This window comes from Nesoenas mayeri, assembly GCF_963082525.1.
Source record: "Nesoenas mayeri genome assembly, chromosome: 1".
Taxonomy (NCBI): Eukaryota; Metazoa; Chordata; class Aves; order Columbiformes; family Columbidae; genus Nesoenas; species Nesoenas mayeri.
Genome location: NC_137541.1, coordinates 108,446,758 through 108,518,846, shown reverse-complemented (window position 1 = coordinate 108,518,846; position 72,089 = coordinate 108,446,758). Strand labels below are relative to the sequence as shown.

Sequence of the window (72,089 nt, the reverse complement as noted above, 5' to 3'; positions counted from 1 at the left end):
AAATCTCAAAAGGGCCATTGGCAAGCATTTGCTATTGGTTGCCTGATGGTTTTCCTTCTAAATCAGTACAGAACCACTGCCAGTACGAATGCTGGAGACTTATTAGACCTATGTATACTAACTATCAGCTTCATACTCCCCCAGCTAACACTAACTGATCACATACCCCCTCGAATTACTCCATACTCCGCAACTTTAAATTTCTGCTTCCTGGAGAAGGACTAGCACATACCGAAAATCACACTCTAGTAGTGTTTCACTAACAGAATTTTACTTTCAAGGGATGGTCTCTCTCTAGGACATCAGGCCAGAAACCAAAAACAGCTTTCAGCAGTGCAAAGCAGCAACCAGTTATTTTCTTTAGGAAAACCGTGGGGAGATAAGGGAAAATGGAGATATGGAAGCAAATAAGAGGGAGAGACTGGATGATTCAGTCCCTTCTCCCAAACAGCCGAAGAGAAGGTGAGAACCAGTAAGCTCCACTACAGCATTTCTCTGGGGAGTCAGCCCCAAGCAGCACACAATGCTTCTGGCAAAAAAACCCCACAAAACAAAATCATACGTCAGCTGCCAGCAACAGAATGACTTCTCTAAGTTTGGGTTTGTGGGCATATTTACGCTGCAGCATAGCATGAGTGCCCCCCCCTCTGGCTGTAGAGCCTGGTTGTAGTCAGGAACTAACTCATCTTAGTTTCTCCAGCACATACGGAATTATGAAATTAGGGCTAAAACACAAACAGCTGCAGGGGTCCATTGCCGGCAGTAGCCAAAAATGGTGCATGGAACACATGTGAATTAGCTTTTTGATACTGCTGATCAGTAACAGAAGTTTGTGGAATTTGATACATGTTTCTGATGGGTGCACTAGGATTTGGTAGCCTTGCTCATCACAACTCCAGTAGCTCTTTGGCAGATACACAGCCATGCTTACTGCTGGAACTGCTAACAGCACTTCTGGCTATTATAGCCCAATAAGGCACTTAATGAGTCTGTGCAAAGACTGTTAAACATTCATAAAGCATTGAATAGACATACTGGAGAAAAAAAAGTAATAATTAAATCCAACCTGCTCTAAATCACTCTTCATTCACTCAGAATTGCCTCTGACCAAGATCTCACTCAAACAATGGGATCTGTCTGGTGCTTATAACAATGCTGGGACAATACACAAACATTTCCACCCAAACCCATATGCAAGAGCTGGCAAACCCTCTGGAACATGCTCTGGGCTAAACTGCAGCAAGACTGCCCCAGTTTCTAGAAAAAGTCTGTCTATATATGTAAATGTCCATGCATAGACATGAACATATATTTGTAAATACAAGAATATGTGTATTATCTTACTCTTTCACAAGCAAACAATTCTCACTTCCATCAATTATGCCAAGAATTAGGCAAGAGTGCTTGATCTGAACTGAAAAACAATCGTACTATGTCACCTTCTCCCCATACAACTTGGTTCAAGGAAGTTCCTACTTTTTGAGGTTTGATTACTCAATAGACACACAATCCCCCCACGGGTTGCTTCATTTTCACTGGCAACAGTCAAAACCAAAGTTACATAGGTGTTGCTGAACCTAGAATAAGAAAACAGCATAAAGTCAGCACACATCCAGCCCCAGCTTGCCAAAAGACTGGCTTGCTATGAGGCAAAGCACTGTAAAACATTTTTTACTTTCTTGCATGTAGGTAACTTCAAGACATATTAAAAAAATTACTGGTGCTTTCAATGCAGACAGAAAAAAAAGTTCTTTAAGTGTAAAAACCAAACCAATGCGTGTAAAACATATCAGGTTACACTAACACATTATTTACAGAAGACATTTTCTCAGATGTTGGCCTCATAGGGCACATTAAAGACCTGCTCAGTCTTGCAGGCAACTGACAGGTCACCTTAAAGCAACTAGTTAAGCTCAACAGAAGCACTTCACAATCAAAGCATCACAGCTTCCATGACACCCTACAGAGCATTTTTAGCTCTTGGTATAGGGAAGATTATAGCCATTCCCACACTGTTGGAGGCAGAGCCACCAAACACAGCTTGAGTGGCTTCAGCAGAAAAAGCATGGGAGAACAGCCTGTGAAGTTCAGGGTGTATTCAGAGGTATAAACTGGCTTTGTTGAAAGAGATTAATTGGCATGGCTCAGAGCAAAGGCCGTATTTAAACTCACTTCAAGTGTTCCACTATGGGGCCTTGAACATTTTTTTCAAACTATGCAGCTGTTATAGCCAGAATTGGCCAACTGGGCTTTACATACACACAATGTGCTCGAGAAAAACCCAACATGTTGGATTTGAAGACAGCTTGGCCATTTGTCCTCAGATCTCTGAATCTTATAAGTGATACTCTCCTGGCCACAAAACCCCCTAAATTTCCATACTGCAGCCAAGAGCAAACACACTCTGGCACAATACTGTCCTTTATTCATGTGAGACGTACAGCTGGAAATAAATAATTTCATTGTTTTCTAGTGGAACATCCACATCACAGAAGGTCTCAGTGAAGCTGTGAGAATGTGGGTCATTAATTCAACACTCAACAGGCCTCTGAACATGGCTAGCAGCAAGTTGTTCCACTAAGTACAACTGTGGAGAAAACACCCTGGAAAGCAGAAAACTGTGTCCTCTTACACCTAATTCCCCAAATCACATTTGTTTTTTCTTTTTTAATTCCAAGTAGGCTAAGCTATTCTTAATTACTCCAAGAAGAACTTGTCCCTGCTACAGGAAACATTGCGTTCTCTGATCAAAAGGTGCTTGTATCTAACCCAAACAGCAACATCTGGGATGATTAAAGTTAAACCACTCAAGTTCACAAGCTTTTTTAGAGCTGCTTTTGAAAGAGCACTTTAATGAAACAATGCATATGTTCTCGAGCAGAAGGAACTGCTTTAGATCTTTTGGTAATTTTTCTTCAAGTAGCACATTAAATTATAGCTAAAAACCCCACTCCTTTTTCTAAAGGCCACATTCACACTATAATCATCGCATGTGTCCACTCATGTCATCCCACGTGCCCACTCATGTCATCCCACTGTCTAGATTAAACCTGAAGCCCATATCCAGTGCACATGGACTGCAGAAAGGCATGTTAATTGGGGATTAATAAATATACAACATACTCTGGAGTAACTATAAGCAATTTTCTTGCTTTTTTCATGTGATCTGTGAACATAAGCTGAAAAGGCATTGAAAAAGACACTGCCAGAAAATGCAACATTTCCAGCGGCCACAGCAGTAGGTGCATGGATGCAAACAGGCCACAACTATCTGTTTGTTGTTGTGTCAGGCTTTTTGGTTTGTTTTGTTTTAATACTGCATCACCGCAGCTTTACCCACTTATTTTGCTCTGTCCATGTCTTCACTCACAGCTGCCAAAGACTATTTATATGAACAGTGGAAGCACAGAAACTTGATTTCTGCTGAGTTTGTGTCTCATGGATGAATTTTCAGGTGTGTAATGAGACATTCGCCAAGTTTTGAAATCAAAAGAGGAGAACCACCAGGCCTGCATTTGGCTGGTTTCAGCCCCTACTGTCCCTACCATGCCCTCTTGTCTTTGAGAAGCACAACTGCCACTGCAAAAGCAAAGGCTCCTGCCGGTGCTACCACTTGGATCTCCAAAAGTATTAGCAGAGCAGCACAAATCTGTCTTCAGTAGCAGCAGCACCCAGAGGGCAACTGAAGCCAGGACCAGAAGAATTGCTCCACAAAGGTGCTGCTGAAGAGGTAACTGAGTGCTCCTGGTTATTGCAAGAGGGTATCTGCTCACTTGCTTTTGCTGACTTCTGTGGAAAACCTGCAAAAATGGACTAAGACTCCTCATGTGTTACTACTCAAGGCAGTGCAGCTCAGCAGTCCTGTAAGGTGCCAGCTCTGGTGAAAGCTCTTCTCACACAAGGGTCATTCAGTCACATCCCTCCGCACAACGAATTCTCCTGTGCCTAATCACAGTGAAGCCTTTGCAGCAGCAACAAGAGACCTTTCCACTCAGACAAAAAGTTGACAGAACTTAATATCTTTGAGCTCAAATCCTCTCTGACAAATTTAGCTAAAGTTTGCTGACAAGGTCAAGCAAGGGTTACAGAGCAAAGCTGTGTAGTATGGAGTGGGGACAGGGGTAGGGAAAGCACAACTGCATAACCTCTGCTCTCAGAGGAGAACAAGCCGTTTTTAAAAAAATCCTTGTTTTTCCAGAGTATTGCTACAGACAGAAGTTTTATGTGAATGCATTTTACTCAAATGGATTTTCTTCCCTTCTCCCTCATCTCAAAATGAGATTACAATTAACTTTGCACGCAGTTAAAATCTAGAAAAATCCTACATTAAATATGATGTCCTATCTGCAATACCCCATAACAACATGAGACTTCATGTCTCTTGTTCAGCAGAGGTATTTCTAGGCATCATCTGTTCCTCCCCCTGTCTTGGTGCTACTTCAGTGATTATGGCCATATTTAATGATAATGTACAGCAGCACCTCAGGAGGGTTTAAATACTCTTGATCATCAAGTTCTCAGGAAAGGGTAAGCCAGAGACAGACCAGGTTGAAACCACAGCATGAGGCCCCATGGGACAGAATCAGCAAAACCAAACATTTGCTCTCCTGAAGTCACAGAAATCCTCAAGAACCAAATAGTGAGGCACTAAATATAATTATCTACACAAGCCAAATTGCTATGTCTGACAGCCCTTCCCTGAAATTTCCAACATCTCTATTTAAAGTGAAGCTTTGTGTTTATTTTTTCCTATTAACACAAGGCTAAAACCCACAAATTTATTACTACCTTACATTTTCATGGCTTTTAACCAAACCAGTTGAAAAACAAAGCAAAATTTTGAGTAAAACTTGTGAACACTTACATAGACTATTTGGTGTATCCATACTTTTCTCAAGGTCAGTGCTTCAGATTGTCACTAAATTTGAAGAGTCTTATAGCTTCAAGTTTATTTCAGTGCTTGGGTAGAGGATTTATCTGGGACCAAGGAAAAATACAGTGATTTTCTTTTGTGACATCCCTGCATACAATTGAGCAGGAAAGTAGGTATTCTGGATTACTTGGTTTCAATTCCTAGTATTGCAAAAATATTGCATGAAAACAACAAAACCTGAAAGTCACTTAGAGCAGAAACATTTGAAGTTTTTGCCTAAGTAGAATAATTAAGAAAAATACTCCTACTTCTACTTGTAACAGGTAAAAACAGAATAGAAACTTAGCAGTAAAGTTAAAATAGCATTAGAAAAAGTGGTTGATGCTTTTAAGGGGATTCAGAGTCAGTGACATTACAGTGCTGAAGACACCCACAACTTTGCCACCTTAGCCATTACAGGCCAAAAGAAGTATAAATGCAGTGATGAGAATTTGAAGGGAAGCTCTGACAAAGAACAGTGTGAATCTGCAGCTGCTGAAAGGCTGCAGGATGAAAATGTCACCAGCAATACATCATCACTGCCTTTTTCTACCCCTATGGAAAAAGGGAAAGGCAAAATGGTCATCAGAATGAGGATTTTGGTACTGAGCTTTGTGTCAATTGCATCTAAACTACTTGTTAGACACCAAAATCTGAACCACTATGTGCTATTGCTCCCAAGAAACATTTGCTAGAACCTGAGAACAAGTAACTGGACTAGAGACCCTCCAGTGGAAGGGTCTCAGTATGTCTCTAACTAGCTACTCTTAGATATATAATTGTGCTATGAAATTAGCTACACTGCTAGCAATGGTAATAACAACAAAAATAGTTGTTATCAAGCATATTTGTCATATTGACCAAAACTAAATCATTTTCTAAAGATCACAGAAAGGATCACAGTCTAAGAAGTTTCCTTAGCTTCAATGTGCATTTCTCAAGCAAGTGATAGAATCTTCATCCACTAAAAGATGCTGGTAAGTTCACTGATCTTTAATAATTTGATGCTATTTCTACTCATTTTTTGTTGTTGTTGTTGTTTGTTTGGGTTGTTCTTTTTTGTTTTGGGTGTGTTTCATTGTTTTGTTGTTGGTTTAATTACTTCAAACATGATGAGTGTCATCTTTGGTTGAACTGGTTGACTGAAATGGGAGATTCATTACACTATTTTACAACAATACTCAAGTTAAATTTTCAAAGACTGTGCTTTTTATTAAAAGTGATAGACATAGCTATCTTGCAAATTGGACTATGAACAGAAATAAGATCAGCCAGAACATACTAATAGCAATTGCTTTCCCTAGGCAAAACTCTACAGCCAGGCCAGAAGTTTCCAGAAATTAACTAGGAGTATTCTCTCTGTGAGAGAAAATAAGAGCCCGGAGGGGCACTTTCCACCTTCCCAACCCAGAGAGAAAGCACTCGCACCCAGGCTACATCTGGACCAAGACACATAAGAGAATTTCCTACAGCTTCCCAAATGTGACTTAACTCCACATCTGGGCACTACCTGCATCCATGTTCAAGGTGTCCAGGGACAGAAGAAGACTGACACAAGAACTTGATGAGAATCACAGCATGTCGGGGGCAACAGAGAGATCAGGATCCCGGGCTGTGCTGTAGTCAGCCAGGATGCAGTCACATAAGCCAAGGCTATCAACTATTTTACATAAAATACCTTCATTTCTCACAGGTTTTTCTTATACTTCATAGACTCCTATTTCTCTTACACTGACACCTCCTAACTTAATCTGGTACCAAATCTTACCCTAGAACAGCAGTCTGAGAAAACAGTGTCATACACCAGCTTTCTGCCCAGATGCTGGCCTTAACCAGACTTCATTTGTTCCCTTTGCAGTCACTACTCAACACCTTTCAGAGCATCAGAACAGATTATCAGGAATGATGCAAACACAGCTCATTTCGTTCTGGGTCAACCAGATAAACTCACAGTCCCATCCAAGCTTTCACACCATGATGCATTTTCTCAGGGCATTGCAGCCTTTGTCTTTGGAAAATATGCTTTTAAGAGGAATGATGTGTCTTCAGCCACATTTCATAAAATAGTTTATGGCTTGCTGGTTTTGTTTTAACCATCTATTTTTCTCCACTATATCCTGGGATAAAAGAAACTATAAAGCACTATTTTAAGTTACATAAGCTGAAATTCATCCACTGTTAAATGTTTTATAGTGCTCCCAGATTCATGTAAAACTATTAAAACTCATTTTGATGGGCATGACAAAATGTATTTTAATGTGTCTGAAGTTCAGCTATATTTGAGTGTAATTCGTTCACAATGAAATGCTTGAGAAAGGCCAAATTTCTGCCACTCACTAAAAAAATTATTTACCTGCTGCCACCAGGCAGCCAAGCAGGGCCCAAGAAGCCAGGTCACAAGCACAACCCAGACTTAAGTCATGTTCTTCTGCTTGCCCAAATGACACATTCACTATGGAGAAGCACTTTTGCTAGATGAAGGAAATCACCTTCACTGTGGCCCACACAGCTTCCTTCCAGCTGCAGCTCATGGAGCAGATGCTTACCTTTGTAACAACATCTTTTTGCATGTGGATCTGAAAACAAATTGCTGATTTTAGCCCATAGTGAAAAGAAAATGAAACAATAGGTCTCACATTCTTTTTGAAGGACATGGCAATGCCAGGGAGTTCACACTGCATGAAATGCGTGCTGCCCACATATTCTCAAAACAAACCCCTTGTGAGAAAGTATTTAAAACTTGAGTGGTGTTATCGTAATTTTTAACCTAACCTCAGAGCACACAACAAAATCAGTCTATTTACCCAAAATGAACTGGGAGAGTTAAATTACTAACACAAACAAAATTTTATTTCAGAGTTTTGAAGGTGTGAATGACAAGTTTAACTAAAAAACACCACAGCCCCCCACAAAAGCTACACACAGAGTATTGACACAGATAAAGCTTTTTTCCATTAGACCAAAGTGGCATGCGTAGTTTCTGCTAGATCACTTTTTAGCTGCCTCCAGAATCTATTTGAAACTTCTAGATGACTGCAATCATAGGATATCTTAGTTTGGAATGGACCTATAAATGGTTCAGGAGAGGTGATTAGAGAAAAAGTAACAAGGAAAAAAACCCCAAGGGGTAGCTCTTTTAACAATTCTTCCCCTGTATTTCTAAAGCAGGCACAAACTGTGATGCTTCAACCTTTACTTTGAACATTTTTTCCTGTATCCTGCACCTTCCTCTGACCTGCTACCCCCATCACCTGTTCCCATGCCTGCACCCCGCTCAGGTCTGTCAGTACAACTGCTTGTCTGGCAACACGATGAACCAGGCAGGCCCATTTTAAACACAGATTGCTATTTCAGTAGGGCAGCTGAAGTGAGATCTGCTCCCCATCTCCCTTCAATGTCTCCACTGTCTCATTTTTAACCAAATCAGTTTGCCACATGGTCACAGGAGAGCTACAAGTAACCACAGAGGAGCTTACACAGGGTGAGAATAAAGAGGTGGAAGTTCTGAGAAGATAGCCGGGACCACTCACATGGCAGAGCTACCAGAAGAAATGTCTTCATGGCAAACCCTTAACACAAGCTGTAGTGTCGAGAAAAGTGGGTTGAGTAGATTTTAGAAAGCACTCCATTCAGTCAAGAAAGTTAAAAGTATTTTTCATCTTTGAGAAGCTATGGCTAATTAAATTTTCATACATCTGCATATTCATGTGCATTGGCAGCACATCTAGAAACAGAAGTTCAAAGACAGAGAGAGCAACAAGAGGAGTATATCATCTAGTCTCAGTAAACCTAGTAGTTAAGTCCATATTGTGAGCAAGCTTTTACGATAGTTCTAGCATGACCCAGAGATTGAAGATACACACTACATAAGAAAGGCTCTGGCAGCAGTTCAACACTGATTGTTCTCTTGAGCTAAATCTAATCTCATTATTATGGACAAAACTTCCAAAAGCTGTCAATATTTTCACACCTCCAGGCTAAGCAGCTTCAGCTTTAATGAGGTTGCCTCTTTGCTTACCTTGAAGAGCACTAAATTCCTCTCTTGCCTTGTTTATTGCCTTCCCAGTCACTCACATTTAAAGTTGGGTTGGTGGTTTTTTTAGGTTGAAGGCGTTCCAGGAAGGCATTCCTGCAGCTTGCACACAGTCCTCCAGAAGAACCCAGGCAACCAGTATCCACTGTCTCACCCACCCCCTACCACCAGGGAACTCATACACAGGCTGGGTCAGCTTTCTGCTTTTGAGGTACCTTCCCACACAGTGTCTGGGACAACAAAAGGTGTGCATAATGAAAAGACAGTATGTCAATGTATTAAGACCATTGTGGTCTCCAGGAGATGTGGATGTCCTCCCTGAGCTCAGTTTGTACCTGCAAAGATTAACACGATGAGACAGACCAAGTATGACAAGTGTGCCCAAAGCTCAAGGCTACCAAATCAACAGCTACTGCTCTTGCTAGAGGCAACACTATCTGCTGGATGCAGTTCCTGAACAGGAGAGTACATGCTTCTTAGCCACATGACTACAAGCTGCCCATCTACCATGGTTTTGGTGTAACTGTTCACATGTCAGCACATCAAGGCCAGAGATGTCTTTGCAGCAAGTAATAGGTAGTGCTAAGGAAAGCAGCCTTAGGCGTGCTCGACCATGTCTTCATTTTGCATCACCAAAGGTCTGGCATTTGATCCCAGCCACCACAGGCATAAAGGCACACAGGGCTTCACTAAGCAGAGGGTCAAGATCCCAAAGAGGTAACTCAAAATGCATCTCAACTATCTTCTTAAGGCACATGGCTGTCTCAGAAACAACTCCAGCAATTGTGAGCAGAGATCTTTCCCTTGCCCTCATTTTGAACTGTTATATATATGGAAAGACTGTTATAATGGTAGTAGAAACTTTTTTACTATGTGACACAGGTAAAAATTTCATAAAGGATGCTATCCATTTTAAAAATAGAAGTTAATGTGTGTTTCTGTAATTATTCTGTCGGTCTTCATTGGGGTTTTAAACAATGAACTGTCAAAAACTTGCTGCCTGAAAAAAGAAATCTGTCATCCTTCCACCCCAAATAACTAACCAGTGGTTATAAAACATCAAAACCACGTAGGTGTTAGAGGAGATGCCAGTTATTAAGAAGATAGATCCCAGGATGTCCCTGTATGAAGCTTAAGAGCAGAATTTGGACAAAGCAGGGAATAATTAAAAAAAAAAAAACAAACACACACCATAAACCCAACAGTTTTGGTAATTAAAGAATGTTAAATAGGGAAGTGTTAGGTAACATTAGCAGCTACAAGGACAAAAAAGCTTCACAGAGCTGTATATACTCACCTTTGCTATTCTCACCTACTATTATACAACTACTGTTTTATAATTCTGTTACTGTTTGTCTTTGTATGTACAAAGACTATTCACACTAAGATGTTTCAATTATACATCAATAAGACGCTTTTGCCTTTGAGTCCTTCAAAGTAAATCTGCTGGCAATATGGAACACAATGTGTCATGCACTCAACACCAAGATATTGAAACTTATCTCAAGAAACATACAATGAACTTGTCACTGCACTTTGAAATCCAGTGAAAAAATCCTGTAAGGGCTGTAGCAGTGCTTGTTTGTTGTTGTTGTTGTTCTGAACAGTTTTTCCAGTTCCATGAGGTGAAAACAGCAGAAATGCCACTGGTATGCTTCTGCCTTCCACCCTTCCATGCTCACAGTGACAACCCATGACAGTTAAATCCCACAGTTCCTTGTCCTCCAGGCTTCACGAAGTTCATATTTATTTGGTCAGGTAACCTGTCTACCCTAAACACTCCTTAATATGAATAGTTTCCTTTTGGTCATGACTTCATTTCTAGCACTTAAGTTCTTTTCCTCCTAAAATACTCAGGAGTCACCTTGCAAATGTTATTCAGAAGGAAAAAAACAAAAACACAAAAAACCACCCACCACCATCTTCCTTCTCCCTCTGATCCTTGCAGAAAACAAGCTAGGCAGTGTGACTAGCACTCCTCATGTCCAGATGTGCTCCCCAAATCCCCACATCTGTTGGGCTGTCCTGTTTATGGTTCCTCCACCTGGCTCATTCCCGTCTTAACTGCTCTTGCATCCTTTCTTTCTTAGACACTGCACAGGAGCATTTACGCTGCCAATTACGAAGTACATTTCACCTTCTTCTTTCCTTCCTGTTACTTGTTGAATTTCTAACTCTGAAACTCAAGTTCACTAAAGTGTATGATCTCTGTATCAACTTCTTCACATCCTTCCACCATTCCCATTCCATATTTTTAACTCCTTGCTCCCTACAGCATCCCACATTTCAAGAAGCCACTTCTGTGTTGCATGACGCTATTAATCATTCTTGCACTTCCTCTGCTAGTTCTCTCGCTCACCCCTTCAGTGTCTCCTTTCACAATTCCAACTCCTCTTTTTTTTGTGTGGGCAATGTTTATAAACTTCCTCCTCCCCTTATCCTCATGCAACATCATCCAGAGTCTCCTATTCCTAAATTAAGAAACTGAATACTTTCTTCTCACTTAACCCCTTGCTTTGTTCCTTCCAGTAAGCTGTTAACACCTCAAACTGTAAGTGAAGATAAAAAAGCAAGAGACATCCATCTTCCCTGTTCCATATGTAAACAAGCTAATATTAATCTTTATCCAGCCCTCAAAGTCTGTATGCAACATTTTTCCCCCCACAAAGTTAAGCCTTTCCCCTTCCTTTTCCCAACTACCAAGGCCACTGCTGTCACTGTACTTAAACCAGATGTAAATGCTTCTCCTTTCCAGTTATCTGGAATTTACGTAAATCTCTCTACAGTCTTTTAGAAGTCACATTCTTCTTTCATTGTCTGACATTATTCATCTTTCTGAATCACACTCCAAAGTAACTTCAACATGCCCGTCCTGTTCATGCTGTTCTCTCTCTCAAGTTCCCTGCCAAAGCCTGAATCACTCTGAACATCTCACTTATTTCTCCTAAGCCTCTTTTCTCTGTGCCACTCAACAGGTCATGCTGCCACCCAAAGTCAACTTGCCACTTCAGCAGAATAACCAAATCTTACACTAGACCTCTAGAGAATTTGCATCTATAGTACTCTACAGAAAAGTAACTCCTTCTAGGCAAAGATCACTGAAGCCTCAATCAATCCTCCCCATCACTGTTCCATACTACAGAGTATCTTATCTGAGCTTAAGATATGGAAAGTAACAATTTATTAATCAGAGAGACAGAAAAGATAAAAGGACCAGTAAGTACCTTTATGTCTGTTAGGTGACAAAAAAGGTACAATGGTAAGCATCGTACCTGTCAATTCTGGCATTTTAACACAGAATCCACAACATATTTAACAATTCAAACACACAAGGAATAACAGCAGACCTTTATTTTAACACATGCACTGCAGTGATGCAGTAATTTTAACACCAGTCTTCTCTTTGCACAACTACTAATCAATCAATTTTTAATTACTTAAATCACATTTCTAGGTGGAAGCAGCATTTAGTGCTAAGAACAATTAAGAAAACCCTAATGTTAACTATATCTTGGGAACTGTTTGCATACATAGTGCAGCAATCATACCTATTTTCCAACTGGCCTTAAACATGGAAAAAAAATCTGTCAGCTATATCAATTTGCATTTGAAAGTTCTAACACAGACTTGTTTTCCTTTTAAAAAAAATCTACACTATAGCAACAAATAAAGACTCACAGTGTGTATATATTTGCTCAGAATCAATTCAGCAACTTCAAAAAAATACACTGTTCCCAGTTTGCTGAATTGCTTTATACTGCCTCTACCTTAAAAACCTACATTAAAAAGTTTAAAGAAAAAAAAATCAGTTCTCCAACTCTTTATAACATTATCAGTTGAAAAGGAAGGATTTACAAGCACCACTGCCTCATCTATCAGTATGTAATTCAGGTCCCCTGGTGTTTCTGGGAATAGATTACCAGACATTCCTGCACATCCAGCATCCCTGTGCTCAGGCAGACTTATGCAGCAATGTTCAAGGGAAATGCTGGCCTTGGCACAGCAAGCACATTAAGTTGTCTTCCAGTTCACAAGTTTCTTTGCTAAAAACCACCACCCCCACTGATTGTGACTGATTTCTACATTTATCAAGCTCACTTGGAAACACACAGGCTATAACCCGTGTCCCAGCAAATGCCCGTGTGCTCAGTTCCACCTACATGAGTAATCACACTAACAATCAATGAGAACATCCATCCTTGCAAAGTTCAGTGTATACATAACCATTCGCAGGACATCTGCAGTTATACAATATACTGATCACCATCCTGTATCATAAATGAGGGGTCACTACTAGTTTATAGTCAATAATATTAAGGTATTTTCTGGGACGTATACAAGAGAACTAAAGCACCCGAGGAAATCAAAGACTTTATCCTCCTGTTTAGAGGGAGGCTCTGGTCAGGAGTATTTAGTGATGCAGAAGCTGTAGGCCATGGAAGAACTGTCCCCCATGTATATTAAAAAAAATTAATATTAACTGCAATAGTTGAAAATAAGGCTGAAGAATACTTCTATTGGCTCTCCAAACTGAAACCATTTTAACAGCACAACTGTACAATACAAAAATACAATACACCAAATGAAGAGCAAATTTCTGCAAGTTTCAGTAGCACTCTGGAATTCTACATAGGTTATTCAGACTTCATGAACAGCTTATATACATGGGAAACAGTAAAATTCTTCTTTATGTATGATTTTAAAATACATATCTTAGGAGTGATTTTTGTTTTGTTTTCATTACCAGTATCTCAGAGGGGAAATCAACTCCCTCCAATAAAACTAAGAACAAGTAAATACTAGGTGTTGAAGGCAAACAACATTGTTACAGTTCAGGATTAAGAGTGTTTAGGGAAATACTGCACTTTTTTATTCTATCTTGAAAATGTACTTTCCTACCTCCTTTCAACTGGGATCTTTTTAAACACTGAAAGTGTTAGCACATTCTTACAAAAACACAGCTTTTCAGATAATGTGAGAAATGGATAAAGAAAAAGGCTACAATGCAACATAGCTTCCACTGGTTTTTGCCCTGCAAGTGAATCTGATTCACCAAGAGCCCCACGCACCATGATGAATCTGCAGCAATATGACCAGGACTTACCCTACTGAAATGCACATACTCACCCCAAAGCATTCAGTACCAGTGCATATGAATCTAGATCACACCCACATTTCTTTGCCCTCTAAAGCAACCTTTCCCTCTTCAGGAACCTAGTGTATGCTCACAAGAACTCAATTTCTTGCACTGTGGTGGGATGGAAAACCAGCTTTAATTTTCATACTGACAGAGTTCAAAGTGCCTCTATAACCTACAGTTAAACCCATATCAAAACCCAAATAATCAATACAGCAGCAGCTAAAGAATTCCATAAGGCAAAAGGCCAAAGATTTTTCTCCTGCAGAAGAGATTACAGGAATGATGAATGATACTAGAGTAAACAGAATTTTAGACTAGCTTTCTTCTCTTTGCAATGAAGGATTTAGGGTATCCTTTCAGAAGATTCCCACACACACACCCTTTTTTTTAGTTATGCACCTCTATATGGAAGCACTGTGGTGTTCATTTAAAACAAAAAACCAAACTACACCCTCCAACATTAAACACCATAAATTTAAAAAACTGGTGAAAGAAAAAAGGAAACTCCACAGACCACCCTTCAGGGATGAAATGCTAAAGATGTCTTTTTTAATCAGTTTGTGAAGATCTACAAAAAATAAAAAGGATCACATTCTAAAGGTTCAGTGCATTCAGCAGCTATACAGTTTTGCTGCCTATTCATCTTTAAGTTGACTTTCAAAAATAACAGCCTAGCTCATCAAAATATACATTTTCCATTTGCTTTTAAATTAACATAATAATAAAAAACATTTAAAGAATTCACAATCAATAGCATGACTAAGTTTCAGGATCATCTACAGCATATAATTTAAAGGTTCAAGATGCCAATATGCAGCATGTGGCAGGCCTATATGCTCCATGCAGCTTGTACACTTAGGATAATCTCTAATAATCTCTATGTTCAGATGTCAGTTGGTTTCTTCCAAATAGTGTAGAATACCCATCTGGAGAAAATAAGTTAAGGGAAAAAAAGCAAAGTCTGTAGTACAGAGTTAAAATGGAAGTAGTTCTTTTCACTTATATTTCTATTCTGAAAACTTCTGGTAGGTCAAAGATGAAATATGTAAAAAAAACAACTCAAAAGTGACATCTCCCTGGATCATCTTTTCGGCTCAACAGTTCAAAAGAGTAACCCATTTCCCCTGAAAGTGAATTCCTTTGCAAACCCATACTTTATTTATTGCTGTAAATTTTTTCAGGTGGTGCATTTTTTTTTCATTGCAACCAGTGAACAAACTACAGAAGTACTCTGGGAAGAGTGATCGAAACATCAATCAGGAGTTCACCAATTTGGGATCTCTCTTGCTCATCTTCTCAATGGTAAAGTAGCAAGCCTGAGCAGGAGAGACATCCAGCCACTTAACTTGTGAATCTCTAAAATACACCATCAGACAAAATTAATACCTACATGTTCAATAGCTGAACACTAGGTGTCCAGGTATCCTATTGGGAAATGTTTACTACCTCTTAAATGCCTAAATGGGTTCTGTTGAATGCTCACTTCACAGATACATCTAAATTTTGCTCAGGCTTTTCTCTAAAAGCTTCTGTGGCATTTGCTTTAGGTACATAAATACTTTTCAGAAAGCAGACCTTTATGTTGCCCAGACTGAGCTAGAAGCAAAGAGAACAACTGGCAGCTGTATCAGTGCTCTTTGTGCTGCTCCTCTGAGCAGAGATGGACCCAGCTTCAGCACAGCCATAGAGAAGCCATGCTCAAACCCTTGCTCTCTGAGGCATTCCTGGCTGGACAGACAACCCATCCTCAAGAACTCCCTTGCCATGCTGGACACACGAGGGAGCTCAGAGCTACATAATTCTACCTGCTTCTGGAGAAGACAGGAGAATAAGATATGAACATCACCATTTTTAGAGCTACAGCAACAGCTGCAGAGTAAGGCATAGATTTCTGGGATTTACAACTTAGCAAAACTGAATAGCGATATATGTTCTTCTGTTTACACAGCAAGGTCACATACACTCCAGATGGGAGCCTCCATGTTCACCATAAGGTCCTGGTGGAGAGCTCAGAGAGGCAAACACTTAAAATAGAGAGCTGGCTTTTATGTCAACAGCTACTTCAACTTCAGACAACCCCACAGCACTGGTAAACACCACAATTTCAAATAATTACACAAAATAACAGTTCTTGAAGTAGGCAAAAAACAATGGAAAGTAATAGCCAGCTTAGTACTTTGGCTGCATTCAGGTACCATGCAGGTAACTTTGGGCCATATTACAAAAATGAACATTTGCCTAAGTAAAAAGATTTGTTCAATGGCTCAGAAGATTTCAGGGACTTATGTGAATGTCACAAATGTGTCACATTCCTCAGAAAATTTTTTTTTTAAATTACTTGTCACAATTCTACTGTAAAATATCACATCTCAGTCATCTGTGAAGCAGCACTTAAATATAACTTTTCATTCAGATACATACTCCTATGTGGAAATTAACTTTCAAGAAAGGTGCTAACACATCCCTGAAAGATAAAGGGCTATCAGAAGTCCAAGGTCAAATTAAAAGTTAGAGTACTTACTCGGGACTAATCCTTTAATATTTCTCTACCTAAATCATTATGTTATTGTTAATTCATTCAGAAAACACAAACTAATTAAGTCTGCCCCATTTCTCTAAGAACTGCTAACTTCCAACCTCTGTTATACCTATTTAAGAGCAAGTTATAAAATATTTTTGGCAATAAATATTTTAAATCATTCAGCTAACTAGAAACTTTTAGATGTACTTTTCAAAGGAATGAAGTAGCATTTCCTAGGCAACAGATTCAGAAACATTTTACATATTTCCTAATAAACACTTCGAGACTTCGAGGATGCATACTTCTAATTGCACATGTTGTATTAAGGTCTGGCAGTTGTAAAGGCAAAAATATCTATCTTTCAGTTTCAGAAAAATTGGTTATCTCCCCTTTTACTCTTTGTCTTGAAAATGTTAAGATCAAATATGAGTTTTATGGGAGAGCTGAGAATGAGAAACAGGAGCTTGTTACAGTCAGTATGGAGTCCAGAACAGCAGCTACAGCATTAAACAGTACCAAGATTAGAAACACAGAAGAGAGGCAAAACACACATTGAACAGAAGAAAGGCTGTGGCAGTTTCACACAATGTATTACGAATAAGCAGATCCCAGAAAGATCTCTCCTATCAAGAGAGGGACAGCTGCAGCAAGCACAGCCCTGCAGAAACGCTTCCTGGTAAAAGCTCAAGGCAAATGCAGGCAGCAGAAGTACCCTACAGGAGATCAAAATGCCCCCCTAGAGTTAATGGCTTGAAGCTGAAACTTCTAGCTCCTTGTATAACTTGACTGCCATCCAGAAAATAAAGAAATTCTGAAGGATTATTTTCAGGAATGAGGTGTTGCCCCAAAATGCGTATACCCCTCTACTTGGAATACTTTTTTTTCCAGTCACATTCATTAGTAATGATTGTTAGAAATCACTTTTTTCCACCATTAAAAACATCCAGTTTGAGCTGTATATTCAAGAACAGATCAAAGAATATTTAAATGTCTGGATCATGCTGATCCTTATAAAGTTAGTTTGGGTATTTATTTTTTTTTTTATGAAAGAAAAAAGGATGCAGCCTTGCCAGAACTCCCAGGCAGCATTACCCTCATCATATCATTTATCCTATATCACATAAACAATACACTTGGAAACACTCAAGAACATTAACAAAAACACTGCCTGATCTTGAAAGGTGATGATGATTTTGCCAGCTGTGAATTTATGGCACCTTTAAAAAAATAATTCCTGCAATTATCCTCAAAATAAAGTTGCAGTAGTACATCTACAATGAAAAAACATTAATAGTGTTTAAATTAGAAGTGCCTTCTTGTACTTGAGTTCATTACCTCCTAGCAATCTAGGCTTGCTTGATTTATTAATATATACTCTCTGCTCTTTTTTCAGCTTTTAAGGATACAATTCCATGTAGGAGGGAACACACACGGTTTCTTTTGAAAACTCCACAGGACAATAAAGCCTGCTAAGCTGTTCTTCATACAGAGTCAAGGCATCCGTCAGATTGATACAGTTTCCCTGAAGAAAAAAAAGACATTTCTCAGTTACAATCAAACAAATATGCAAAATTGCAGATGAATATATACATTTTGACATTAATGCAAGGCTCCCACATACTTCAGAACCAGAAACATGCTGTTCCTAATATTTAATATTTACAAGGCAAATACTGAACAGCTTGTCTTCATTCTCCCTACAGCAAACAACAATTTGTATCTTTTCAAGAAAGGTTAAGTATGGGGGGTATTATCTATCTTCTCATTAGCAGAAGCAACCATTACATTAGGACTTCCAGTTAAAAAAGACCACCATGTGTTGTTTACCTATAACATCTACTCAACCACCATTTTCTTTATGATTACTTAAATATTTCAGTAAACAGTATTAAACATCCAGATTTTCTCAATTATTTAACATTGTCTAAGTCTTAAAATGTTAACACACACTGTAAAGAAACACCACAACATACTCCATTTTAAACAGTCTTCCACAGAGCAGCATGACAAAATAAACCAGATTATACAGAAGTTTTGCAGCTGCAGGCTACACTGTCTTGACTTTCTGCATATCACACTTCTGAAAAGTAAGTGATGCTTATGGTATGTTTTTCTTGGACCTGTGTCTGATCTAAAAATATTAGTATTATCTTCTTTTGAACAAAATAAAAATTAGTGCTTAGATCTTTTTTCTTAACAGCGTAACTATGAAATATCAGACACATCAAATTCACAGCATTGCTTGCCATAAAAACAAATAGTAGTCAAACACATCATTCTTTGAATAAAAACACTTTTCAAGGATTACAAATGGTAAAGAATTTAAAACCAACCAAAACACAATTCCCCCCTCCTAACTATGAGCACCACCTTGTCCAAAGCTAAGTATTGTTAAGCAGAAGTTACTGCAACAGGTACCTGGGATGCCCATATAGAGAAAGTTCTAATTAGAAAAGTGACGTTCCATGTCCATAATGGCTTTGAGGATTTAGCAATAACAGTGAGGCCACAGAACACCAGAATGAACAAATGCAAACTACGCAAAACAGAAGACAGTTGTGCAAGTCTAATAAAAAAATCTTCCTGTCAAGTTTCTCTTCTACATAATTGACTAGTTGATATTTCATAACCTTAAATACAATGCACAAGCTATTTGAATGCTAATTTAAAATGCAGTGAAGTTGAATATGATCACCACTGCATGGCCTACGAATTAGTCAGCTTTTGTTTGGCTGGTATGAGCGGCTGAATACAAACCTGCCACATACAGCTGTACTGTCACTGTGGCACAGCACAGAGACAAGACATTCTGCAATTCTGGTCAATGAGGAGGTGATGTCTATGGTCTTCAGCACACTGACAGCCAGGTGAACTGATTTGTGGTCTTCTACATGCTCCATTTCCATGAGGAACCTTCAGCTCAATATATAGGGCCCCAAATATGGATGCCCAACCATGCTGCACACTATACATGAACAGCAAGTTATAAAATGATGACAAACCTACCCTGACCACACAGCATGTGCACATCTGGTCATAAGTAGGGCAGGATGAGACATCTTCAGAGGACATGTGCCCCCATTTTTCCTAAATGGTATGGTTTACTAGCTTGTAGCATATATGCCTTTTACCTTGACCTAGCACAAAGGCTACTTTCTTCATCTGATTTCTAATCAGTAGGAACAAAAGCATTAACCAGCATTTCTCCAGAGTTACTTTCAACATAAAAATTCCCCAGCTTCTCACATATTTTACCACTTCTAGTAGAAGAATAATGTGGACTACAGAAGACAAAAAAAGCAAACAAAAAACCAACATAATAGAAAAAGCAAATTTCATGTTAATGAATCACAATTCCTAGTAGCCTAGCACATGAGCCAAAGTTTCACAAAATGACAAGATACCCAAAGCACAAAAGTTTGCTGCTTATCTCAGATCACAAAACAATAGTCTAGATGATACAACAATATGAATTACAGAGAAAGGTCTAGTTAAATACATATTAAAAAAAATAGTTCTTTACCAATACCGCTGGCTTCTTGACTTCTAGATGACTCTTTCTGTTCATGACTGGACAGGCCAAAAGCCTTCCAGCACAAGCACTTCCAAGCACAGTACTGCTTTTGATCTTTAAAAGTCTTGAACTTTGCAAGAAAGAGACAAGAACAAGAAAGCCTAAAGCAACAGACTCCAACTGTAGAATGGCAGCATCTTCCCTCTGCCCTGAATGACTTCTGGAAAAGTTTGTGCATGCGCGCACACTTTCTTTCCAGTTACTGAAGGAGGGATCTTGTCCCTTCCTGCCTTTAGATGTGTGTAACTATCATATGACTGAAAAAAATGCAGATTGTTCAACTAAGAAAAGAGCTAGATCTAATTAAAAACTATAGCTCTCTTACTCAATATTTTAAAATCTCTAACTTGAAACAAAAGGTCAAGATTTTTAGGACCCCAGGATCAAAGGATTTATTCAGCACTTCCAAAACATCTGCACTACCTATGTTTCACACATGTGCTATGTTTTGCTAAGACATTGTGAAGCTTTTAACTCTACGATAACCGTCTTCAGGAAAGCTGCATTCTGCTTTTCAGTGCTCCCAGATTTTTAAAAATGGCCTTAAAGTGATTAAGCACACAGACACAACTGAAAGGTAACAGTCACAAAGCAAGGAACTAAAATGAATTTGACTGACAGATATCACATGTGTTCTTAAAAACAAAGTACAATGTGCAGAAGCTGAAGCAAGCAGAGATCTTACTTGAAATCAGTATATCTAAAACAGCTCCATCTACACTGCCTTTTGCATGTAACAAAAAATAACTACAAAGGAAGTGTATAATGCACATTCTGACTCTGAGACTTAAACTATTTTTTTCTACTTTTTATTGGTAGGCTTTTTTCCACCATGTATTTAAAACATTTTTATTTCCAGAGGAATTGAAAGAAAGACTTAATCCTACTGTTCTTCCTCTGAAATTTTTGGATCATGCTCAAGTTTTCACAAGTGGAAAAGGAAACTTTAAATCCTATACACAGCATCTTTAAAAAATAATATTCTTTAAAGCTCTTGTTCTAAAGAACTTGCATAAAACGTGTTTGACTATCAATTTGATCATATTTCACGGACTAACACATACTTGGTTATTTGGTAAAGGCAGATGATGTGCTTTATTTGAATACATCATATTTGGGTTTGGGTATCAAAACAAGAGATTTGTAAAAAGGTAAGAAATCAACACTGAGCACAACTGCACAAAGCACAGCAATGAACAGACTACTGTAGGACTTGTTTAGTAACCTGTTATTATCCAGGGGACTGTAGCGGTTATTTAGTTCAGCCGCCCTTTACTGACCATATAATTTTGTTTCAACATCAGACTGAATGCAAAAACAAAACTAAAAACCAACCTGTAAGTGTAATTTGAGTCATAAATAGAAAACACTGCTAGGTAATTTATGGAGCATACCACTATTATGGAGGAAGTTTAATAGGATAAAAGATGAAGTAAAAGTATCCAGTTTCCCAGCCTGTCTGTTCAGTATTTCACACTCTCCCTTTTCTAGCAACACACAAATCACTGCATACAGTGTGGAAAACAAGTTACAGGAACTAAAACACCAAGCAATTTTTACTTTTCAAACCCACAACTACCCCATCTCCAAATCAAGATCTTACCTAAAGGTTTAGACACCCCACCTGCCTGTTCTATTAACCTCTACTTCTGGAAACACACCACAAGATTTCACAATTCTGCACAGTAACAATTTGTTTGAAGCTATTTAGCGTTACTCAAAGAGCTAATAATGCCAAATATAAAATCTACAAAACTTATCTTATTTCAATAAAGAAAAAAGTTATTGAAAAAATATCTATTATTAACACCTTTCTGTAAGAAGTGACCAGCTTTATCAGCTAAGACTACAGTATTGATAATGTCAATCACACATGTTCTTGTATTGCTAAAATATGACACAGGGCACCAAGCCCTGAATGCTATACAGGGACCAATATAAATCTGTTCATTTTAACTCTCCCTGTCTAATGAAAATAGTTGCAGTAAAGCAATACATTTTTTGTTCTAAACAGCCTCCATATACTCAAACAATAACAAATATTGAACAGAGTGTTTAATAAAGATTAAAGCAAATGATTATTCTTTAAAGGGAAAGAAGTATAAATCAGACTTTTTTCTACCACACTGTTCAGTCAGTTTTCAACATAAGCAAAAACTCTACCAAACTCCTCTGCCCACCTTTTCTTAGTCAATCTTTGTTCCATGTCAAACAATTAGGCAGAGAAGTAGTGGGGGAATACTGAAAATTTATTTTTTCTCCTTAACAAGCATCTCCTGACACAAGAGTATTTGAGGTAGTTTTAAATTTTGAGATTAACTGATCTGTGTTTATAAGACCTTGTTTTAAACTGATGATTCCTGAACTCTTTCACAGCCTTCACATTCCAAGTCTGCTCAGTGCTTGCACATATTTCAAACAGCTCATGCCTGTCTCCCAGCACCAATTCTTCTGGGCTTTCTTAAGGTATATGTTCTGTAGTACCATGGGATTAGTTTTCAGGTTTCTACAGCACAATGCACAAATATGAACCATAAATACAGTATCCAGCACCACACAGACAAAAAAAACCCCAAACATTCCTTAAAATAAGTAGGGAAAATAAATTGTTTAAACCTTTAAGTTCTAGTTACCTTTACCAACCTATAAGGGGTATGTGTTCACCAACTGGTTACAGGCTGAATTTAGGCCACCATGCTTTCTCCAACCTTAGAAATTAAACTACTGACTTGAAAGCAAATGGAAGGGTCCCTTTCCATACCTGCCTATTTCTTACATGTCATTCTTACATCTTACCTTAAATGTCATTGCTACTGGGCATCCTTGTCTGTGACAGTATATTAGAGAGTTTAATTTTTAATTTAGCATGGCTTTCTGGTTTTGTTTTGTAATGACAAATGCTGGAGTTGAACATGGCCAAGTTTTTTTTTTTTTTTCCTTCCTTGTTTCAAAGTGACTAAGAAGCAGGGAGATATATAGAGCACAAAACACCTAGTATCAAAGCTAGGTTTGAGTTTTGGGTGACAGGAATGGCTTTTAATGAGATACCAGGGACAAACCTGACTGAAAGGCACCTCTACTGGCCAAACAATCAATTCAATTTAATTTAAAATTGAACTCTCAGTAACACAAGGAAATGAAGTGTCTGTCCCTTAAAGACTCCCAAAATGGCAAGAAATCACACAGGCTCACACGTGGACACACATCCATTCTTCCAGCCTTCTCTTTTCACAATGCAGTCAAGGAGAACCTTGCTCCTGCTTTGGAAGTACTAATTAGAAAACCCACACAGCGGCCAAAAAAAGGAGCGTAACTATGGAGCAACATCACAGTGGTCTGGACATTTAGAGGGCAGGGCCACGCTGTATTAGAGAGCAGCCAGGAAGTGACAGCTTGGTGAAGGGCTGCATGTGCATGTGGGAGACATCTGATCCCCTGCACCGGTGATTAAAGCTGTTTACTGGAAGCCAAACCCATGAGCGGTACAAGTCTGTTTCTATCCTGTCTGGGTTGGATAACCCAGACTAGGAAGGAGCAAATTCCTGTTCAGAGGTATTTTTAAAGGTTCCACTTCATAAACAGGCTGAAAATGATAGCCTGTTCAGCCTCAAAGGATTAGATCAGCAGAACAAAAACTTCACACAGAAAAAGGCAGTTTCATAGCTACTCTTAATCCATTCATACAGAGACAACCTTACAATCAGCCTCTGCATCTTACAAAGTAGACTTTCACAGCTGTTGGGACAATTCTCACGTGCTACGTGGAAGGTGCAGGATGGCAATTGTTCACAAAACCTCCACAAACATATCACACTATTATCTGCAAGTACAAATACTCCACTGAATTTGGAGAAAAAAAATATCACAACCTGGGCAATCAAAAATCCCACTGTATAGTATGGCCAATAGTATAAAACCACTTAACATGTTCAGAAACAAGTCACTGGAAAGGTCCATTAGAAATGAAGCTGGACCTCGGGGTACACCAAGCTTTTACATCCTCACTGACTCCCACTGCTATCCCCCATGAGAGTTGGGAACCTGCACCTGTAACTGGCTCCCCCTGGAGAGGGCAACACTGAGTACCTCACAGACCCAGACATCACTAAAAACTTCAAAGCACCAGCCTCAGGAGAAAAAGGAAGAAGAGAAATACAGCAAGCTATATGACCCTTGAGCATCCAAGTAGCAGGATTTCATTCAACAAGTTTTTGCAACCAAGTCTCAAGCACACAGAAAGGGCTGCAAGTTCTGCAGTAGGGGCCCTAAAGCTCACCTCTCTCTGTCCAGGTCCTATGTAGGCTACAAGACTCTCAATATGGATGATGTAAAAACATGAAAAGCAAGGCTGCCACTTGTAGAAAAAAGTTTGTACTCATTGTGATTACTATTTGTGGACACAGGGCAAATTTGGAGGTGTTTTTTTCCCCAATACTCTTAAGCACAAACTTACTACAGCAGTGAATGAGATCCATAAACTGTCCTTTCTATTTTTCCAGAGTGAAAACAAGAAAAAAGTCCTTCCATCCTAAAACTGGCCACATATGTTCTTGCATCCCTTAGGAATACAAGCAGCCTGAAAAACCTTTCACAGGCAGAATCTCTCTAAATGTTAATAAACAGCTGAGGCAATATTGGTTATCAGTCTCCACCTAGTGGTAAAAGGGTATTCTGCAATAGCACTTGGAGACTGAGGATCACCATGGAATCCCCAGGGAACAACCAGTTATGTTCTAGCAGCATGCCAAAAAAAAATTCTCCTGATTATCTCAAGTCATAAGCATACCTAGATAAATTATAGTTATTTAAAAAATAGATAGCTACTTTTTTCATCAGTGTGCATAATAACTCCTGTATTTCATAGCTGATTACCAAATCTCTGAAAACACTAATCATGACTTGCTCAGAAACATCTAGCCAAAACACCCACCAAAACCCACCACACCTCCATTTTAAAATCTCATTTCTCTTTTAGACAGAGTCTGATTTTCGCCAAAGTTTCTTGGATTTTTGTTTGTTTGTTTTTTGTTTGGTTGTGGTTTTTTTGTTACCATTGTTTTTTTGTTGTTGCTTTTTTTTGAGAAAAAACACTTCATCTTCTCCATACTGCATAACTACTCAATGTCATAACTGTTGCTTTCAAAGCTCATATCTGACACACTCCTGAAATTACAAGAACACCCCTCAGGACTTTTAGCTGATTTTGCATCAGAACTTCTCATTGCCTGGCTGTTTCTGGCAAGTTCTAAGTAAAGCCAGACACACAGGTCTGGGAGAGAAAGCCATGCACAACCTGTCACACTTCAGTAAGAATTATCATTACCAAAACTCAAAGCAATTTATGACCTGTGAATGCTGTAGTACATATTAAAAGCATGAGCCTCTTGGGGGGTAGGGGAGAAGACTACTGACAAGCACAAATACTGCTTTAGCTGTACAAAACTATGTCTGATTTATGTTCATGAGGTGAGCTGCAAAGAGAAATCATCTCACAAGAAAATGTGATTTCATAACCGCGTGTTAACAGATCAGTCAGTGGAACTCCTTGATCTCAGTTTGACATTAGTGCAGTTCTATCTATATCAGAATTAATTGCTATTACTAAGATTCCCAGGAAGATTTTAATTTAAAAAATAAAAAATTAAGGAAATGCATATAAGCACTGAACAGATAACTGCAAATTGTTGCTCCAGGAACACTTCTCCCCATTTGGGTCAGGGTGCATGCCCTATTCTTAAAAGGATATGAATCAAAGGAAGTTATGAACATCAGCAAATTTTCTCAGAATTTTTCTTCTGAGGATAACACACACCATCCTAAAAATACACTATCTGCATTAAGGCACGAAAGATCTAAACAAAATCTAACTGGCCTGCCAGTAATTTTTAGGAAACCCATCAACTGTGCAGCACCAGACAAGACTCAGTGTCAGTTACAGCAATGGCACCATTCATTTTGTTATCTCCTACAGATGAAAAGAGAAAGCATCATGCCATCCACACAATGCAATTATGTAAAAACTAGATATTTCTGTGCACTGAAGCTTTGATAAACTTACATTTTAAGTCATTTAATCAAAACTACCATAGTGTAACTAGTAGGATATTACGAGCTTTTTTCTATTTAATGCCCATGAAATTATTAACATTAACAGCTAAGAGATTGGAAAAAATTCTGAAAGTTAAGAGCCATATAAGAGTGCAATAATAAAAATCTCAATTTTCAATTAGGCTGCAAACAGTCAACAGAACTCTACAGGAAAGTATCCTGAATGGGAGCAGAACAGGTTATGCTGCAGCCTAGGTGTATGAGCTGTTTTTTTAGCACTGCATGGCCTGCCTTTCTCATTTGCATTGCTTTCCTGTTACCAGCTTACTACCAACTACTCTTGTTTCCTGGACATCCCTAACTATTTTAGAGACCATTTTTCACAGCCAACATTTCTGGATGCTGGAATGCTGCAGTTAAACAGCTCTAGACTCTACCTGCTGACAGCTGTCCTAAAGAATACTTGTAGCTGTTTGCTCCTAATAACAACAGAAAGGCATAGTATGCTGTCTACTTTAAAACACCTTAAAAAAAAACAAAACCAAACCAATTCATGTGCTGAAGAGTTTCTAAAACTTGTGCAGAGCTCAATGAAGACATGATGAGTATTTCCATTTATGTTTTCCAGCAGTGGCATTTAAAGAGTCAGGCAGCACTACAGCTCATCTTGTGAGCAAAAGTTCCACTTCTCAGTAAAGCATTTCTTGAACATCAAAATAAATGACATTCTAACAAGACACACAAGGTAACCCCCTGCTAGCAGAACTATCACAGGACAAGCTACAAACTACAAAGGACAGATCTTCTGAACATTAGTACAACACAAGGCCAATGCAGAAGAAGCAAACATGGCTACTGGCCAGTAGCCAACAGGACAGTGACCCTTTTGCAGTATCTTTCCTATGAGACATTTCCTCATTATAGCAGAGTTCAGGCTCTAACAAACAGGTGAGTGTTCCCCTGGTTGCTTTTCTTGATTATATTTAACATATTTTATGTTAAAAACACACTTCAATAAAGCCTGGGGGTGGGGAAAAAGCACAACTAAAACTTTCCTTTAGCAAGTACAGCCTTCTACCTAAAATAAGCACCCTGGAAGTAGACAAACAGAACAAAAGTAACTTAAATTTCCAACTTTGATACACAGAGCTAAAAAAACATGGCATTTAACAGCTAACACTGCTTCTACACACCAGCCCTTTCACTGGCTACCAGTCAGCCACAAGTCCAAATTGAAGTCACTTCAATTTTTGTTTCTTTCCCATCCTACCATGTCCCACCTCACTGCTTTGGAATTGTGAAACTGACATCCTTGTCCTCCTTAAACTGGGGAGCACAGAACTGAACACAGTACTCCAGATGTCACCTCACCAGGGCAGAGTAGAACGGGAGGACAACCTCCATGGACCTGCTGGTCACATTTTTCTTTATGCACCCCAGGATACCATTGGTCTTCTTGGCCACAAGGGCACACTGCTGATTCATGGTCAACTTGCTGACAAGCAGAACTCCCAGTCGAGTTGTCCCCTCCCACCAGGCCAGGCAGCTGCACTGCACAAGTCTCAGCCTCTAGTGACCCCAGCTGACATGCAATAACCTCCCTGTACCTTGGCTGCAGCTGAACCAGCACTCCAGCTTTCAGCACAAGCTTCTTCCTGGAGTCCTTCAGCAAAGTCTGACAGATACCTCCTCACAGACATGTATTTACACACGTTCTAATCAAGTCAGTTAGTCTCACTGCATACAGTATGACAAATGCAACACAGATGCGCGCTCTGTCCAAAAGACATTGCGTCCTTTCAATATCAAAGTCTGTTGTAAATATTTCCACTATTAACAATATAGAAAAGCGATTAAGATTTACAGTGTGATACAACCATATTAAGTCATACCTTTCAGTTCAGCCACAAAATAATTTCTTGCCCATACAATCACAGCATTTAAAAAAACAGAAGTAGCACATGATAGTTGCCAAAACCCTCATTCTGAGTTTTGTATTTCTTTCTAGAGTTCTGCAATTTTACAGTAAACCAGTTTCTTTACACAGCTCAAATCCTACGCTGATTATATGAATAGAGTTCAAATGCATAGTTTATAGCTAGGTTATTTCAAAGCTTAACAAGGTGATTTCAAAATGCTGTACATAGATGTTTCACATATCAGGAGACTATTTAAGGTATGGGCATGACAAAATACAGCTTCAGAGACTTATACTTCACTCAGTCATCTGCTGGGTCTTGTCACAGTTTTGCACAATTGCACACAGCTTTGTGGCAACCTGAATTCAACATTACATACAGGAAGTGTCTTCAGAGGGATGCTACACTACAGCTGTATTATCCAAAAGGGAGCTACACTGCAGCAAGCAAACAAATCTGAAGTATTTTTAAATAGATTAACATTAAAAATTTCACATATAAGGACAAAACTTGTGACTATACAAAATACTTCAAAATGCCAAGCATTGTAACAAACATACAAGTGTTCAAAGTCCATTTTACAGAAGCCAAACCAGTGACTTGAATTAGGAGTGGATACAAAGCAAAAAGTATTTACTCCGAAATGACTGATTTTCTCATCCTACTGCACCTATGTCAAATTCCTACATCTTTATGGATGACATTTTCATGTCTTACACTCTACAACTGAGACATTATCTTAAAAGCCATGTATCTGTTTATAAAGTACATCTGTTCTGCTTTCCCAAAAATTGCTTTGAGCTAAAATATTCTATCTATGCCTAGCTGGTTCTTGAAATTATGCTTTCAAATTCAAAGACAAGCACTACAAATTCACCTGAAATAATGAAAAAAAGACATCAGTTACCAAAGCCCAAATCGTTGAAAAAGTTGTTGAAAAGAAAAACAGCTTGTTAGTAGATTTTTAATTGTTTGGGTGTGTGGTGGTTTTGTTGTTGTTGTTGTTTGGTTTTGTTTGTTTGTTTTTGTGGGGAGTTATTGTTTTACCTGAAAAATGCAGATTACAATACATTAGCAGCTATGTTTTTTTACATCCAGATATCATACCTGTGTGAAGTATTTTCCATCTTGTTTCAGGACTTTCATTGAGAGGTCAAGAATCAACCGCAGAAACTCCCATGTGGAATCTGCATATAGAATACAATTTAAAAACACATTATTGGGTTGTTCATTATTAGATACTCAAGACTTGCAACATAACTACTGTTTAAAAAGTAGCTATCCTATACTTTTTAAAAAAGCAAACAAACCAACAGGAAAAATAAACACACACAATCCATACACAATGTCAATGAATGGCAGAAGTATCTGTTTTTCTTCACAGTATTTTTCCAGATGTTTACAAGAAATTATAGAGCAGAGAAAAATTTACTGGAATGTGAACTCTCCAAATACTCTCAAAAAATTACATGAGTTTATATTATTCTGGAATAAGAGCACAGTTTTAAAAAGTACTAGGGACTTACTAATTTTTTTTTTCAAACATTCAAGAAAAATTCAAAAAGAACAGATGTGTTACTACCATTCTTTGCCTCTCAGATTTGCCATTAAAAAGGCAAGAATCTAGCTATTTTTGTTGCAGTGAAGGGACAGAAATGTCAAAAATCCTCAGAAGTTTAGGAAAATGAATTAGGAGATTAACCTTCTTCTGGAGATGTGGAGATTGGAATAGCAGTCAGATCATTAATTACATAATCAAACATCCTTCCTTCTTTGGCATACCTCTTCAGTACAGGAATACAGTCTTCAATTAGAACCTGTAAGAGTGAAATATTTCAGCTGGTCCTCAAAACACCCTTAAACTGATCAGGTAGGAGAATCAAATGCAGATTCACAGGAATTAAGAGGAGGGGAAAAATACAAAATTAAACATGCATTTAATTTTAGGGTCCATTTCCAATTTCTTACTGATATAAAAGGGAGGAACGGTTGTTGAAATTATGACAATGACAACATAGTCACTACAGGACCACACTTTCTAGCTCTGTTACTGATTGCTGAGTGACCACTGTTCTACCTACCAAACAGTAACAATAGTTAGCAGCCCCACAACACAGGAACAAAATAAGATATTTGTACAAAGGGCCACTGACTCATACAGAGTAACATGTGACTTCTCTGTTAATCTCTTTGCATGCTTTTTTTAGCTCACACTTGTAAGCTAGTATCCGTGAGAGCTTTACGGAGTAGTACTGAAAAGAAAGAAAATATTTCCAGTGAAGATGTCAGATTACACCTGGGCTAGTTTGTTAGCTCTGTCAGATGCAACACATAAAACCTTAACTGCAGGGATGCACAATTTTTTTTCAATTTTTAATGTACTAGTAGTGTAACAGCAAGAGATTTTGTCTGAAAATAAAAAATAATTTAAAATGTGTATTACAAACTCTGATATTCTCAACAGTACAGGACAACTAAACATTTCTTCTATCTTTCATCAATTTAAAGAATGATATTTCACCCTTACTACTGTTTACTCTAAGTTACAGCAATAAACATTCTCCTGTTTCTCATTTAAGAGTCTGAAGATGGATAGTTAACAATATTGTGACACTGATGTATACTCCCAACACAAATCTGACTGCCAGCCACTAAAATTTAGAAGTGCCATAAAACAGGAAAAAAATCTTTCCCAAAATTGAGAAAAATCAGAAGACTTTTCCCCAAAATCTTCCCATAACAGTCTTCCAGGATAGGTATAACTGTATTTGAAATATTACTTCTAACAAAAGAAAAACAAAAATTACCTGATAGCACTCTCCTTTCAGATTGTCTAAAACGTCTCCACATGTTTTACGCATGTATTTTTTACACCCGTCGATCACCATTTGGTCAATGTTTGAAGCTGGTTAAGGCATTCTACATTCCACAAATAATACAGGTGACAGTCGCTATTTCTTCAGAAAGAAATTCTCAAAAAGGTGACACGCACAAAGGAATGGCAAGATGCACCTTGGTATATATATTACAATAGACAACTTTATGTATTTGCCTCCAGGTTTAGGAAGCACTGATTTTTGTTACCATTACTGTGAAAGCTTGAAATATGAACAATAAGGCGGTGTACTAAGAATTCCATAAAGCTAAACTAGGTTTAGATTTTAGCCTACATTTTTTTTAAAATGATTTCTTAGTTTCTAGCAAGGGGTTCCCAAAACCTAGGATGATCAACTTTTCATATGACTAACAGTGGTTTACATTACAAACTATCTGAACTACAGAATGCTGAAAACTTTATTTGTATCAGTATTTTTAAAACAGGGCAAGAGTTGGTCATTCTGCCACCAACAACTTACCAAGTCCTGACACTCCTATTGATTAAACTTTTTTTGCTTCTAGGGATTATTTTATTAAATAGCTTTCTTTAGAAAAACAGAAGAATGCAAGAAGTCAGCATTCAGCCTAAACCAGACTTGACCTGTCTTTTATCAGAAAAGTTCTCAGTCTGATGACGGAAGGGTTCCTTTCCAGTTCTATGCAAACTGCTACTCAGGAGTTACAGTATGGATCAGGAACTTGAGAGCATGAGCTACATAATACAGAGATATGTAGTCACTGGGTCTCTCTAAACTGACAAAAAGAAATTTCATTTTAGATCCCGTCTCCTCACACAAATCAGAACCTTACAGTTAACAATGCCCAATGCTAAGGCATCAGCAGAAAATACAGGCTGAAAAATGTTGAAGTGATCAGTCATTTGTCAAAGGATATCTCTACCATAGTAACCATCTTTGGCTTCAGTTTGACTATCTCATACAGTATACCTCCATCACCACCTCCTAGGATTAGCACTTCTTTCCCAGCATAGTCTTCCTTTCCACTGCCCATTATGGCTTGAGTATATGCCAGGTCACTCTCTGCCAGATCTGAATGGAAGGAAGAAAGAGTTGGACAGAAACATCACAACCTTAATTCTCCTCATTAACTGGTATTAATTTGGGATTAAATCAAAGGTGATAAAATACAAACCAAAGCAAGAGCATCTACAGAAACAACCTAGCTCTCAGAGACAGTCCAGGTAGAGCTGAGGAGATCCTCCTCAGAATCCCACACAGGATTTTTCTCCAGTTTCCAACGCAAACCCAGCAATGGCTATCACAACATTAAGAAGTATTACATGGCAAGAGAAGCAAAGCTGTAGAGCAAAACAGTCAGGACTTAAGACTGAGGTCCACACTTGAATGGGCTATCACCTCAGACTAGTGCTGCAAAAGACAAATAAGGAGATTTTTTTGAAAGCACACTCTGAACTCCAACTAAAAAGAACAACCTAGGTCCACCCCAGTAGATCCCCCACACAGAAACTCAAGTATGACTTAACACCTGATTGTGGAAGGGCCCTGAAGCACAACTCCTGCTTCTGCTGACTTGTTCACCATTAGCTCCAAAGCAGCAATAACTTGCATAGCTCAGATCTGTTATCAGAGCTTAGAAGGGCAAAGCTTTGCACAGAAGCACATCATGACACATCCCATCATTCTGCCTGGTGATCAGCACTTAGCTTATGTGTACACAAGAATAAAGTGACACAAAGCAGCATTTTAAAACCCATGGAAGGTAAATAAGTAATGGCATACTTCCCTTTCTATGAGGCACATTAGGACAACATTCAAATACAACCTCATCTCCACAAAACTGATGCAAATTTCTGGCCACAAGTACAAAATACGTAAGTTGGTGATTTCACATACAAGTCTAACTGAATTGGAAAATACCTTGCTAATGAATTCAATAAAAACCACGTTTCAGCTGCCATCTGCATAGAAGTTCCCCTGACAGTTGCAAGAAGGCTAACTGAATAGTTACGAGTAATTCTGATGATTTCAAAAAGCTATAGCCAAATGAGATTTTCTAGCTAACAGCATCCTTATCCAGCTTAAAAGAAAGAATTGTAACCCATCTTATCCCAAATGCACTTTCAAAAATACTAAGATCAGCAGGCACAGAGTACCACATATAAACCATAGAATGGTTTGAGTTAGCAGGGACCTTTAAAGGTTGTCTAGTCCAACTCCCTGCAATGAGCAGGGCCATGAAAATTCCAGGGATGGGGCATCCACAGCTTCTCTGGGCAGCCAGTTCCAGTGCCTCACCACATACATGTCTCCCTTATATCTAATCTCAATCTACCCTCTTTCAGTTTAAAGCCATTATCCTTTGTCTATCACTACACACCCTTTAAAAAGTATCTCTCCAGCTTTCTTGTAGGCCCCTTTAGGTACTGGAAGACTGCTATAAGGTGTCCCTGGAGCCTTCTGTTCTCCAAGCTGAACAACCCCAACTCTCTCAGCCTGTCTTCACATAAGAGGTGCTCCAGTCCTCTGACTATCTTCATGGCTCTCCTCTGGATCCACTCAAGCAGGTCCTCCCATAAAGATTGGGTCACTCTCCTGATTAACTCAGAGTTCAGCTGAGCATTTTGAAGACAACAGAGTCAACACATGTTCACTAACAAAGCAGTTAAATGGGTTAAGACACATCTGTACTGTATCTCACTAAGCAGGTAATTCCCTTAGACAAGGGAGCAGCAGGATTATCACCCCCCCCCACACACACACCAGCTCCTACTACTTCATATTTCTTCAGAACTCCACTGTGTTTTGAAGACTGACAAAGTAACTTGCTTTACTGTTGAAGAGCAGCACTCAAGAGGTTGGAATTGAAAAAAATACATAAAAGCTCATAAAAAAAAAAAAGGAGTAGAGTAAGCTCCGCTAGAGAACACTCTTGTTTTTGTTCTCCTGTACCACTTTCTACAGTGGAGATGATGACTTTGGAAAACAGTAAATCTTTTTTGTACTCTAGATTTTACATTGGTCAGCATTTCTGATTAAAACACCTTATATACAGGAACAGATATATGTGTACATGCATATATGCAGCTTCCTATATCAGAATTGTAACCCTTAGTAATCTATTAAAACTGTGCCATAGCAAGATAGAAAACAACACTTCCTACAATTTCATGCAATAGATCCTCAAATGAGATGATACTTACTAACATCCCCACTGAGGATAAGAATATTCCCAAACTGTTTTGAATGCAGAATTTTAATATTCTGAAAAGGTGAATCTTCGTCATAAACAACTTCATCTATGTCATACTCCACCAGGCGCCCATCAGCAGTGGGCCAGTATCTATCAATGACACCTCCTCTCAAAATGGCTGGCAATCTAGAAGGAAATAATAAAAGAAATTACAAAACATGTTGCAATATTTTAAAATTCCTTCTAAACATCCTTTGGATTCACCATAATAAATAAATGTTTACAAGAGGAATCTAACAAAGCTTGCAGGATTTGACACTCAGATTTAAGAAACCTATCAGCCATATCTTAAGTATACATAACTTGCTAAGGCACAGGTTAAGTATAAATGGTTCTTTATGTACAGCTTCCACAACATGCATGTGAATCTCTGTGTCCTGAGGCAGGGGACTTATGTAATATAACAGCTTCTGCAGAAGAATCAGCTCATGACTAGAAATGGACAATACAAAAACAGAATGCAGACAAAAAACAATGACAAAACCTCTTCCCACTGTCAGCTCAGCTAAGAATGCTGTTTATTTGAGATCAGGGGATCTCACCCTTCTGAAGTTGTGCCAAGGGATGTTTTACATACACACACAAACAAAAAGTGAACTATTCTAGTGATTCAAACTGAGCCAGGTCTCCCTGCACTGTATAAGCACAATCCTTGATAGCAGCTGATGGTTTGCATTACTTTTAAAAAGTCGTTCAAGCATCTGCATAGATTGGTGTTATTGCTTTTTTTATTATTGAACTCCACACAGAAATATCTTGGTTCAAAACAGTATTTCACCTGTAAAGACAAACCATATTTGAAATGGCAGTCATTGATCAAAATGATTGCATTCCATTTTAAGCATAGTGTGCAGGTACAGAGTTCAGATTCCTCACACACACTTCAGAGAGTTAAGGGCTTTTTTGCAGAGTAGAAAGTAGTGAATTTAGAAGAAGCTTCTCTGTGTCTATCTCAAACATTTCAGAAATATTTTCTACCCTGAGTGAGCCACAAGATGGCAGCACATAACGAGAGCAAGAGCTCTATTCACTCTGTCAAGACAACAAAACTGCAGGAACAACTTTTCCAGCAACATTAGTTCTTACTGGAACTGCATGTGTGATGCTAACACCAGATGGATGCAAAACAATTTAGGGGAATAACATTTACTCCAGATTCCCTGTTCTAAAAGGTTCATTTTCCCATACTAAGATAACCAAATTAATCTAGATCAGTTCAGACTTTTTCCTGACCCATTTTTAGTAAGTTCCTGTCATAGGGATTCTACAAACTCCCAATATCATAGCTCAGTATTAGCATCCCTACAGTTTAATATATAACCTTGTATTTAAGGGAACCAAAATTGTCAGAAGGCTCGCAAAGTCTCCCTCCTTCAGTTATAAGGTACATTTAAAATAATTGCTACAAAACATTTCTATCTTCTTGGCAGAGCACTAAGAACAAAAGTTCCTCCAGTGTATTTACCACTTGCACCCAAAGCCAGCACCACAAGATACAGCAGGGGCAGAGCTCTGAGAGAAATATCAGCAAGAAACCTTGTCAGGGCAGGGTCTCCTCTGTGGGGGCTTGAGATGCATTTTAGCTCCAGTCCTCATCCCTGATCCCCATTTCAAGCTACACTGCAGCTCTGTCCGAGTCTTTTGCCAATCCTTGACACCCAAGCTCACTCTCAGAGCTGCCTTCCTACTAAATTCCTGCTTGCCTAGTCCATGAGCTGTGAGATGTGGCCCAGAGGGTTCAGTTCATGCCCTAGCCAATTCCTCCCGCTACCCTTGACTCCCCAGCCCTTTCAGAGCAGCCTGCTCTTAATTCCTGGTTGCATTTCCTCCCACCATTTCATGTAAACACTGCAGCAAATTAAAGAAATAACCCGCATCTAAAGTAACAATACTGAACATTAAGCTTAAAAAAAATGACAAACCTCACTATCTTCAATTCTGCACTTAAACAATTTGAAAATATTGTTGAAAAACATATGCATAGTGTCATGTTGCAGGCTATTTACTGCAGTATAGCAAAGCATAATTTGCTTATTATCTTTAACAATTACACAGGTAAGCCACATAGAGAAGCAGATGTACAAACTTACCGTTTCACCCTTTTTATATTACCATGAAACAACTCTTTCATTCTTTCTTCTACTTTGTTTAGAAGCTGAAAAAAATGCAAACAATTGAGATAGAAATTATAGGTGACCACTTAATGTAAAATATTTGTTAAATTAGGCTACTTGGAAGGCAATAAAAAGCAGCACCTGCACTGAAAAGCTTAGAAATGTAATATTAGAAGCCTATGAATATTTAACTGGTTCCCTTAGGCTCCTTACTAGCAAGAATATGCACACTGTAGCAGTTATCACTGTGTTTAACTGTCCTCCAGGATAACACTGTCTGTGCCTGAAAGGTCTGCCTAAGAGGGAACACGGAACCCTGTAGGGTTTCATTCTTGCTGAAGCAGTGGCTGGTTGCCCTGCAATATCCAGTTTCTGATGCCTTGATATCAGGGAATATGATACTTTTCTCTGTGAGGAAGAAGTTTGAGAATAGAGGTTCCCCATCTCCCTGATTAGAAAAAGTCATCCAGTAATAAACCAGGTTGCAGGCTGAGCATCACTTCTCCCTCACTGCCCTTGGTGCCTGAATTGAATACATCTAAGCCCTGATGAAGGCTGCTCTCACTTTATAACTTTTACAGGAAAGAAACACAAGGCCCAGGACAGGCAAGACAGTGTGTGCACACACACATGTATGCAACTACTATAGGTGTTACTACTCATCTGTAAGCATTCAGGTTTGAACTGAATTTGATATTTAAAAACATTTCAAAGACATACTTTGATAGACTTGAAGAAAAAGGGGTCCCCATGCAGTTTGGTAAGCATCACTCATACCTGATCAACTTCCTCTCTTCCTTTCATATGATCATTGTAACTCTGCACATCCACCAACACTAATCCATGAGGGTGAATTCTCAAATTGGCAAAGCTACAAAACAGAGATAGAGATGATTTTATTACCAAAAATCAGAGTGAGGGAGGAAAAAGTTAGAAATTAGTTATATTAAATTCAGAATGCACATTTCCTTTTCTAGCCATCTGTAACTGATGGTACAAGGTCCATTCTTCCTTTGCAGGTCAAAAAGCAAAGTTGCAAGAGCATGCTAGTCACTACGCACCTAATAAAATCAGCAGGCATCAAGGCAGTGAAGCAGGATGTTTAAAATCAGGAAAACTACAGTATGATGGAAAACATAGCACTTACTAGTCTCAGCTCTTTAAATAAGGCCTACTTGAAGGGGTGTATTGTGTTGGTTTTGTTCGTTTTCAGTTTTTAATTGAAATCAAGCCTCAACAAAAATAGACACTTTTACTTCTCAGTGTTTCGTTATTTTTTTTTCAAACTTTATAGCAACTAATCACAGTGTTCATAATCAAAGCTGTATAAAGATTTGTAAATGCAAAACATGTCCTTGAGCAACCATAGCTTTCACCAGCAAAGAAATCACAGCAGCAAACTCTCATTGATGGATACACATAGACAAAACTCCTAGTGTATATTGTGTTTATTGCAGGAACATTGAAAAAAAAAAAAAAAAATCAAAGAACAAGGTTTCAGCATGCTAGGTGCTGGGCAGACAAATACAGGACCTTCAAGAACTTGCAAAAAACTGAACAAGAGATAAGGATCATGGGGAAAGACACAGAGAGTAGCAGCAGATATATTACTTCCATACTAAGGAAGGGAGAAGACGAAATAAACAGAAGGGCTACAAGGGGATTAGCTGACAGAAGGACAGAGGCATGCACTGAAGGAAGTGGGCAAAGGAGGAGATGGCAACAGGAAGAGCCAAGCAAAAAAAAAAGTGTTTAGGGGTGGAATCTCATTAGCACAACACAGAGTAAACCAACCAAGTAAAGCTGCATGCAGTCCTATGAATGTCCCTTTCTTTGCTTGTCTGCTCTTGTCACCCCACCACTCAGCCTCAACAGCAAAACACAAACCAACTCTTCCACCTTTCTTTTATCCTTCTAGAACACCTTTCCCAAACTGGCAGCCTCAATATGAACACAACTTCTCCCATGGCAATGGGAACATTGGCCAGCAAACACCTGCAGTCAGAGAAAATCTTAAATAGTCTATGTTATCTGAAGATTATAATTTTTCCTAACTGCTAGATGATCAACTGATGAAACTGAATGAAGTGATTCAAGAATAAAAACACTTTTGCTGGCTTCGGCCAGCAGTAAACTGTAGCTGCAATTGGTTTCTCTGCCAACTGTAAACACAAGTGTCACTCACTCCTTTTTTGAACATGAGCCTGGAAAGTCCTAGCTATTCCTGAAGAACTTATGCACAGGTCTTCACTTCAGGAGAAAATATGTTTTTATACAATGCACAACCACCATGTTTCCCCCTCTCAGGGTATCTCAGTCTTTCAGGGACTCTCTCCCTACATCTCAGCCATTGTCCACCAGGTGTCCTCCCAACGTGGTTTTCATTACAGACAGACCAGAAAATGTACCTACTCTCAATGACCATTAAACAAAACCACAGAATAGCCTTAAAATATGTTCTCCCCACACCAGGAAATTCCTCATGCATAAAATAAAGCACACTATTTTACCCCGATGAAAGGATGAACAGAAAATAGTCAAGGAGTAAACAAAGATGTTTGGGTTTTTTTCTTTTAAACAGCTAGAGTGCTACCACTTAAGAGATCAATTTTATAAACTAATCAGAAGAAGAAGAGTGTTTTCAGTATTAAAGACATTTCTAAGGCAGATTTTTGTTTCTCTCATACAAGCTATATAAGAAAGCATTCAGGGAGAAGAACCAGCAAACTCATTCTACTGTCCTCCTGCCAAAGCCAAAGGAAAGCAGAGGAAGCTGTTGTAAACCTCAGCAGATAAAACATTTTGCCTGCATGTTTTAGGATGGTGTGCCCCACCTGCTGGTGACTGACACAGTTCAGTACTTTTGATACATGGGCAACTTCATACTTTGCATAGTGACCACAAGTTCTTACAGCTTAAGTTCATGTCCATACCACTAAGACACAAGTGGGACTGTTAAAAAATGAAAATAATTTTATTAAAAAGAACACACATTCTGCCTTCTCTCCCCTCATTCTCTGCAGAACTTCAGGGTTTTTAAACACTTCCCTGTGACTTTGCAACCACCTGAACCAAAAGTACTCAAATTGGTTGCATGCTTCTCCTAGAGCCTCTTTGTACTCGGCACAGGGGGAATGGCTACTGCAAAGGATGGGTCTGGAGAAAATCCTATCAGAATTCTATGATTTCCATGTCAGCAAGGGTTTATTTTGCAATGTGCCTAAGATGCACAGAAAAAAATAGTCAGGCATAAGTCTAAGAACAAACAGCTTTATTGCCAGACTCCAGGAGATAATTTTTTTTTTTTAAGAGGAAAAAAAAAGAGCAGAACTCGCTAGGTTGGACACACCGGTCACTCCAGGTGGTTTTAGACAACTATTCACAGTGAAAAGGGACATTTCTGGTGAAGTCAGACCTGCTTCTAGAGCCCTCAGAGTTGCAGCACTGCAGACAGAAATGAGTATATGCAGTTCATTAAACAGCACCGTTAAGTTCTCTGAAATCTGGCACAGTGCCAGAAATATCTGCACTGTTAGAACAACATTTTATTAGTTTATTCCCATATTGCAGAGGTTGCTATTCACACAGATAAGCAACAGATTGTCCCATGACTTGAATGCCCTTTTAAATTATTTTTCTTAGAATCATGTAGCTGTCATAAGATTGGACAGCTGACACTGTCTTTACTCCCCCTGTGACTGCACGAAGTATTTTCTCAGCATGTGATGTTACTGTCTTTGCTTTGGGGTCTTTTTTGTGTGTGAAGAAAGGGGAGGCAGAAAGGAGGGTTGCTCTGAAAAGCACAACCACACAACTTTTCACTTATAAGTGATATAAAAGCATTAGAATACACAGAGAATAACACTGTAGAACCATCATTCATTTTGTCAAACTTATCTCTACCAGACTAGCAGGGCCCTGACACCTGGGGGAAAGGGGAAAAGAGACTGAAGGCAGGCACCAGGCCAGAACAGTGTAGTGGGGCAAAAATTTAAGTTCTGGTTGATAATCTCAGACAATTAACTTATGGTAAACCACCATGACTGAAATTTGAAATTCTCCAAGAGGCTGACACACATCCAGATTGGTTATATCTTAGTTAAAAGTCACTTGTCCAGAAATAAATAACTGAAGTAAGCTAAAATGTCTGTAAAGATGTAAAAACACAGCAAACAGTACAAATGTACATTCATAAAAGTGATCAGAGTAGTAGCATTAAGGCAACCGCAGCAGGCCAAGGCCAAACCCACAAAATACTTACTAGCTTCTATCAACAGATAGCAAAGGCTGTGCTGGCTTTTGTTACTTCACACTTGCCTGCTTGGCAGAATACACAAAAGCAGGTTCTCAGCAACACCAGCTCTTATATTTAGGGGAAGGTTTTTAAGAGCCATGATAATACAATTTCTATTTTCTACCTAAGAAAATATAGCAGAGATCACTTTACAATCCAAATGGGGGGGGAAATAAAAAAAAAAAAGAACTTCTCTTCAAAAGCCTCCCCTCCTGCAGCTTGTCATACTGAAAACTTTAATTCCTGTTTTCAAAATAAAACACCTGCCATACCTTTGGTGTGTGCTCACATGTACTTTCATAAAAGTAATAAGTATAAAGCTCAGTGAAGAGGGATACCCTCCAATTCGGCAACAAAATTTGCAGCCCTGCCCTGGCCCCAACTTCTTACTGCTATACCTGCCACATTTCCATTTCCCACTTAAGCTTTTTGTGCTTTCATGCATATGAGTCACAACTACAGAAACAATTCTATTGCGTGCTACATGTTGTCCTGAGTTGTTGCCACCTGAACAAGAGGGAACATCAGATGTTAAGAAATAAATCTCACTTGCACAAATCAAAACATAACTGTTTGAAACCAAGACTGTTTTGGATGAGCACCCTCTTTACTTAAGAACGAGAAGCCAAGAGATCAACACGTTCAAAGACAAAATGTGAATCCTACCTTAGTTACTTGTACTGAGGAGGAAGAAATATTGCAGTCCTACATATTTGAGAAAGGATTCCCCCCCTGCCATGCCCAGGGAATAAAATTGGATAGAGACAAGTACCTAAAAACACCTCTTCACCTGAAGTTTTTATCTGCTGACAAACTAATTTCCAGCTGCTATAGAATAGTTCAAGTGTTTGAAAAAACAGTTTAACAATAACAGCATCACCTGTCAAATTACTCATAGGGGAGGCAATAAAAACCTGCTTATGGTTCAAAATCTTTAAATTGTCATGACATTGTTTCAATAAAGCATACTCTTAAAAACGCTCTTCATCTTAATTACAAAGTACTAAGGCACCTGTTTTTCCACTACGCCATTATTCCTGTTCTCTTTTTACAAAAAAAAAATTAAACCAAGAAAAGCTACGACAGTTTGACACAGCTGCTGGTTCCTAGCAACTGCTTCTGGTTTTTCAGACCATTTTTGCACTCTGGGTAACTTCATGAATAAACTGCAATATTTTTGCCTGAAACCAAGAGCTGAAGAACGTTCGTCCTGCTCCTTTAAAATATACTGACTAGCATATGGAGTGGTTAGCAAAAGACTAACACAGAAAAGAAATAAGTAAAAACACTTATCCCTCATTTCATGGTGTTAACATACACTTGTGGTCATTCTGAGTGACACACAAACCAGCTTCAGCTGGGTAAATCTTGCACTGTTGTGAACAGTGGAATTAAATGCCAGTAGGATTACACTTCTCTAAACAACAGCTCAGACATGGAAGCTAAAAATTGATGTGCGTATAGGGAAGGTTAAAGCTTTCCTAAAAAAGTCTTTTACTGTAGAAACAGTGACTAAGTTTCAAGTTTTGTGGGTTTTTAAAGAACCTCCAGACAGAAGATGACATAAGAGGGAACACAGATGCACAAAGGACAAGAAAACTCCTTGTAGCTGTGCACAGTGTGTAACAGATCAGTATTTGTTCACAAGCAATGATGCTATTAAAATATAGTATTAGTTGAGAAGATACTCAGTTTCCAAATATTAGCTTTAACTATTTTCTCCTTACCTTAGATTTATTTAATAGCACATTTTTAATCTATTGAGATATACCAGGCCCTACAGCTCTGTACAAAGTACCATCTACATCAAATGAGATAGACCTCACACTCCTAACTTGAACTGTCCAGTCTAAGCTAGAGTGACACTTCAATAAAAGCATGCTGCTCAATGTGATCCCCAAAACATTCTGGAACTGATCTAAAAAAAGCACAGCTCAGGGAAACAAGACTGCTGGGGCCCCAAACCTCAGGAGACAGAGCTCCCCTCCTGCATGTGCTACTGTTTCCCCAACAGCATTTGGGCAAAGGGGCTGGCAGAGCCCAGGGAAGAGTGTCTGCCCCTACCAGGACAGACAGCAGGGACCTGAGTAGCTCAAGTGAGCCACTTCCTGCTCAGCTCTACAGCCTGGTGTCAACCCCATTAGTAAATGGTTTTGGCTGAACTTCCTCAATTAGGTCCTTTGTCAGAGTAAAGCACAAAGCATACAGAGCAGGTAGGGTTGCCACATGGGCTTTTGCTTGCTTAAATTCAGACAAAAGAGAAGGAGGGGATCTGCTGCTTTGGTAATGCCAACAGGAAAGCCAGACTTAATCCATCAAATCAGCTCCAATTTGTTTAACCACCACAGCCCCCCACCAGGGCTGTTCACTGGTAGCAACAGTTTTGTCAACAGCAGCACCCACAATTCAGCAATCTGTAGGTCTGAAATATTAAGCACCCAACAGGCTACAGGGGTTATCTCTGCAGACTTGGGGTTGTAGACACTGTTTAGTAACATTTTACTTACTATCTCAAACATTATTTCCTGGGATTAGTAGCCAGCTTGTTACATCAGTTGCACATCTTTGTCTTGCAATGGCTCAGTCACCTTTGACTGGTAAAAAATAAGTTTGTGTGCACAGTCAGAAAACCCCTACACACAAACTGCACCAACTCAGCCATCTCTCATCCTGGATAATGTCTGTGCCCAGTAACACAGCCATCCTTACAGGAAACTGCTCATGATGCATCTACCTGTCATCTTTTCTTCCCTGGCTTTTTACTACTAGCTACTTTTCCAGAAGTATACTGTTTTGCATGGAAGGAAGACAAAGTCTGCACGCCTTGGCTAATTTCTTCCTACTTGTGTCAGATACTTTTTTTTAAACTAGCATAAAACTCTCAAGACACTTTAGGTCTCTAAAATAAAACACAGACATAAAATTGCTGGCATTGAAATAAAGCCTACTGAATTGGTATCAAACCCTCTGTATGTTCACCAGTTCATCCTTACCATTCATGAAATATTCCTGTTTTGCAGGGGCTTTTTTTAACCTGTCCAGTCTACTGGTTTATGTGTTCAAACCCTTATTTGTTTCAGTTAACTAAAGCTATAACAACTGATCTTAACAGAAATACCCTGTCCAAGGCTGCCTTTATAAAAAATGTGGTTTCCTTAGGTAATCTGAACACCCCAGAAAACAAAACTGCAGAACTCACAGAAAGTTCTCTTGCACCTGCTGCTGTTCCCCAATTTGGTGTTTAACTAGGCTGGCAAAATACAGAAAAGTACTTTCATTGACACCACTACAGACAATAAGCCATCTAGCTGAAGTGAATAATTTCCAGGGAAGATAAATCCAGTATGAATGGAGTTCAGATAGAATGGTTATTGCTTTCTTTCGGTATATTAATTGCTTTCTTAATTCACATTTAACACTACACCAGAAAACAAACCCACTTGCAAAGTGAACAATCTCCTCTTGAATAGTCAACTCTTCCATGCATGCATTCTTACTCTTCATTCTTCAGTTTTGAGGCTGTAGCACAAGTTGCAATTCTTAATTATATTTAGGATGCTCTCCCCCATAGCTTTTCTTAGCAGCTCAACAATTTCTAGACCTGACTTATTACAACTCCAAGAACTTATACAATAACGGTTAAGAGACTCCATCAGCAAATGTAATGTTGAACTGACACTGCTTATACACAATTTAATATTTAGCTGACAAAGGTAACTTGATATTAAACAAAGCTCAACTACAACTTTTTAACAGTTAACAACGTTTCTGTTGGAGAGCCCATTTACAGTTGGATTAATGATGCAGACAGTGAAGCACAGCACACAAGGGAGAAAAAGGGCAAAATTGTAACACCTGCATATTTACAGGAAGAAGCAAAATTTTCAAACCTGACAAAAACCAACATGTTAAATGGAGAGTGATAGAGCAAGTCAATTAGCCTATGCAAATCAGGAAAGGCAAAAAACCAGTTCTGCAGTAGTAGAAAGCCCATTCATGTCTCACTTCAACACCACAGTATTCAGGGCATCTTCTTCCCGAAACTCAAGTTTTCTCTGTTGTATTTCTCACCGTGAATTGAAAAAATAAGCAGTGCTAGTCTAAGAGAAATCTAGTGTATGATGATATTAAACTGATGAGAAGCAATAGTTCACTGAAGTGGTTGCACTCACCCTGGAGGGCTTAAGGAGCTGAACTCCCCTGACAACAGGCATGCCACATCCATGTTCACACCACCCAGCCCCAGCTCTCCCTGTGGCCCCAAGGCTGTGATGGTTTCCCCCTCAACACACCAACCACCACATCAAAACATCTGAAGTGACATAAGGGAACCTTCTGGAGTCACCAGGGAAGTACTTCCCATCACCAAGCTGACACACTGCATTCCCTAGAGCACGGCAAGAGGGTTACTACTCATGAGAAAAGCAAGAGCTACTTGATTACTTGATACAACTGTGTGACAGCAGAGGCAGCTCAAACTGTGCAGCCTCAGTAATACTGCCTTTTGGGAGAGAACTCTGCAACAAACCAACCCAAGACTTTGCCAGCTGACAAACTGCTAGTATAACCCTGAAGAAGAAATCCAGGAAGCAAGCCAGCAGTCCACAGCTGTGTAGGTGTCCCAAGCCATTGCCCTTGCTCCCCAGCTCTTTTACTTAGCACAGTAAACCATAGGTATTGGGAATCAAGATCAAACATAAGAGTCTCCCTTCTTACCCTGAACAAAGGCCACTAGGCACATTTTCCCATAGCAGTAAGAAAACTGAACTATCCTCTGATGCCAAAGCTTAAGTTGTATTTAGCAGCACAGCAAAAAGCTGGATGATTCAGTGTCAAGCTGCTGGACAGCACAAGATAAACAGTAAAACACAGCAAAGAGACCATTTAGAAATCTGTATGAATATTCAACAATTGCTGAAGCTCATCTTTTACACATAGCTTTCAGGAAACAGCATCCTATTTTCCCCACAGGGGTTTTGCTGTACCATGGAAACTGGCAACTTGACCAACTTTCTTCTGTTACCACAAATGCACTGTACACCAGTGCACAGGTTTGTTTTTCCCATTAATTCCTCCCCACCCCTCCTACACTGGCATGTCAACTTCTACATCCTCTTTTCTCCCTTAATTCATTAGTAATATACTCTAGCACTTGAGAAACAGTGGAATTTGCAGCAACAGGTATTTTCAGCTGACAGTAACAGAAATCAGGTTAGATTCATTAAAAATTTTGAGTTGTATAAAGACCTTACTCAGAGATCCTTCTAGATACCAGTTATCTCCTGGAAAAGTTATTCAACAACTTCCTAGAAAGTTCCTGAAACACATCAAAAGACTGGTAATTTAACTCTGGGAACTGTTCCTTTAGAAGAGACTTCTTAAGAGGAATGATCAGATGAGGCTGTAAAAGGGAAAGCCAGGCTGAGAATTTATATCTTGTGCCATTTCCAGACTCAAGGAAATGCAGGAAAGCAAAATGATGCCATGTAATCAAAGAAAATTAGTTAAATCCTTAAGTCCTTTTTACCTTCAAATATTTTACCTTCTAATCATTCAGAGTTTGTGTATCCTTTACAGGGGAACCAAATACAAGCTGAACCCAAGACAGAGAAATGATAGCACCAGAGTAGTAAATTACCAACTTGGCTATCTTTTCACTGACCTAAGAAACAAAAGGTTATCCAGACCTGGAATCCTGATCAAATTATTCAGGAAGACTATAAAAGCATGAGTAACTAAAGACAAAAATAATACAGACTACAGAAACAAGAGACAAGCAACAGTTTTTTCTAGGCACGCAAACTATAAAAACCAAATATTTTTGGTCAGAAGAAACCAGTGTCACATTTGAAATGCTGAGTGAAATATTCTGAGAGCTTTATGAAGCATGACTGGGAAAAATATAAACATAGGCCTAGATGCATGGCAGATCACTTGTTACCTAAGTCAGGCCCAGAGTTTACCAGCATTGTTGGTCTATACTACTTTTATAAATAAAATAGATATAGAGCTGAGCATATAAATGCTCACATACAGTAAACAGATACACAAACTCCAGCAAGCACCACAGTTGCCTAGGATCCAATTTTCCTTCCAGCAATAGTGGTGTTCTCATTACAGAGAGAATTTAAAAATCCATCGGCAATTCTCATATGTTGGGAATGTGGCCAAATGAGCTGCTTAACAGGACACCCAGGAGGAAAAGAGAGCCAACAAATTAAAGTTTATTTAGCTTAACTCCAATCCTGAAGAACACCAAAGTAAGTAGAGATTTCAAAAAGAACAAAAGCAGCAACTGCCACAACAGATGTCGAGAACAAACAACTGAATAATTGGAAGCAAATCAAGTGCAATAAAATTATGGCAGTTACTAATAAGTAGGCCAGATAAATGTATACAATAATTAACTCATGCTGACATTGTAAAGCAGCTTCAGGAAATGAAGTGAATGCGGTTTTGCTTACTAGTTTATCCCAGCAGATTTTGCTTATGTGCCACTAATGATACCAACCACCTTTGTCATGCTATTAGTTACTTCAGTGGCTGCTTGAGAATTTGAAGTGTATAACAGAGTGTTTAAAGGCACATGCAAGACAGTTTTCATCATTCACATGCTAAGGTTATACTTGAACATATTTAGACATATTCAACTACTAGAAGAATTACAAATATATTTAACTCACTTGAGCTGTTCTGCATCTGGAAGGACTGACCCTAAGACCAAGACATCATGCAATGTCACCACATCAATACAGCTCAGATTGATCAATTCAACAGTTCAGATATCCAGACTGCAACATGACACCGACAAGGTTATCAACATTATTCTGTTTTGTTTTAGACACCTCATACACAAGGCTGTTAAGAGAATAATTTGCCCTGCCTGCACCCCAGAAGGAGATCCAAAAAAGTGAGAAAAATATTTGTACGGTAAGACAGAAGGGTCCTAATCTCTAAGAAATAACAGAAAATCTACTCACCTGCCATTTTTTTTGATGTAAGTTGCTAAATAGCCATGGTCTTCCCAGTTATGAACTGTTTCTGTCATTCCCTGCTCCTGAAAAATGGGCTGTAGAGCTTTAAGAATGGCATTGCAATCAACTGTAACATTGAGAGAAAAAAAAAAAAATCAGTTAGGATTTCCCAATAAAATCAGTTCTTTTTTGTCTTTCAAAGGCTGAACAGTTTTTGCTGGCAGCCTGGATTACTTCTCCTTTGAGCTCCATCAGAACAATGGCTTTCATGTACCTCGTTCCCCTGACACCCCACATCCCCAAAAATGTTACTCAGCGCATGGGAACCCCAACAATTTTCTTTTGTTCTAGGCTAAAGACTGATTAAAAAGTGTTTATCTACAATGGATGTAACAGTACTAGTATCATGGTTACTATTAGTCATCTACACTATCACAATCCAAGCAAGTCCTTACTCATGTAATTACTTTTTTAAAAAAGAAAAAAACTTAACACACAAATAGCAATCCTAGAAAGAAACCACAGCACTGACAAGACACTTAGTAGTTTCTCTGTCTTATGGTTCAATGCTTTTTCAAAGGCATTGAAAACTAGAGAAAACTAGGGAAAGTAACCTATCTACTCTGCCCTACAGAATCATCCTTTTTCTAACATCCAGGACAGAGCAAGCCCCCAGCTGATATCTTCATGATGCTAAAGATAAGTCCTCTCACTCATAAATGCACACAAAAATTCACATGGAGATAAGTTACTCTGGTAATTATTTTTCAAAAGCAAGCTGAAGAAATACCTTTATGGACATAACTTCAGTTAGAATGTGTTGATTTCAGAAGCCTCAAGTTTTCTGTACACATCAGTGGGCTTTTTGTTTGGTGTGTGTGTTTGTTTTGGGTTGGGGGTGTGTGTGTTTTTATTTTAAAAACAAAACACAACAACAACAATCTTCATTACAGCTATTTCAGATGGTCCATTCAAGCAAGTGTCCCAAAAACAAGTAGTAAGTTTTGTCAATTGATTCTGGAATTGACAAGGCAAGTTAGGAGAGGATGCTAGTAAAGCTTCATCTACCAGAACAAGAACAAAACTAAAGACCATCATACCAGTGTCAGTGAAGAGACCTACAAAATACTGATCTACAGGCTGTACTGGTGAGACAAATATCATCACTTTTGCTTCACAGACACAAAACTAAGCTACTTCAGTCATGCAATATGGCAATAACGTAACCAGGATTTAGAGTCTGAGAGAAATCACCTGGCACAGTCACATTATGGAGCCACAGTTTATAACCAAATGCTTCAGCACTGACACATTGTCCCCTCTGCTCCAACTTTATTAAAGAGTTATTCCTAAGGTAATTATTTTGTTTTGCTCCCTGCCCCTGAACACATATACCTTGCAAACCAGCAAGTATAGCCTGCAGATGTAATGAGCAATATTTTCCAGGATGTTACCTATCTGTACAAGCTTCAAGAAATGAATTAAAAAAAGTATACCTATTAAATCAAATTCAGCTTGTTAGACTAAGCTGAAAACCTGCTTACTTGAAATATGTTTGCCCATCTGTAAAGCCTGGATTCAATCATCCCTTTATGTTTTAACCAGACAGACTGAAATAACAGATTAAAGCATTTACTTTAATTTCCCTTAACACAAAGTCAAGAGCAAGCCAACTCCCCAATATCTTGCTAAAGGTATTTAATAATGGAAAGGCCCTGCGTCTTACTCCCCATACTACATGATCTTGAATGCAATGTCCCAAGATAAATATTAACTTTCCACCTTCCATGTCTTATTAACTTTCCATGTAGCAAATTTTGGGGCAACGGAATCAATAAAAAACAAGTTCTGTTCAACAACAGTGAATGATTTAACTGCTGTCTCCTTAAGTGGCAGCACTGTTGGTGATTTTTACCCTTACTGATGAAAACAGCCCACACAGTCCACTACCACTATGAAGCTTTTTTCCTTCCCTCCCTCCTGTCAAAATCTGTATCATTTGTACCAGTAAGTTTTTATACTTGCCAGCCAGCATCAGTCAGGTACCACCACAGCACAGGCAATAATTAAGACTCACAGTACAGTTATCTGCCAAGTAACCACAGTTACAGTAGTAGTAAATAGACCAACAATCAAGTCAACATTTTTTGGGACATCAAAAGAATAAAAGAAATGGAGCCATAATTAGAGACATAGTTCTTAAACTGGTTCCAGTTTCTACAGCTTTGCACTGGGAAAAGAACTTTGCACTGCTCACTTTAAATCTGCAGCTTCTGGCATGTATGACTTCCTCCTTTTGGGGAAGACAGGGCAGTTGTTCCAAAGTGAGCACATTCACAAAGAATTTTTGTCATTTCAGACATGTGGTCCCTTCTTTTTCCTTGCATTTGCTTCCTTGCCCCACTCTTACCTTCTGTCTCATCTTTTTGGAAACCCATGCTCATCCATTTCCTTCCTTATTCCTTACATCACCACCACAACATTAAAGAATAACTCAGTTTAATAATGCATTCTAGGCCAGCAAATTAGCATGAAACCCAAACTGAACTAGTGTGCAGGTAAACCCCAGACCACTTCACTTCTGCCACTTCACATGGTATTGAGGCAGTAAGATGGAGCACCAACTCTGGAATAACTGAAGTACTCATACCACATTTAGCCTATCTGCTTTCAACAACTTAAAGGATGCCTGCTAGGTGCATCTTCACAGAGACTGCAGAACAAATCAGATATTTTTCCGCTCCACAAACATGCTAATCCCTCACAAGCTGCTCATCATTCAGCAGCACTTCTTTGCTAAGCAGCCAGGCACAGACTTGACTGAAGTCGTTCTATTATGCAATTAAATTAAGAAAATTAAAACAATAATATGCCCTTTCATCAGGTCTTCTTTTGGTTATACCACACATGATTTACCTTGAAGGGCTAATTAATTCTCCAAAATTGGAAACTCCTTTTTAAAATGTTTGAGGCATCAGTGGTTGCTTGAAGGCATCAGAAAATTTCAGCAATCTCAGGATGTCTCACTCAAATCCACTTACCACCACCTCACTCGAACCTCAGATACGCTGTATCAAGCACTGATAAGTGAAAAGGACACCCATGATTAAAACAGTAGGAACACTGACATCAAAATATTAATTCAAGTAGTTGGGTTTGGTTGTGGGTGGGGTTTTTTGTGTTTTGTTTTTGTTTTTTATTTTTTGTTTGTTTGTTCTTTCTTTGTTTGTTGGGTTTTTTGTTTTTGGTTTTTTTGGGGGCTTTTTTTTTGTTTGTTTGTTGTTTGTTTGTTTTTTTACACTCAGGAGCAATAGAAACAAGCTCTGGTTGCCAAGTATGAAATACTGCTGTTAGCATTTGATAACTACTTGCCAGAAGGAATGAAAATACCCAGAGTTGTAACTCTAGAGAACAAAAACACTGTGTATAAGATTTGAGAGACACATATTTCTCAAGGAAGTTAATGCTCAGTTAAAACAGACAGTTTTGGAATCCCAGAACACTTGAAGAGATTATTTGCAGCAGTTGCAGATGCTCTTCTGAAAATTTAGCCACAAAGAAGCCATTATTTGACAGTGACCTTTGAACACGAGCACAACTTGGAGTACAGTTACTGTAAAGCATCCAGTCTGGCCCAATGCAGAACACTCTACTGAGCCAGACTATCTCTAAAAGAATTCTGGTTTAAGACCTCTTCATACCAGAGGATTGACAAAATCTTAGTAAGCTAAGGGAACAGAATAGCATTCATTTGAAAATACTCACCGCATTTCTGAATTCAATTTTTTGTCACCCTGATTTTGAATCATTTCCTCTAGCAAGCAAGAATGTAACATAACCAAAGAAAGCAACAGGACACAAAGCACTTACACAAGCTTCTGCACCCAATCAATTTTTCCCTTAGTAGCTACACTTTCAGAGAAATGTAAAATAAACCCAAACTATTTCATTAAGAATACATTGAAGAGTTAATATACATTAGTAGCCAAAATGCAGAATATACTAATAGTAAACAGCAACCTGAATAACTGGCATATTGTTTCAGTTCAGAGCTGTGTAAATTAATCATTTTAATATATGAAGTCATTGTTTTGTGCAAGTCTGAAATTCTCATAAGTGGGCATTCTACCTGTCAGCTCCAATTATTCAAAAACCTCACAGGAAAAAGAAATGTGCAGAGACAAGGTGGGGAAGATGCCAGGAATAAGGGATGAAGGGAACACACCTGAGAAGAGAGATTCATTTCTAGCTAGGTGAGGTCCCAGAGCAGTTCAAGAGGGTGGGAGGAGACCAGGCCTGCAACCTGACTGCTCTGGCACCCAGTCCACTCACAGTGCCTTCCTCCTTCCACCACCACTGATGGAAATACAGTAACCAGGCTTACAGGACTTCCTGTCATTCATACACTACTTTGAGGCATTTTGCCAATGCCAATATTGTATCTTAGTGTTAATCACAAAAAAAAAATCCAAAATTAGGAGTGTTACAGAAATGCTTCCTGAGCAAAATGTTCATAAATTTAAAGTCCAGAGATGAAGGGAAACTTTAGGCTCCAGTGCCTGTATTTTATATGTCCTAGATTTCCTTTAGATACTAAACCAGAGAAATAATTCAGCAAAGATACAGAAGTCACCACAGTTTATGGAAAGCCTATAGCCTCATCCTACTACCTTCCTCACACAAAGAGTACAGAAGAGTACATAATAATTTGCAGATAAATTGTTATCACTTAGTCACCAATTCCTGCATGGCAACCTTTTCCTTAACACTTGAAAACTTAAGCATTGTATTCCTTTTGTCCTGGTTAAAAGCATGTCCCTGCATGGAAAAACAAGTATGCAGAGCACAGTAGTATTTGTAACACACTATCCACAAAAGCTTCCACAGAAGTAACACCAGGCTCAACTGAGTTCAGAACAACAGTTCCCTGAACTGGTCCCTTTCCTTCAACAACAGCTACAAAGATAAACCCATGCCTCACAAGAGTAAAAGGACCCCCTCCAAGCACACCCCAAAGACCTTGCTTTGTTTATTCCCCAGGACAAAGGAGGTAGCTTTTGGCTGACATGTTAACAGATGTAAATGAAATAAAACTGGCAACAGACACCTCTCAGGTATGAAGTTTGGAAGTCTCCTGTCAATCTCCCCTCCCACCTCTGAAAATTCCTTTGTTTTGTCCTTGACAGGTCTGTGAAGGCAGACAATAGCAGGAAGTAGAAATCTATTCTAAAATTACTTTTTCATCAATTTGCACCTGCGAGAATCAACATCATGTTGACTTACACACAGAAATCAACAAATCACACATGGCATGAGGCTTAAAAAAAAAAAGGTGGCAGCAAGTAGAAATAGCCATCTACTATTCAATCAGCCACAAGAACACAGATCATTAAGTTTCTTTGTGCACTTACTCCATTTCATTGTTCTGTATTACAGAAGGTTAAGAGTAGGAGGCTGATTTTTCTCATAGTTGCCACAGAACTTGCCTCCCACACAGAAGCAAATACTGAATACAGGCAAATCAAGCTATACTGTGCCATAACAGCAAGTGCATGAACTTCCCAGCACACCCATGTAATCACCATAGTCAACATAAACCACCCAGTACATCCAAACATCCTTATCAAAGTCACAGGTAAAGCACCCATGAATCAGAATGAGCTCTCCAAGTACTAAAGATATCCAGCTACTAGTAAGATAATTCCACCCTCATTCTTCCCCTGCACTTCTACCACCTTTGTATCAGTTCAGATTGTCAAGAGGAATATACACAAAACACAGCCACATAAGATAAATTTCTCTACCAAACATTTGCAGCATTTCTGAGAGCATAATAGGTTTTTCCCTTGTACCCAGCTAAATATTCTACATTCCTCTTGCACTAATCACTTCTTTCTTCCAATGTTCTGCACAAGATAAATGCAAACCACCTTTTCCCTCCCAACACACATTTCACAGCTACCAGCCATTTTTCTCCCCAAAGCATCCAACCAACTAGGGACTGAACTCCATATGTTTTTCTGAGCTAAAACAGCTCTGCCACCAAACAGAGCACTCCCAGCCTCTCTCATTCCTGCACCTTCCTTTACACACCACACTCAACAAGGGGAGGGCAGGGGGTTGGTGTGGGTAGCATCTAAAGCCAACTCACAACACGTGTTTGAAGAGATTGTGCTGACATAAAAAGGAGAGGGAAGGGTGAAAAAGTGCTTAAGCCAATGACATGACCATACCACCTGAGGTCTGATTTTTCTATGTAAAGTCAATTCTGTTTACATCACTGGCACAGTTGGGTCAGGTAGCTTCCACAGAACAACAGAGGCTGTAAGGCACCTCTGGAGATTGTTTCATTCAATCCCCTCCTCATGGCAGGCTCAATCACAGCAGGTTGCTTAGGGTCACAAGCAATCATGTTTTTACTGTTTCCACAGATTGAGACTCCACCGCCTCCATGGGTAACCTGTTCCAGTGGTCAGCCACCCTCACAATGAAAAGCATTTTCATATGTTCCAATAAAGTAGAAGAGTTTCTTAGGGACGCAATTTAGAGGAGGAATTGGCACTGTTAGGTTAACAGTTGAATTAGATGATTTTTAAAGGCCTTTTCCAATCAAAATGATTCTATGATTTTAAGTTCCATGTGTTTCAACTTGTGCTCACTGCCTCTTGTCCTGTCACACAGGGGAACACTAAGGAAAGTCCAGCTTCTCCTTTTCTATTCCTCCCATTAGGTTTTTTATATATATATACACACGTATAAATTGACACGGCATTCAGGGGCATGGTTTAGTGGTGGACTTGGTAGCGTTAGGTTAACAGTAGGACTTGATTTTAAGGGTCTTTTCCAAACTAAATTATTCTATGAGTCAATATGGGTAAGAACCCAAGCCTTCTTTACTCCAGGCTGAACAGTCCTAGCTTATCCAGCCCACCTGTATGACAGATGCTCCAGTTTGTTAATCATGCTCATGGCCCCTTGTTGGACCTACTCCAGTAGGACCAACTCTCTCTTGTACTGGGGAGCCCCAGCACTGGACCCAGCACTCCAGATATGCCTAATCAGGACTGAGTTGAGGGGGAGGAACATTAAGCTGAAAGCAAGCCTGTCCATAGCCTGTACTTGTGCATGGGGTCATTCTTCCCAGATGCAAGGCTTGGCATTCCCTTTGGTCAAACTTCATTGGGTCCCTGTAGGCCAGGAGTGCCTACAGTGCATTAATCACTTCTCCTGGTTTTGTGTCATCCACAAGCTTGCTGAGGATGTACTCTACTCCAAAGTCCAGGTCATTAACAAAGATATTAAAGTGCACTGTCCCCACTATCTATCCTTCCTTGGTTACACTTTCATTGACTGGTCTTCAGGTGGAGATCATAATCTTTTGGGCCTGTCCAGTTTTCAATCCACCTCACTGTGAGCCTTTTACCCTGTACTTCACCACTTTGTCCATGAAGATGTTACTGGAAACAGTGTGGAAAGCCCTGCTAAAGTCTAGATAAACAGTAACCTCTACTCTTCCCCTTCACCATCAAGCCAGTCTTTTGACCACCGAATACTATCAGGTGGGTCAGGCATGGTTTCCCCTTTGTAAATTCATATCAGCTACACTTAAACACTTCTTAGTCCTCAACAGCTTTGGAAATAGTTTCCAAGACTATTTACTCCATCACATTCCCAGGTATCAAGATAAAATTGACTGGCCTGGAGTTCCCTGGTTCACCCCTCTTGCTCTTTTGAAGATAGGAGCAATACTGGTTTTCTTTCAGTCCCAAATGCACTGAGAGAATAATTTCAGGACCACACATATGCAAGGAATAAGGAACCTGGTCCTTGGTAAAAAGTACCACACACCTTTCACAGTCTACACCTACCTTCTCTCATAATCCCCACATGCAGGAATCTCCCAAAATTGACTTCCCTCTGCCACTCACTAGAATGAGGTCTGTGGAAGCACAACTTCAGTCAAAGGAACGCAAGGGAGGAAAAACAAAGCTATTTGAACTTTCCTAAGGCCATCATTGAAAATCTGAACTTTCTTGTAGTTTCAAAAACATGACTAAAACTTCAGTAATAAGAGTGACTACAAAAACAAAATACATAGGGGATTTAAGATGGCACTAGCACACAAACATTTTCCAAGATGTTCATACAGTCATGTGTCATTTTTGTGGAACAATAAATAGATTAAATCTTTGTAAAAAGTTTCAACATCAACATAAAGATAACAAAAATGGTATGGCCATTTTTCCCTAGCCCTTCTTATACGACAAAAACTCAAATTCAAGGTATACAACCAGTAAGTTATTATTTAAAACACTAGGCAAGAATTCAGCCAAAAGCAACTGTGTGGACAGTGAACAGGAATCTGTGCTTATCGGATCATAGAATCATTTCTGTTGGTAGAGACCCTCAGATAATCAAGTCCAACCACAACCTAACTCTAGCACTGAACTATGTCCCTAAGAACCTCCTCTAAACACCTTTCAAACACCTCCAGGGATAGTAACTCCACCACTTCCCTAGGCAGCCTGTTCCAACACGAGACAATCCCTTCTGTAAAAAAACATTTCCTAATATGCAATCTGAACCTCCCCTAGCACAACTTGAGGCCATTTCCTCTTGTCCTTTCACTTGTTACTTAAGAGAAGAGACCAACACTCTCCATGCTACAGCCTCCTTTCGGGTAGCTGCAGAGCGCAAAGTCTCCTCTCAGCCTCCTTTTCTCCAGGTTAAACAGTCCCAGTTCCCCCAGCTGCTTCTCAGACTTCTGCAAGCAGTGCAAAGTGCATGTGTATATAAAAAACAAACCCATCATTCCCAGAAATGCAACCTGTTTATTTTATGTTACTTAGAAATCAGCAACATGGAATCACCTTTTTCTACTTCCTCCTTTGAGTGCTGATAAAAACAGATTTTTATTTTTCGGTTATTTCACAAAAACAGGGTAAGATTGCTTAATCATCTTTAAGAGAAAACTCTACATAAAATCTTTTTTTTTTCCAGCAGCCATAGGTCTATCAGCTCCATCCACTTCCATAATGAAAAAAAATACATTAAAGAAGTTACTCCTCCAGCCTTCCTCTACTCAATTTCTTGTATTAGGACAACCAAAAATTTAATTTACTGTACACATAAAACCAGAAGTGATCTTGTGTACTGAATACCACATGGTTTTCTGTAACTTCAGCCTCAATAAAAACACATTACAACATCAGGGAGGTTTAAGCTTTAAGTGTTCTTCAAGAAGATGGAGAACTGTAGTTGCTGGATTACACTATTAAAAACATCTGTCATCAAACTGCAGAATAATGGTACCATCACATCTCAAAGTACCACCAGTAAGCACATACACAGAGTAAGACTCATCTTAAACAGTGTTACATACAACAGTCACGATCTTATCTATAAGGACAATTTTGTAAGGTGTCTTATAATTTGAAATTCAACACATGAGAACAGGTTTGGCTCCACGTTCACATAGAAGTGTGGCAGAATACTTCCATTGGCAGCATTTAAAAACCAATATTCCATTTCCACCTAGTCTTAAAGACAAACTTCTTTTTGAAAATTCAAAACCTGCCTGGACACATTCTTGTGTAGCCTCATCTAAGTGTTCCTGCTCTGGCAAGGGGATTGGACTAGATGATCTTTTGAGGTCCCTTCCAATCCCTAACATTCTGTGATTCTGTGTAAAGGTTAAATAGTGAACTTCTACAAGCACAGATAATGCAGTTTTAAGAACTGGTTATTTCAACACATTCAATCACAAAACACAACATGGAGCTTAATTAAATCAGTGAAAGCAGAACTAAGGTTTACTAGACCATATCACGGCATTCCCACTCTTTATCTTAGTCTCACACAAACTTTCAAACATCATTTAACTGATGAAGTACAGTAACAAGGTTGGGCAGTTCTATTCCTCATCATAGAATCACAAAATGGTTTTGGCTGGAAAGATCAAATGCTTTCTTGGAGACAAGAATCCCCTATCAAGGAGTTTTTCTTACTTTGATACGACTTCTGCTGCACACCAAACCTGCAGCAGAAGCTGAGCACCATTAGTGTAAAAGCAATTTAAATATACAGATACTTTTTTTGTCATTATTTTTCCAAGTGAATACCACATTCTGGCAGCATTAGCCACTCTACATCTATTTCATAGTTTGGTGTTAATAAACATACCGTTCAATGCTTTTGGAATACAGCAGAGGCATGCAAACTAGATAGAGGGTATAGCTTAGATAAGACCATAGTAAAGGGGCAGAAAGTAAAGGGCAAGAAACACCACAGACTGTACCAGTTACATAAAACACTTTTCTGTTTTACCTTCCTCTTCTTACCAGGATAGCAACCCTTGATGTGAGCCAAACTGCGAAGTGAAGCATCAAAATAAAACTATGTTCTCATGCTTTAATGTAAAGTTAGTCATCACAAAGCCAATGTAAGTGCTACTTAAGATCATTTTCTTTCTTGAATAAAGCACACTGCACATATTAAGTTAGACTAGCAAATAAAGACTCATTGTTGCAACATACATATTAAAAGGACCAAAAAAAAAAAACCCCAACATTGACCAGTGATTTAGAGCTCATTCACACTTCAAGACTAACTTTAGATTGTTAATATGTACTTCATGTTAACAACTAAAAACCTGAGGCCACATTTTTTTCCCTGCCAGCCCACAGACTGACTTCCCCATTAATATATGCTTGGCTTCTGGGAGAAGACCAGAGCCCTACTGAAGGTATTTTGCATTTTAAGAGCACTCAGGAAGAATAAATCCTACTGGCCAATTGAGAATGCACCACACACAGAAGTTCTCAGAAAATCTGTACCAGTGCAAAGAGATAAGCAATCAAACACAAACACTGGCCTACAGGAGAGCCCCATTATTAGGAACATCATTAATAAAACACAGTGAAAGGTTTATTTTCTTTTTTTTTTTTCTGGGTAACAGTGGCTGACTACAACAGAGCCAGCAAAGTCAAGGCTAAAATACTTGCAGCATGCCTGAATCTGAAACTACTTGAACAGGAAAGAATGAACACAAAGGATCACCTTCCAGAATCTACCTCTATTTCATTTGCATAAGTATTTGTTAAACATCTGATATGACTGTACAGTTGCTTAAGAAATCAAGCACCAATAAGCAAACTTTTCCTAGTTTGTTTATTGTACAAATACGGGGTTCCTGGATTCATCAATATCTGAAGGATCACTCCTGATGACTCCTGCATCATAACACAGTTCAAAAAAAACTCACTACAGGGAAATATTGAGGGTAAGCTTTTGGAAAAACTTTTAGAAGCCACTCATTGCTGCTGGGAACACTGAGGGACTATTTTCAGCTAGCTATTAGAGGAATGTTTTTCAGTTACATACAGTAAGTCCTTCAAGGACATTCCACAAGACAAAAATTAAGATACCAAGCATGCCAAATCCCAACATCTAGAACAACTCTGAAGAAGCAACTACTTAGGTACTGCCCCTTCAAAAACAAGGCAGAAAGAATGAAAGCAGCAAAGAACTGCTAGGTTATTGTACCTTTCATAGTAATTGCATGCAGAGTTGAAGATACAGGCTCTTTAGGAAGGACAGGCAGGGGAGACAATGCAGAAAGTGTAACTAGGTCAACAACCAGCTGGAATGCATGGGAATGGATCAGGACCTGACTGAAACCTTGTGGGTAGAATTAAAGGGAGGGCAGGGACAGATGACATTATAGCGAGGTTTTGCTACAGGCCACCTGACCAGGAAGACCAAGCAGATGAAGTCCTCTACAGACAGATAGGACCAGCCTCACATTCAAGAGCCCTGGTCCTCATGGAGAACTTCAACCACTCTAGTATCTGCTGGAGGAACACCACAACAGGTCAAAAGCAATCCAGGAGGTTCTTGGAATGCATTGATAACTTCCTTTTTCAAGCAACAGAGCAGCCAACAAGACAAGGTGCTATGCTGGACCTTGTTCTCACCAACAAAGAGAAGGTTGGTGGGGAATGTGAAGCTCAAGGGCAGTCTTGGCTGCAGGGACCATGAAATGGTGGAGTTTAAAACCCTTAGGGTAGTAAGGACAGTACTCAGCAAGCTCACTGCCCTGGACTTCAGGAGAGAAGACTTTGGCCTCTTCAGGGATCTGCTTGGTAGAGTACCATGGGATAAAGCCCTTGAGGGAAGAGCGGCCCAAGAAAGCCAGTTATTATTCACAGTTCACCTCCACCAAGCTGAGAAGTGATGAATCCCAACAAAGAGGAAGTCAGGCAAAAATGCCAGGAGACTTGAGTGGATGAACAAGGAGCTCCTGGACAAACTCAAACAAAAAGGAAGCCGACAGAGGGTAGAAGCAAGGACGAGCAGCCTGAGAGGAATACAGAGCAGCCAGGGATCAGGTTCAGAAAACTAAAGCCCTGATGGAATTAGAGCTGTCAAGACACATCAAGGGCAACAAGAAAAGCTTCTACAGGTACACTGGTGAGAAATACTAGGGAAAACATGGGCCCACTCCAGAAGGAAAGGGTAGACCTGGTTACCCAGAATATGGAGAAGGCTGAGATACTTTATGACTTTTTTGCCTCAATCTTCAACAGTGAGTGCTCCAGCCACAATGGTGAAGTTGCAGAACACAAAGGCAGGGACTGGGAGAACAAAGAACTGCCCATGTTGGAGAAGACCATGTTCAAAACCATCTGAGGAACCTGAGTATGCACAAGTCCATGAGACCAGATGAGATGTATCCACAGGTCCTGAGGGAACTGGAAGATTAAGTTGCTGACCCACTATTCATTGTATTTGAGAAGCTGTAGCAGTCCGGTGAAGTCCCCACTGACTGGACAAGGGGAAACATAACTCTCATTTTTAAAAGGTGAAAAAAAGAAGACCAAATGAACTACTGGCCAGTCAGTCTCAACTCTGTGCCCAGCAAGATCATGGAGCAGATCCTCCTGGAAACTACACCAAGGCACACAAAAAAATAGGGAAGTGACTGGTGACAGCCAAAGTGGCTTCACTAAGGGCAAATCATGCCTGACAAATTTGGTGGCCTATTACAATTGGGTTACAGCATTGGTGGATAAGGGAAGAGCAAGTGATGTCATCTACCTGGAGTTCTACAAAGCATTTGACACAGCCCTGCACGACATCCTTATCTCTAAATTGGAGAGACACTGATTCAATGGATGGATGACCCACTGGATAAGAAATTGGTTGGATAGTCACACTCAGAGAGTTGCTCAATGTCCAAGTGAAGATGAGTGATGAGTGGTGTTCCTCAGGAGTCGGTATTGGCACTGGCACTATTTAACATCCTTCTCAGCAACATGTGACAGTGGGATTGAGTGCACCCTCAACAAGTTTGCAGATGACACCAAGCTGTGTAGTGCAGTCAACACGTTGGATGGAGGTGATGCCATCCAGAGGGACTCCAACAGATTTCAGAGATGTGCCCATGCAAACCTCCTAAAATTCAACACTGCTAAGTGCAAGGCCCTGTATATGGGTCAGGGCAATCCCAAGCACAAATACAGGCTGGGCAGATAATGGATTGAAAACAGCCCTAAGGAGAAAGGCCTGGGAATCTCTACTGATGACAAGCTCAACATTACCCAGCAATGAGCGCTTGCATCCCAGAAAGCCAACCATCATATCCTGGGCTGCATCAAAGAAGTGTGACCAGCAGGTCAAGGGAGGTAATTCTCTTCTCTGCTCCACTCTCAGGAGACCCCACTTGGAGCACTACATACAGCTCTGGGGCTCCCAACATAAGGTTGTCATGGACCTGTTGGAACAAGTCCAGAGGAGGCCACAAAGATGATCAGAGGGCTGGAACACCCCTCCGGTGAAGACAGGCTGAGAGAGTTGGGGCTGTTCAGCCTGAAGAACATAAGGCTCTGGGGAGACCTTATAGCAGCCTTCCAGTACCTAAAGAAAGCCTACAAGAAAGCTGGAGAGAGACTTTTTACAAGGACAGGTAGTGATAGGGAGGGGTAATGGCTTTAAACTGAAAGAGGGTAGATTTAAATTAGATAAAAGGAAAAAATTATTCACTGAGGGTGGTGAGGCACTGGAACTGGCTGCCCACAGAAGCTCTGGATGCCCCATCCCTGGAATGTTCAAGGCCAGGTTAGCTGAGGCTTTGAGCGACCTGGTCTAAAGGAAGGTGTCACTGCCCATGGCAGGGGGGTTGGAACTAGATGATCTTTGGAGGTCCCTTCTAACCAAAACCATTTTATGATTCTATGGCATGTCAAAAGCAGTTTTTATTTCCTGCAGGAAACCAGGTTGTTTCCTGTCCCATGGTCTTAACCTTCATCTTTACAGAAAACAGTTCCTTCATGTCTGAGCAAGCAGCCATTGAGTACTTGACATCATGCTGGAAATTCAGGTAATTATATTTTCAGAGTTTCATTCATAAAACATCTTCAAAACAGGAAAACCAACAAAAGCAGGGAATGAGTTCACAGCAGTCTTTACTACTAAAAACAGAAAGCTATTAATTCCTGTATTAATGCCTCCTGACAAGCCCCATTTGTGCTATGACACACAGCAGGCCAGTTCTTGGTCCAGGCCTGTCAGAACTAGACTGTGGAGACCTGCAGGGCTCAGCTCAAAACAGCCCAGCCAAGAGCACAGGCTGAGCCCATACTGCTCATGGAGACTGCTAAGGGAGCACAAACACAGACCCATTCCTGAATTGCAGCTGACATTTAGCTGCAAATACACCTTTAGTCAGGTTTGATCGAGTTGCAGGCTCCAGAGGCATTCACTTGAGCCTTGTTTAATCTTTATATGGTGTTCACATACAGATCATGGTCAAGGAGTCAGCAAATTTTTATAACATACCATAAATCAATACTGTAAAGAAAAAGAGATAAGCATATCATCTGCATGTTATCACTGTAATCGTATGTTTCAACACTTCAGACAACCCAATACTTGACAGAACCAGTGAAACTGAGCTACAGGGCTCAGGGAGGCTGTTTCCCCTACAATATGTTCAAACATATTTAATGTATTTTTACTGCTAACTGCAGACAGCTCCAGTCATAGAAACAGAATCTGCCTCCTTAGAAAAACCAAGTCCAAGCATCTCCAGTACATTAGGCAACAAAATTACCCATTACAGAGAATATTAATTTAAAAATAACTCTATATACAGCCAAGTGCTCAAAGGTTTTATGAGTTTTTCACTTATAATCTTAGAAACTGCCAAATCTTTATTTTAAGCCTTTCTCCTTCATACACAATATTCTGACTTACTTGTGGAAAAACTCTGCAGGAGATACAAAGTTTTCAATGCCAGTGACCTCTATCTGCTTTCTTTGATAGTTCCATACTTCTCAGGAGATTAACTATAAATCAACAACAGCTAGAACCACTGATTATCTGCTTATTAAACCCAAGCAGCACCAATTCCAAATTGTCTTTACCACAGCAAGATGCAGCTCAACACACAAGCAGTTTTCCCAGGTCGAAATTCAGGTGGAGGTTTCAGAGACAGTGGAAAGGAAGAGCCAATACAGTACCTCTCCTCATCATTTAGTTTCTCTTAAACACTCCTGTTTCTGGGAGACTGTCCCCTTAGAAAGGCAATTTTTAAAATTAGTCTTTAAAGTAAGGAAACTCAAATACAAGGCTCAAAAGGGATGCAGAAATAAAGCCTTGCCAACTCTTTCTCCCATCCAAAAGTTTAGATCACCACAGTCAAGAACAAGCACATGAAACTATGGTCCTGCCCTATGAAGAACATGACTTGCATTCAAAACAAAGCATGAAAATATTGGTTTAATTGCATGCAATTCAAATGTGATTATGGTAAACACAACTGAAATAGTAGGCATTTCTTCATCATTCTCAAGATCCTTGCTGAGTGCACATTTTACTCCTGAAGAATGTACATGACATTTACCAGTCAAATATCCCAAGACAACTGAATTGCCTGAAGAAAAGAGGTCTGTTACTGAAGGCTTGTGGCATATATCAAGTCAGTCAGCCAGTGGCAATCACCCACCAGAATTTACACCATTCTGTAGCACAAGCAGTTACTAGTTAATAGCTGCGCAAGTATTAACATGTGATGAAATCCCACCTTCCTAACACGGAGTTGTGTCTTTCAGATCCTTTCACTGACATCCAAAGACAGCCTCCCTCCTTTACTCCCCAAGAACCTCAAAAGAGTCAGGATGAAGACAAGCTAAACACAACAGAAAACAAAGAAACAAATAGATTCCAGAAGAACGTCAGCCATCTAGGAAACACCATCCCATTCTTTACAGTCATATTCAATCTTGATGCTAGACAATAACAGTGAAGCCTTTCTTTCATTCAGGAAAGGACATCAGAAGGTCCCAAAACACACATCTCATTTTGCTAAATGCTATTTCACAGCATTCCAGACCATTCTAAAGTTTTATTGTGCATGCAACTTGCAGTAAGAGACTCAAGTTGATGATCCATGATTCAGCATTAAACTCTAACTCCTTTTAACATAAACTACAAACATACATCCACCAATTTTTCCTCTATAGAGAACTCTTCATGCTTTGGGTCATAAGCATTAGATGAGAGGAAAAACTCCACATGGAAAGTACAAGCCATCTTCAGAGCCATCAGAGGTGGAAGAAATTTTTCACATCTCGAAGAGGTCTACTGTGCTAAAACAAACATAAGGAAAAAAGGCTTCTTCCCTTCTTTGATCTACACAGCAACACTTCCACACTTGGTCCACCCCCTAATCCCCATTTAGGCACATCCAACTTGACTGAAGAAAGATGCAAACGTTGTTTTCAAAAGTAAAGGGAAATGGAATAGAAAACCTACCTAAAAGCAATACAATACTTAAGATAATTACACCACACTATTTAATTAATAGAGTAGCTTTTATATCTTAGAGCAGCTAATTAACTGTGACTTATTTTCAATACATCTAGTTCTACCGTTTTCCCTGGCAATTCTGACTGCAGAAGCCAGTTAATGATGTAACCCTGGCCATGATAGCTCAGGGAACTAAACAGGCAAGGAGGTCATTGCGGGGGCTGGATGATATCCACAAAAATCCGGTTAGCTTCCTGATTCTGCTCATGCTACATCAGTCGAGTGCAAGAAAACTAATGGGACCATCTCCATCTCATTCGCCATTAGGTCAGCACTAAACTGGCTGAGCCACACTACAAAAACCTCACTGCAAAACAGAAACTGGAAGACTTTCACCATGAAACACAGCTGAACATCCTAAACCATGCTGTTGGGACCAGCTCCACTAATACCTTCCCCCTCTCTGCTCCTGGCTCTCCAAAGTGCAAACGCAGCAATGCCAGGAGGGGCACAGGACACAACAAAACCCTTGGGGTCAGGAACCTCCCTCTCAAATCAAGCTATTGACAGATTTTATATGCAGATGCAGGGAGCTTCCTTCACACCTCCCTCCCTCCAAAAAGGGAAATAAAAAGAACGGGGGAGGACAGAGCAGGCCAGAGTGGCTTGGAGTAGGGGCCCAGCTTGGCCTTCGCCGACATCACTACTCGGCTTTAGCGCCCACAGCATCTCCCCCCGACTCCCATGAAACCTTTTCACCCATCTTGGCCGTTGAGAAACGTGATGGCTTCCCCGGTTTCTGGCTCGAACGTGCCCCCTACAGATAACTACGGAGCAAAGCTCCGAAACAGCCAGAGGCTCATCCAGAGCCGAGTTTCACCGCTAATCACTTCCTTCGCGCTTCTGCGACGAGGTGAGGGCGACAACGAAGTGACAAGACACTCACGCACTGTACCCGCACCTTGCTCCACGGCAGCTCCGGGCCCGCTTCACTGCCCCATGTCTGAAGCGCCGCGCAAGGGCTGCACTAAGAGGGGCGCCGAACCGAGGTGGGCTTCGCGGGGAGCCCCGGCCCGGCCGGTCGGAAATGCCCAGGCCCTCCCTCCCCCTCGAGCTTGCGGCGAGACACCTCCCGCCTGACTGCTTACACGCAGCCGCCGGCGGGAAAAGCCCGCTCTGGCGGCCGCGGCCCGCTGCAGCCGATGTGGTGGGGCCTGCACCACCCCCCTGTCCCCGCACCGCCGCTTCGCCCCGACCCAGGCTGACCCTCCGCTGCATGGCGGGCTCAGGGCAGAAGGCCGCAGCGGGCCGCCCGCCCGCCTGCCCGGGGCGAGGGCAGCGGCACTGCGGCCCCGGGGAGCTGTGGGCACCTGCCCGCCGGCAGAGACGGATGCCGAGGGGGACAGGGGCATGCAGGGCGCCCCAGAGGGAGGCCCGGAGGAGGGGGCGCCTGCGCTGGGCCTGGCGGGCGAGTGGCCGCGCCGCTTCCTCAGTGGCGGCGGCAGCAGGGGCGAGGGGAGGCGGGGCGCGACACACCGCCGGGTGAGGGGCAGGGAGGGGGAACGGGGCGGGGGAGGGAACGGAATAGACGCGACGCGTCCCCCTCCCTCTCGTCTCTCCCGCCGCGGCGGTTACCTGTGGCGCCGAGCAGGAAGTCCAGGGTACTGTGCCGCGCTGCTGCCATAGTGAGGTAGAGCCCTGTGCCATGCCTGGAGGAGGCGGCGGCGGCGCGGGGAGTGCGGCGGACGAGCCTATATGCGCGCGGGGGCTGCTGCGGCGCCGCGGGGGTGGGGGCGCGCCGCGCGGGGCGGGGCGCGGGCCGGCGGGGCGGGGCGATGGCGGCGGGGCGGGAGGGCAGCGGCGGTTAGCGGGCTGGCGGGCTGGGAGCGGTGCGGGTAGGAGCGGGGCAGGTGGTCTCGGGGGAACAGGCGCCACGCGTGGGGCGCTCGGGCGCGGGGGCTGGTGCCGGCCCGGCTCGGCGGGATCCCGCGCCGCCGGCGGCGGGAGCTCCGCGGGGCGGGGATGTGGCGGCCGCTGCGGCGCAACCGCACCTCCCCGATGGCTGCGGCGCTTGGTGCCCGCGCCGCCCGCTCCCCCCTCAGGCCGCCGCGCCGGGGCTGGTCAGTACGCCCGAAAAATACCCCGCTGAAGGCAAATTTTTTTTAAAATCCACTTCACTCCCGCACCCACCGGTGAAACCCCGTAATGGTGTCCACGAATCAACGTCCAGCTGCAATGGTGGCCCCGGCGTGAGGCTGCTAGGGGCTGCAGAGATGCTGGTCACCTGCTGCCCTTTCTGGGCTCTCCCGCAGCTTCGGAGGGACCATCACCAGACAATATTTAAAGCTTCCTATATACAGTCTTCCTATATATATATATCTAAAGGATAGCTGTAAAATAGCGTGCTGAAGCCACAAATGACATAAAGGCATGTGAAGTTACAAGCCCAGAAACATCATCTAGAAGTGGTTAATGGTTGGGACTCATGTTTAACTTGGTCGGTTACTACAAGTTTTGCCAGCTCCTGCTTTCTTTAATTTATTTGCAGGGTAGAAATCAAATTTGCACAATACCATGGCATCAGTGATTTCATGTGATTCCACAGTTTAAACAAGAGGCTTACAAGTAATTGTTATGCAATCTGAGGTGCTGCCATGATTATTTCTGTAAATTGCAATAATATGTTTTTCAGTGCAAGCTTACGTTATCCTTGTTTTGAACAGTACAGCTCCACACACACATCCTGAGCAAAGCAGAAACATTTACTGGAATTACGCATCACAAAAGGCATAGACGCCTGCAGGTCTGTAATAAGTACACTTCTGTCAGCTGGTGTTCATTTGACACAGACAATCCATGAGAGGCTTTCTTTTTTATGATTAATTACCTAAATTATGGGGTTTTGCAGATTCCCATTCAACATCTTTGATCCAGTCCTGGATATTACGTGGGATTACTTGGTCCTGTTTGGGTGGATTGGGTATCCTCATTTCCTCATTGCCATTTCACCAGGAATTCTGCTTTTCCTTAGTGCCATGCCTTTTTTTCTTCTTTTTTAATCAAAATCAATGCTTTCTTGCTTCCATATCTGATCTCTCTGCTGTTTTATTCAGACATGAAATGCCACAAGACAGCCAGGAAGATCCCTGTATACTTTGTCATCTGTTGTGTCTCTCACCTTTGCTTATGATGGCTGCAGTTGCTTCAGTTGCCTCATTACATAAAGGAGCTTACTGGATTGTTTTCGCTGTCTTAATCATCAATAGCGGCAAGGAACTAACGAATGCCTCTTGTTCAGTTCAACATATTACATTATCTTTCCATTGTGGAATAGTTGGAAGAAGGTAATAGTGATGTTGTCACCTAAGTACCTTCAATTGTATTTATATGTGCCAGGTGCCTAGCTAAATTATGCCATTATATACATATAAGCAGCTTCGCTGGGTTTACAGGAAAAAAAAAAGAATATAAGTTTGTCATGCAAGCCTTTTCCTGCCATTAATTTTGCTACTTAAGGCTGACCATTCCAGACTGGCACTTAAAGAGGGGTGAAACATCATCTTTTTAATTAAATTTTCTACGAAAATAAGAAACAGAACAAACTTGTCATCTCCCCATGTCCTTCTATATATGGATGGGAATTTTATGAGTTAGTGCTGGACTTCAAGTGAGGAGCTGAAAAGGCTAATGAATTATTTCAGAGAACAGTGTGAAGTCTGTCTTTCTTAAACCATGACTTAAAGGACAGTTATTAGCCATAAATGACTTTCACAGGTGTTCATTACAATAGGTGGAGCTGGAAAAGCTGTCAAAACAGCATGAAGAAATTAAAAAAAAAATACGGGTAGAAAAGAAGATGTTCGTCTTGGAAACATTAGTAGAGTTGTAGGAAAACATTCAAAAAGAGGAAGAAATCTGCAATATCTACATGTAGGAGTGAAAGTGGACAGACGGTGCATTCATTACATTTAGTCTTAGAGAACAGCACATAACAAAGCCCACAGAGTTTAAGCCTTCACATGAAGGATCCCGTCACTGAGGAAGGAACTAATAGACTTTCTCTTACGCTTCTTTGGCATTGCTACCCTGTGCATAATACTTAACTAGGGATATTTTTGGGAATCTTCCTGTTAGAAAATTACTCTGAAGGGAATTTAAAGAAGAGCAATTAAAATAATTAAAGAGATGGAGAGATTGATTTATGAGAAAAGATCAAAAGAGCTGGGATATTAAAATATGTTTCACAAATGCTGTGGAGTTTGGATGACATCACATTGTTAAGATTAGCACAGGCAATATGGAAATAGTTTATTCAGTGAAAGATTACATGCATATTTTGAAACCAGTAGAGACGGCAGAAGTGGGTGTAACAGTGAAAAAAAGATTGAGACACTGATGTTTGCCAAGTTACAGAAAGCTTTGTGCTGAAAAGCAAAGGCAGAGGCCCTACCCTCTACAGGTAGATGGGACAGATTAGATAAAAGACACAGCCTGATGGGAACAATTTTGCACTGGAAAATAGTTGGGACAAAGGCCTCGCATGTTGCTCAGTAAACGGCAGTTGAGGTGTGTTTTAGCCTGCATCACCTCTGTTATCCGTACAGGTCCATGCTGAACTGAAATACCAAGTGTTCCAAGTCTCGAGGTTTTTCGAGCAGTGTGTAGTAATATTTTTAACCACAGGTCCCCCGTTCATTTTCCCTGGCTACATCCACCTGTGTGCATTGGTGTGAAAATATTTCAGGTACAAGTGCCACAATCCAAAGTTCACCTCAGGAATTAAAGTTAAAAACAACTTTTTCTCACAGACAGCTAAGAACTATCTTTAAACAAGAAGATTTTTTCTCTTCTTTATGACCTTTTCAGCAAACTTCAGGTCTTTCTTAGGGTGCACTAGGATCACTTGATGTTAGTAGCCTTTTTTTTCCTAAATGGCTAAATAAGTTTCTAAAGTGATGATACATTTGAGACAGGAGTTCACAAAGGTTGTGTTAGCACTTGCTTATGAATACTTGTATGTCTCATGGCTTTGTCAGTCCTGCATAATGTGGTCATGTCACAATGCTAATTAAAACCTTCAAGTCAAACATACTTATTTAAAATATATGCACACATGCAGATTCTCTCCCTGTGCCTGATTCTGTATATTCAAAGTATTGTTAAACATGATCAGTTTATGCTAAGCAGAGGTATTTATACAGTACAATTAGATAATCAGCATAATGTCCAGAGATGTGGCCCTATGCTGAACCAACCGCTAGAAGATAGTACCAAAGTGGGAAAAGCAGAGGCTGCAAACAAAAGACGATTAGAATTTGATACAGTCACTTGGAAGTAGTTTCATCACCTTACCTGTTTAAGCATCATATTGGGCTAAGTTTTGGGTTTTTTGTTTGTTTGTTTGTTGGGTTTTTTTCTTGTTAAACAGATCTCTTGTCATTTAGTATTTGCTTGTAATTGATAGAAGTTATGGAAAATTTGGAAGAGTAGGAGAATGAAGATAATACTTCATTTTAGAAAAGTATTAGAGGGGAAAACAGGTCTTGTAAGTTAGTGGTGTTCTTACAAAATGATTTAAGGTAAGAATGTGGTGCCACAATTATGACCAAATATGATGTTTACCTCTTTGCAAAATAGTGTACCTTATTATATAAGACAAATTAATATTTTCTAGAGGTGAACATCTGTTTAATACAGCTAAGAAAACTAAAACTAAGCATTCTAATGAATTTACTTCTTTAATTCTTATTTCTACTTTTGTGTCTGAGCATGTTACTATTTACTAAAACAAATAAAATTTATCTCCCTCTTCTTGGATGCTTGCAATCAAATATGTAGACTTGCTGGGGCATTGCTCTGGAGGCTTAAAAGAAAAGATAGCAAAATGTCTCTTTCAAATTAAATTTAGGCAACGTGGAGCCTACTTCATGCTGGAAACTATAAAAAAAAAATACATTAAAAACAAGTATATTAAGTTGAACAAGGAAACACATCAAGTAGATTACATGATGAGTAAGGATTATTTTTTTTTTTTTTCCCCGAGTTCTGGAAACAAGGACCCCAGAGAGTCAAATTATATCATAGGATGTAAGGCTTCACACAGAACAAGAGAACAATTTCAGGAAGTTTTAACAAACTCAGATAAGAATTAATTGCTTAAATAAGTGCTACCATAAATCATAGCAGCTATTATACTCTCTGCTTTTTGAGAGCCCTCTGCTGGAATTCAGCCAGAGTACTGCATTTGAACCCTTACAATGGGATTTCCTTTGATCCAAATAGACTCCAGTCTGTCTCTTTTGAGCAGAAGTTATCTACCACGGAGGTGAGACCTCAGGTCCGGTGGCCCCAGGATCGTGGTCGTCCTGCACACCTCCTTCAGGGCCACCTCACTTGTGTTAGCACATTCACTAATCAGTTTTCTAGCTTGACAGAAACTAATAAATTTTGATAACACTGAGAAGTAGCCATGGAAACCACCGACAGACCATTCCTTACTTTTGCCTCCCCACCATCATCGCATAAGCTTAGCCCAGAGTTGTACCTTTAACCAGCACATAGTGGGGATTTTGGAGGCTGGTTTGGTTTTTTTTTCCTAGCTGCCAAAATGCCACAGGCCTGACAGTTTCTTTATCTTTCTCTGTAGATACAACGGAATTCCCCAGAATCCCAACTAATATTTCCCTCACTCCCAAACCAAATACAAGGAAGTGCTAGATGAACACTGCTTTTCCACCCAAACCACAGTCTTGGCTGCGAACACATCGCATGATGCAGCAAAACATGATCAGACTTTTCCTTAACATCTTTGCCATCTCAGAACAGCTACGTCCTAGAAGTAGCCACTTTTGTTTTAAAATAAGCACGGAGTAGCCTTTTTATAACGTTTTATCAGATGACCTCCCCCACTCCCTCTTCATCCCCAGTCATCATCTGATCTCATGGCCAGCACATCAGGTGATTCCCAGTCCCACATCAGAGGATCATTATCTTGGATAGCAACCAAAGGGCTTGCCCAGCTTGTCCACCTTCTTTGTCCCGCCTGTCACGTAGTCTGGATATACCCCTTCAGATATTTATAGGGCTTGCTAGTACCAGTCTTCTTCTATGGCCTAAGCTCTGGAAGTTCGGTTTGATAGCTGCATCAGCTTGTTAGAATAGCTTAACTACTCTCAGGTGGTAATTTACAGACCCAGCTACCAGACAGGGCCTGTGGATCACAATCAAAAAGAACATAACAGAAAAAAACCCCTGAATTCTAATACCTTGTTTCCATGTGTGTTAAGCAGAGCGATGCCAAGCCCAGGTGAGGTCAGAAAACCAGTGCTGGGGGTGGTTATAGGCGATACGATTGGGAATTTAAGATAGCCCTGTCCTCGTTTCCATCAGATATAGAAAAAACTCATTTTTCTATTACCATAAACAATTTTTTTTTCTGTTGTCCTTCTATTTTCTCTTCTATTTCCTAATATTTACAAGGACAAAACCAGTAATGAATTTTCCCAATCCAGACAAGTCACACCATCTTGTCTATTGATTAATCATTCCCCATGTTATGCAGGTGACTTCAGAAAGAGGTTTGCCCCTGGGTATCAGAAGACCCACAGTGAATAGGTAAATGCCCTGTGTTTTGCATCACAGTA

At 40.0% G+C, this 72,089-nt stretch overlaps 1 protein-coding gene across 1 annotated transcript; it reads right to left on the bottom strand.

The window, feature by feature from the left end:
• Window positions 1–14,604: 14,604 nt before the first annotated feature.
• Window positions 14,605–66,210, bottom strand: SMS (spermine synthase). The gene is made up of 11 exons (XM_080354977.1): window positions 66,082–66,210; window positions 47,644–47,764; window positions 37,147–37,240; window positions 36,346–36,410; window positions 34,206–34,381; window positions 31,919–32,073; window positions 30,955–31,044; window positions 29,850–29,964; window positions 29,255–29,334; window positions 18,013–18,128; window positions 14,605–15,011 (listed from the first exon to the last, which is right to left on the bottom strand). Exons 1-11 carry the CDS (start codon window positions 66,128–66,130, stop codon window positions 14,969–14,971), a joined length of 1,104 nt encoding a protein of 367 aa, XP_080211103.1. The 5' UTR covers window positions 66,131–66,210; the 3' UTR covers window positions 14,605–14,968.
• Window positions 66,211–72,089: the final 5,879 nt, after the last annotated feature.

What these genes read in the sequence shown, in the direction of transcription:
- SMS (XM_080354977.1), bottom strand. Translation starts at nt 66,130, where the DNA reads ATGGCAGCAGCGCGGCACAGTACCCTGGACTTCCTGCTCGGCGCCACA. An exon ending in TACATCAAAAAAAATGGCAG is followed by an intron (nt 37,241 to 47,643) that starts GTGAGTAGATTT and finishes TCTGTTTTGTAG; the next exon opens with CTTTGCCAATTTGAGAATTC. An exon ending in GAAGAGAGGAAGTTGATCAG is followed by an intron (nt 36,411 to 37,146) that starts GTATGAGTGATG and finishes CATTTTTTTCAG; the next exon opens with CTTCTAAACAAAGTAGAAGA.